The sequence below is a fragment of the Urocitellus parryii genome, chromosome 7 (assembly GCF_045843805.1).
Source record: "Urocitellus parryii isolate mUroPar1 chromosome 7, mUroPar1.hap1, whole genome shotgun sequence".
NCBI lineage: Eukaryota > Metazoa > Chordata > Mammalia > Rodentia > Sciuridae > Urocitellus > Urocitellus parryii.
Genome location: NC_135537.1, coordinates 183,434,571 through 183,504,914, shown reverse-complemented (window position 1 = coordinate 183,504,914; position 70,344 = coordinate 183,434,571). Strand labels below are relative to the sequence as shown.

General features: G+C 54.8%; 1 protein-coding gene and 1 pseudogene across 1 annotated transcript in view; one reads left to right on the top strand and one right to left on the bottom strand.

Annotated features, from left to right (window-relative positions):
• The window catches only part of LOC113176805 (testis-expressed protein 19.2-like), a 1,029-nt gene extending 582 nt beyond the window's left edge, over positions 1 to 447 (top strand). Inside the window, exon 1 of the mRNA XM_026381345.2 lies at positions 1 to 447. This exon is cut by the window's left edge and continues 582 nt beyond it. Within this exon, the coding sequence (XP_026237130.1) occupies positions 1 to 447 (447 nt within the window).
• Positions 448 to 31,734: 31,287 nt separating this feature from the next.
• Positions 31,735 to 31,856, bottom strand: LOC113176812 (U2 spliceosomal RNA; annotated as a pseudogene).
• Positions 31,857 to 70,344: the final 38,488 nt, after the last annotated feature.

The following is a 70,344-nucleotide window of genomic DNA, read 5'->3' as shown; positions in this document are numbered from 1 at the left end:
CAGGTTGTGTCCATGGTGGGCTGCCAGGATGCTGTCTACCTTCGGAGGATGGTTCCGGGCTGGGCCCTGCAGAGCCCGGGCCAGCGCTGGAAACTGCTGCTGGACCCCGGGGAGGTGTGGGCGGTGAGGCTCCAGAACCCGTCCCAGCAGCAGGACCTGCACCGCTGGAAGCTGAGTGTCCTGGAGAGGGCGGGGCCGGGCGCGGAGCTGGTGCCCGCCGACTGCGCCCTGCAGAAGAGGGGCTTCACCATCGTCTCCTACTCACCCTGCAGCCAGAGGGAGGCGGAGGAGGGGGCCTCGGCCTGCCCCCAAGGACAGGACGCCAGCACTGCCGAGCCGGGGAGCGGCGTGCCCCAGAGGCCCGGGGAGAGCCTGGCTGTGGTGGGAGCCTCTGTCCTGGGGGAGCTGCCCTGCTTCCAGCCCTTCAGGCCTGGGCCCCAGAACTGAGGGGCTGGGCCCTGGTCCTGGCCGCTCACCTGGGGGGCCGGGCCGCGGGGGCCCCAAGGGAAGGTCAGGGACGTTCACGGACTCATGGCGGCAGTTACCTGCCTGTCAGTTGACCGTCACCATCACCTGCTTCGCAACGCAGCGCTGACCACCACTGTTCCTGGGCGAAAGGTCAACGGCCCCTGATGCGGGAGCAGGTCTCAGAACCGTGCCTGGCTGTGAGGAGGGACGCCAGGGGAGAGACCCCCAGAGACACGGGCGACCAGGCCATGTTTTGGACTCGCGGGAGGGGTCCTGGACGTGCTGCGGGGCCCTGACGGCGGCCCTGGGGCCTAGTCTGCCGTGGGAGGAGATCGGGTGGTGAGTGCTGGGCACCGGGGCCTTGGCCTGCCAGTTCCTGTTCCTCTGCGTGTTGTTTGGTTTCAATAAAGTCACAGAGCTCTGCTTTGCGCCCTGCGTGGTCTCCCCTCGGCAGTCCTTACGGGCCCAAGGAGTCCCCAGTGTCCGAGCCAGGCCCCATCCCGCCCGGGGCCGGGAGGGTCACAGCTCGGGGCGCTGGCTCAGCCTCGCGAGGGCCGTTGGTCCCCAGGGGTTCGGCCATGCTGTGAGTCGAGCCCACATGCGGATGGCCACCTAAACCGGGAGGCCCTGAGTTCGACGTGAGCGTGTCTCACACCTACGTGCCCCAGAAAGTACAGCGACCTGGCGCAGGCCAGGTGTGAAGGGGGTAGGGGTGAGATGGGCACCTGGGGGCTCTGCGCAGGTGAGGCGGCAGCCTGGTGCGGGGGACGCTGGGGGTGTGGCTGCCTCCTCCTGCAGGGGACGGTCTGGAGCGTCCCAGCTCCTCTGCTGGCCGTCCCAGGCTGGATGGTCAGGGGGCATGACCCCAGGGCTTCCTGCCGGGTCAGTCAAGGCAGCAGTGGGCCTGTCGTCCAGCGTCCAGGGCCGCCTCTCATGCCCCTTCCGGCAGCGTCTGGGTCTTGCATCGGGAAGGTTTCTGATGCCAGTGCTGGAGAAGAGGCCGCCACTCCCCCTGAGGCGCCCCGCCACCCTAGGAGCTCTCGGTGACTGGGAGCCCGCGGGCCACCTGCACCTGGTCCTGCTCCCAGGCAGCCTCAGCAGGGTCTCGGAGCCTCTGCTCCTGCTCGAGGGGCGCTGTGCTGCGGCGCTCGCGGATCAGGAGGGGCAGCCCTGCCCCTGAGCTGCCCCCAGCTCTTCTTCAACACCACGTCACAAGTTAGGGTGAGGGAGATCAAATCCAACGCGTCCCCCAAAGTGACAGGACGGCCCTGTGAGCAGCAGTCCCCCTCCTCAGCCTAGACCCTAAAGAGCTGGAGACACTGCGGGCAAGCTCACAGCAGCACCATCCGTGCTGACCGGCCCGAGGGGGAATGGGTGCCAGCGTGGCGGCCCTGGCCTCGGAACAGTACTCAGCCACGGGAGGAAGGGGGAAGGGCCCGGGCCACACAGACCCACCTCCACGGCACGCTGCGCGCAAGGAGCCCGTCACCAGAGAAGGAGTACCACGAGCCGTTGGGGTGCGAGACTCAGAACGGTCCGATCCAGAGCAGAGGGGCGGCTCCCGGGGGCTGGACAGGGCTTGGGCCTCCCTCCTGGGGGAAGGAAGCCATCAGAAGCCAGGTAGCCGGCTCGGTGGCAAGTCTGTGGACTCACTAAGTGCTACTGCACTTCACTTCAACTGGCTGTTACTTGAGATTCACCTGAATTTCAGACAATCAGCTGCAAAGGTTCTAGCTCAGGGGCCCAGAGCAGGCACACCTGGGTCCCCACACCTGGGTCCCTTCAGAGAGCAGTGCGCTGAGACCCCGCTGCAGTGCCTCCCCTCCAGAGCAAAGCAGCCACTGCCACCCGGCCACACCCCAGCACAGGGCCACCTTCCCTCCACTCTGAAGCTGCCACAGAGGGTCAAGCTCCTTTGCATCTTGGCCTGGGCAGGCTGCTCAGGGGCAGGCTCTAAGTAGCACTAGAGCCCCGCAGCTTTTCACAGGCTCACCGCGAGCCCCGTGTCTCCTCAGGGGGCTGCTGCTCGGCCCGTGAAGGCAGACCTGGAGTGGGCCTGGACACGGTGAGGGACAGACAGGTCGGCGGGGGCGGGGGTGCTGGGGCGGAGCGAAGAAGCATGAGAGATGCCGGGGGTGTGCAGAGTCCATCCCCAGGCCCATTCCAGAAAGATCTACAGAGAGCCTGCCGTGTGCTGGCAGCTCCTGGCCCTGGGAAAGGCGGAGGTGGGCCCTGCAGGCCAGGGACTCTGCGCGCTCTCACCCACCATGGCTCCTTCAGTTGCAGCCAGTAGCTCCTGCCTGTCGGGCAGGGTCCTGTGTCCTCTGTGTCCAGTTGTCTCCGGGAGCCTGGAGGTTGGTCCTGGAGACCGCTCTCTTGCTCAAGTGGACCAGAGCCAGTCATCAGCATCAGCACTGGCTCCCACGTGGCCAGCCACAGTCTGGCCTGATGCTCCTGCTGGCCACAGAGGCCAGCCCTGGCTGTCCTGCTCCAGGAGGACTGCTGAGCTGCGGCCTCCTTCCCAGGGCCTGGGGATCCTCTGTGGTTGAGCGTTCAGTTCTGCGATGGCACTTGGCCTGCTGGGCAGGGTCTCGTGTCCTCAGTTTTAGGCCTGAGAGCAGAGGGTATGTCCCCATTCCATCTCTTGCAAGGCCTGGTTTTGTCCGGAGGCCTCCCGCCATCCCACCCTGAAGCCTGGAGAACTTGGGCCTGTGGGCTCTAATCTCTTGGGCTGATGGAGCTGGAAGAGGGAGGAGAAGCCCACTGGCCAGATCTGCCTGAGTGTTAGGCAGAGCATCTGGAGTGGGTGGGGTGGGTGAGTGGCGAGGGGTTCTGTGTCTGTATTATCCCCATCCCAGCCCCCTGGTGCCTGTGCACCATAGCCCGGCAAGCCCAGATTTGCGGTGTTGCTGATCTCAGAATCCTAGCTTCACCCCACATGGGGTGGTGTTCTCTTCTGTTGGTACAAAGAAAGCAGATACTGCCGTCAGGAGTAGGTGTCTCCTCATATCGGTCAGTCAGCTGGCTGGCCCACCCTCCTTGCCGGAGTCTGGCTGGGCACAAAATAACTGAGCCACCACAAAAGCCTTGTAGATTCAAACAGTAACTCTTTATTCCCGAACTCTCACCAACGCTCTACACCAACGTTCTGGGAAAATGCACTCCCTCCACCGGGCTCTGCGGACCAGTACTCTTAGGACCCCGCGAGAACTCAAGGGGAACTCTAAAGGAGCGGGCGCCTGAGGCAGCAGGATACGCCCTAATCCTGGAGCCGCCCTATTCCAGCAGGATCCACCCTGAACCTGGGGCCAACCTATTCCAGCAGGATCCACCCTGAACCTGGGGCCGCCCTAATCCCTGAGCAGGGTCACCTTTTAAACCAAAATGCCATGCGCCATTCCTACTTGGCTATGGCTCTCAGCACCTCCTGGATGCTCCCTGGTCACCGGTTCCCCCTGCAGCAGTCTGGCTGGGCACAATTCAGGAGCCACTTGTCAAAAAAAACAAACTTTATTTTTAGAACCACAAACGCCAAACAACCAGCTCCTCAGGAAAAACCCTCAGAGCCCAACTGCCACCACCGGCTTCCCACAGCCTCTCCACCTCCCACAATCCTCCTGCTCTTGAGGCCGATTTGCTGGGTCACGTGGGCGGAGCAAAAAAAGTCCCCCAATGAGCAGTTCCGTGGTCTGAAGGGCAGGGAAACAGCCCAATGAACATGACCGCAGAGGAGCCAATCAGGTAGATGTTGCTGGGGCCACTGTGAGCCAATCATCAGACGGCAGCTGGAAGTTTGCTGGCAGCTGGAAGTTTGCTGGGGCCCCTTCGGCTGTGGCTCTCAACATCCCCCCTCCTCCAGGTGCACCCCACCAACATTCCAGTCATCTCTGGAATCTGAGTGACTTCCTCAAGACCAGGCTCAGGGCTGCAGAAGGTGGACGCAGCTGCTACCCTCTGGTGGCCTCTGCCCAGCAGGTGCACTGACTGCCTGCCTGGAGTGGAGGCACCCAAGGAGGTGCAGTGTCCCACACACTCCCCTACAGGGGATCACTTAGCTGGGGCCACCTGGTGGAGGCTGCTGCTTCAGGGGAGGGACCCAGTGAGTGTCAGGCCATCTGCAGATTCCTGTGTTCTTCAACCTCCATCCTCAGACAGGGGGTACACCCAGGTGAGACTCCCTGGTCCCGCCCTCAGAGCCTGTGGCTGGCGCTGGGTCATCCCCCCCAGGGTGGCAGCAGGGAGCAGGTGCTGTGCTGGGGGACAGTTCATGGAGTGCCCACTGAAGGCCAGGCTGCAGCCACTGGCAGAACACGAGGCAGTGACGCTGAGTCTTCTGTGACCTTCCCCTCGAGCGTCCTGCATGCCCCAAGCAGGCCCAGGTACCTCTGAAGACTGGACCTGGTGTCTCAGGGTCCTGCATCTGCAGCTACTGCAGCTGCCCCTGCCCTTCCTGGGACGCTGCAGCAAGGGGCAGAGTCCAGGTAACTGGTTGGGGCCGGTGGCACACTGGACTCTTGAGATCTAGCAGAATCATGTCTTCCTGCCACGTCCCACAGCAGCGCAGCCTGGTAGCCTGTCCCCCTGGATGCCCTCCCACCAGTTGTGATGTGAGGCAAGGTCCCGCTCACCCTCTCCCTGGGCCATAGGCCACGTGCCACGGGCTCCCCGCCCCCACCAGCCCTCAACAGTGTGAACTCACTGGTCTCACAGCAACCACAGAGGCAGGGTCTACTTCCAGTTGCATTTCACAGGTGGGGAAACTGAGGCACCTGGAGGGGCCACTCCCCTCGGCTGACAGGGGTGAGCACCCAGACCACGCTGGGCAGCTGCAGTCCAGCCCAGAGCTCTGGCTGGGCTGCACGGGTCCTGGGGAGGGGTGGAGGCCACTAAACTTCCTGGGGGTGTGCAGCAGAGGACGGCAGAGCTGTTGAGAGGGACAAATGAGTCTGGTCCATCAGCTGAGAGAAAAGAGAAAGCTCAGAAGGCTGGGTCGTCTAGGGTGCCAGGTGGGAGAAATTAAAGGAGAGTGTTAACACCCTTGGAAAAGACAGTCACCCAAGCAGACCCAAAGGCTCGGCTGACACTCTGACTCAGAGCAGCAGGGGCCCAGAAAGGGGAAGTCGGCAGTGCCAAGGGGCAGGGAGTGCTCTCTAGGGCAACCGAGGCAGCTGTGGAAAGTACTGTCACTGATTAGGTGGGGTGCTCAGGGATCTGGTCTGTACTGCATGGTCCTGAAGTGATGGTGTGATGATGAGGATGGTGGAGATCATGGGGATGGCGATGTGGTGGTGCTGGATTATGGTGACTGTGATGGTGGTAGTGAAGAGGATAGCGGTGTGCGGTGGTGATGATGAAGATGATGGTGGTGACAGTGGTGGAGGTGCTGGTGATTATGACTAGTGTGGTGGTTGATGATGGCAATAAAGATGATGGGTACAATGGTGGATGTGGTGGTGGTGGTGGTGAAGGGGATAGGAATAGGGATGGTGGTGGTGACGGTGGTGATGGTGAGTGTGGTGGATAGTCAGAGTGATGAGGATGAGGATGGTGGTGGTGGTGGTGATGGTTATGGTGAGGGTGAGAGGAAGGGTCATGGTGATTGTGATGGTTGTGGTAATGAAGATATGGGGATGCTCATGAAGTTGATGGTGATTGTGGTGGGTTTAGTGGTGATAATGATGGGGATGAGGATGGTGGTGGTGGTGAGGGTGATGGTGAGGGTGAGGGTGAGGGTGAGGGTGATGGTGAGGGTGAGGGTGATGGTGATGGTGATGGTGATGGTGAGGGTGATGGTGAGGGTGATGGTGAGGGTGAGGGTGATGGTGAGGGTGAGGGTGATGGTGATGGTGAGGGTGAGGGTGAGGGTGATGGTGAGGGTGATGGTGAGGGTGATGGTGATGGTGATGGTGAGGGTGAGGGTGATGGTGAGGGTGAGGGTGATGGTGAGGGTGAGGGTGATGGTGATGGTGAGGGTCATGGTGATGGTGAGGGCGAGGGCGAGGGTGAGGGTGAGGGTGAGGGTGATGGTGATGGTGAGGATGAGGGTGAGGGTGAGGGTGATGGTGAGGGTGATAGTGAGGGTGAGGGTGATGGTGAGGGTGAGGGTGATGGTGATGGTGAGGGTGAGGGTGAGGGTGAGGGTGATGGTGAGGGTGATGGTGAGGGTGAGGGTGATGGTGAGGGTGAGGGTGATGGTGAGGGTGATGGTGAGGGTGAGGGTGAGGGTGATGGTGAGGGTGAGGGTGAGGGTGATAGTGAGGGTGATGGTGATGGTGAGGGTGAGGGTGATGGTGATGGTGAGGGTGATGGTGATGGTGAGGATGAGGGTGAGGGTGATGGTGAGGATGATGGTGATGGTGAGGGTGAGGGTGATGGTGATGGTGAGGGTGATGGTGATGGTGATGGTGAGGCTGATGGTGAGGGTGAGGGTGATGGTGAGGGCGAGGGTGAGGGTGAGGGTGAGGGTGATGGTGATGGTGAGGATGAGGGTGAGGGTGAGGGTGATGGTGAGGGTGAGGGTGAGGGTGAGGGTGATGATGAGGGTGAGGGTGAGGGTGAGGGTGAGGGTGATGGTGAGGGTGATGGTGAGGGTGAGGGTAATGGTGAGGGTGAGGGTCATGGTGATGGTGAGGGCGAGGGCGAGGGTGAGGGTGAGGGTGATGGTGAGGGTGAGGGTGAGGGTGATGGTGAGGGTGAGGGTGAGGGTGATGGTGATGATGAGGGTGAGGATGAGGGTGAGGGTGAGGGTGAGGGTGATGGTGAGGGTGAGGGTGAGGGTGATGGTGAGGGTGAGGGTGAGTGAGGGTGATGGTGAGGGTGAGGGTGAGGGTGAGGGTGATGATGAGGGTGAGGATGAGGGTGAGGGTGAGGGTGAGGGTGAGGGTGGAGGGGTGAGGGTAATGGTGAGGGTGAGGGTCATGGTGATGGTGAGGGTGATGGTGAGGGTGAGGGTGAGGGTGATGGTGAGGGTGAGGGTGAGGGTGATGGTGAGGGTGAGGGTGAGGGAGAGGGGTGAGGGTGATGGTGATGGTGAGGGTGATGGTGATGGTGAGGGTGAGGGTGAGGGTGAGGGTGGGGTGAAAGTGATGGTGATGGTGAGGGTGATGGTGAGGATGAGGGTGAGGGTGAGGGTGAGGTGAGGGTGAGGGTGAGGGGTGAGGGGTGAGGGTGAGGGTGAGGGGTGAGGGTGAGGGTGAGGGTGAGGGTGAGGGTGAGGGTGAGGTGAGGGTGAGGGTGAGGGTGAGGGCGAGGGCGAGGGCGAGGGCGAGGGCGAGGGCGAGGGCGATGGTGTGGGTGAGGGTGAGGGTGAGGGTGTGGGGTGAGGGTGAGGGTGAGGGTGAGGGTGAGGGGGAGGGCGAGGGCGAGGGCGAGGGAGGGCGAGGGCGATGGTGTGGGTGAGGGTGAGGGTGAGGGTGAGGGTGAGGGTGAGGGTGAGGGCGAGGCGAGGGCGAGGGCGAGGGCGAGGGCGAGGGCGATGGTGTGGGTGAGGGTGAGGGTGAGGGTGATGGTGAGGGTGAGGGTGAGGGTGTGGGTGAGGGTGAGGGTGAGGGTGAGGGGGAGGGGGGAGGGCGAGGGCGAGGGCGAGGGCGAGGGCGAGGGCGAGGGCGATGGTGTGGGTGAGGGTGAGGGTGAGGGTGAGGGCGAGGGCGAGGGCGAGGGCGAGGGCGAGGGCGAGGGCGAGGGCGAGGGCGATGGTGTGGGTGAGGGTGAGGGTGAGGGTGAGGGTGAGGGCGAGGGCGAGGGCGAGGGCGAGGGCGAGGGCGAGGGCGATGGTGTGGGTGAGGGTGTGGGTGAGGGTGAGGGTGAGGGTGAGGGTGAGGGTGAGGGTGAGGGCGAGGGCGAGGGCGAGGGCGAGGGCGAGGGCGAGGGCGAGGGCGAGGGCGATGGTGTGGGTGAGGGTGAGGGTGAGGGTGAGGGTGAGGGTGAGGGTGAGGGCGAGGGCGAGGGCGAGGGCGAGGGCGAGGGGATGGCGAGGGTGAGGGTTCCTGGAAGACAGCATGGTAGTGGTGCCTGTTCTCTGCTCCTCTGCCCTGCTCTGGAGATGGATGGAAAGTAGGGGGTCCGCCCTCCTCCCTCACTCCCTGCAGTGCCTGTCTTCTGCGACCCACAACCTGTAGGTGGCTCTGTCCGTCCAGGGGACCAGGAGGCCACTGTGTGGAAGCTCATGTGTGTGCCCTGGCCGAGACTCCCACTACGCTGTGTGACAATTAGACCTGAGGTCACCATGAGATCCAGATTCCTTCGCTTATCCCCATATTTCTCCTGGTGCATTTTGATCATAAATAACAGTGGGATGTGCTGTAACCTGTCACACCTGCCCAGGACAGGATGGCATCACGTGGTCAGTGCTGCTCCCGGGCCTCCCTGCCCTCCCCTCTGGAACACGGGTCATCGGACACGTAGAGAACCTCCTTTACAAACCTCTCGGGCTGCATTTCCATCATCAGAAACTCAGAGAGGTGGGCTAGAGAGGCCAGTGTGGCCAGCACACTTCTCCAGAGTCCACTGCTTGGGTTTGATGTGCATTTGCCTATTTTTCCTATGGGTATTTACAAGTTTAAAATGTTTTGTTTCAAAAGAGAGATTTTTTAAAGGTGAGGTTTCTGCGCATCACTCCTACTAGGAAAAGTGGTTACAGGAGGAGCAGGTAGGGCCGGCACCACGTCCTGCCACAGCTGGCTCGGTGCCCGGCCCTCGGGGGCTCTCCATATGGCGGGTGCTTTCACCTCTGACAGAGCCGGGCCCAGGTCAGTGAGGGCCCCGGGGGGCCGTGCAGAGCACCACCCTGAGCAGGAAGCAGGACGTTGCCCGGGTTACCCAGGGGCCCTTCCTTGGGGGGGTCGGGAAGGACCCCAGCTCCTATCCCCGCTCTTCTGGCAAACACATCTGCAGATGACTTGGGACCACAGTGGGTGGGCTTCCAGCCCGCTGGGGACCACGTAAGGGGCTGGCGGGGGCCACGAAAGACCTCAAGGGGCCCCAGGAGCCCTGGGGGATTTCTTCATCAAAAAGGGCAAAAAGGTGGCCACCTGGTGAGGTCAGCCTGGAGACCCAGTGGACACAACTCTGAGGGGATGGGTGTCGGGTGGCTGGGAGGGAAGGGGGTGGATGGAGGCGAACCCAGTCTCTAGGGTCCACAGTGGCCTCCTGGCCTCTATGTGTCCCATGCCCATGAGCCTGAGGAGCAGGTGCTGCTGTGGGCCTGGGGGTCTGCCCTGGCCTCCATCAGGTGTAGGCCTGCCCCCTGCAGCTGATCCAGAGTCTGAGGGGCTGTCCGGCTCTCAGGGTCTGAGCTGTGCTGACCTGGCAGAGCTCCCTCCCCTGGGCCCCAACTGGGAAATGGGCGGGCTCCATGCCGTGAGCCTGGTAGCTGGAGACCCTGCTTCTAAGCCAAGTGTAAAGACAAAGCTTTTCTTCTCCATCCCAGCCCCCAGCAGCATCGCCTTAAAAAGACTAAAGGTGGCCGGGTGCAGGGACCACGCCGGTGCTCCCAGCAACTCGGGAGGCTGAGGCAGGAGGACAGCAAGGTCAAGGCCAGCCTGGGCAATGGAGCCAGACCCGGTCTCAGAAGGAAACATGAAAAGGGCTGGGGGTTCGGATCAGAGGTAGGGCCCTGGGTTCAACCCCAGGACTGCGAAAGGAAGAGACAGAAGCTAAGGCCAGGAGGAGAGCAGCACAGGAAGCCAGGGGCCAAGAAGGACACACCCTGGGCCCAGGCCCACCAGCCTGCCCCCCCCCATGGCCTCCTGCCGGCAGGAACCAGCTCGCGGCCCATCGGTCCTCCACCCTAGAGCTGCACACTGTGAACAGCACTGTGTTGTTGTCGTCGGAGGCAGTGTTAAGTCTTATTCCAGTTTGGTGTGTTTGCTCTGAGGTGAGAACCCTCCAAAGCTGCCCACGGAGCGGGGGTGGGGAGCGGGCTGGTCAAGCTGCCCCATCAGCTCCGCCCCAAGGACCCCCTGCAGCTCTGGGCTGCTCTGAGTCAGACCTGGCATCTCTGGGTCCAGATGTGCCAGCTCCTTCGCCAGGGACCCACCTGGGGACACTTGAGGACTCGGGGGCCATCATCAGGGCACCTGGGGTCCTGGGCCAGCACAGACCCTCCCTCACCCACTGGCAGACACTGCTCCAGGAGGTGGGGAGCCTGGGGTCCCGTCCAGCCGCCTCCCTGAGAACAGTACAGACAGAGACGCGCCTTGGGCCCAGGGGCCCTCTCCTGCCTCCTGCTGTGATCCAGAGCTTGAAGATCCACAGCTGGGGAAACCAGGGGCCGGAGGAAGGACTGGGCCGAGCCACGAATCCCTAGCAGAGAGTCGATTCTGGAGATCGGGGCCTTTGTGGCCAGGGAAGCACCTCCTGCCCTGGGCACCCTGAGCCCAGGGCTGGGCAGTGCAGGGCACCGGGGCCCAGGTCCAGGCCGGGTCAGCACCAACATATTGTCTCCAGTGGCACCCTGTAGTGCCTGTTTCAGTCTGTGCACAGCTTGTGCACCCCAGATCTTCCAGGCCCGCGACAGAGGCCCCCAACGCTCCAGACCCCATCCCCTGCCTGGCTCCTGGGAAAACTGGGAATGAATGCTGATTCCTGAAAAATTCCCCAGATACCTGGGCGCAGCGATGTGCAGCTGTTATCCCTGCAATCTGGGAGTTTCAGGCAGGAGGATCAAAAATTCGAGGTCAGTTTCTACAATTTAGCAAGACAACAATAAAGGGCTGGGGATGTGGCTCTGGGGTTCAGCGCCCCTTGGATCAGTCCCCATGACTGCACACCCACAGAAGACACTGTGGAGACTCGCCGCATCTCCGACCTCTGCCCCCATTTTTGGTGAAGTTGATTGCATCCCTGCATGTCCTGAGCCCCCTCTCGGCAGGGACCCTGGCAGGGGGCTGAGGCACCCCAGCATGTTCCCTTCCTCTCCACTGCCTGCCCGCGCTCCGGAGGCCAGCTGGGCGTGTGCCTCCTGTGACGGCGCCTGCGTGTGTGCATGGGTGTGTGTGCAGGCTCGCACCTTGGGCAGGGACACCTCGGGGGCTCCTTGGTCTCGGGTCCCAGCTGGTGTGGCTGCTTCTCTCCATGTGCTTGGTGACGTGAGGCAAGCAGGGAGGGTGGCCACCAGCCAGGCAGAGACAGGAGGGCCAGCTGTGGGGAGGTGAAACTGGACGTTCATGTCTTCCTCTCGTCTTTGACTTCTGCAGCTTCTGAGATGCACTGCTGTGGAGATAAGAAGCCGACAAGGGCAGCCTCCCATTCTTTCTGCAGCCATGGAGAGCACCAAGGACGGCCAAGGAGGTGGCCCATCCAACCCAAAGTGGCCAGTGCACCAACAGGGCTAGGCATGGGCCCTGTGGGTGGCCCCTGGTGCGTCCCCGACTCCATCCCAGGAGGGGCATCACGCAGGGCATCTCAGAGACATCAGGCCAGGCCCAGGCCACCCCGCCACTCCTGACTCCTGCACCCCCATCAGCAGCAGCTGGCCAGCTGACCTCCTGCTTCACCTCTTTCTGTGACAAAGGAAACTCTCTCCCCCAAACAGGACAGTGTCTGGCAACGGTGGCCACACAAGCTCCCAGCTGGTGTGGAAGGTGACCTGCCTGTCAGGGACCCTATGGCTGGCCCAGCAGCTGACACTTGTAACCAGCATGTCCACGCATAGTCACAAACATCTGGGCTCACCCTGTGCCAAGCCCGGGCCTGGAAGAACACGGATGCTATGTCAGCCTGCGACGTCCCCCCGTGGCCCTGGCCAGAGGCCACCGAATCCTGCTGAGCCCTCTGTGCAGCCAGGCTGGGCCCCGAGGTCAGCTAGCTGCCACCCTGGGCATCTCCTCCTGAAAACTGGCTGTAGATTCAGTGCAGCGAGGACCCAAAGAGAGGCCAGGGACGCAATCCTGCAGCTAGTGGACATGGACATCATGCTGGTGTCACGTTGAGAGAGCTGACCCCAGAGTCATCTGGCACCACTTGAAGCAAGTCCCCAAGGCCCAAGTGATATGTGGGAAAGTGTCCCGCAGGCCCTGGGCCTCTGAGGGCAGTGCGGCCTGTGTGCCAGTGCCACCCTGGTTGGAGCTGGGATCCAGGGCCTGGGCAGAGAGCCCCTCGTCAACCCAGCCCACGCAGGACGGCTCCGTCACCTGTGGCTGAAAACTCGAGACTCCTCCGCGTTGAGAGTTTGGGAGACGGAGCTGAAGTGTGAGAGCTCTGTGATCGGGGAAGTCTCCAGGAAGATTGATGTGATGTGTGTCATCTACCAATCTGAGCCGCGTGCAGATCAGGAAGCCAGCGTGTGCCACCAGGAAGCCGGCCAGGGCCGGAATGTGAGCGCCCAGCCAGGCCTGACTGCTGATGACGCTGCTGGACAGGGGCAGCGGAAGAGGTGGACGGAAGGGGCCGTGTGGACAAGGGCTGGGTCCAGGCAGTGGGGAATCTGGGTTTAGGGTCTGCTTCTCTGTCTGTGCTAAGTCTGGACTTTTCTGGAACCAAACTCTGTCCCAGAGCAGGGTGGGGTGACTCTGCTCACCTGGGCAGGCAGCCTCAGGAGGGCCCGGCCCAGCTTTGTGTCCCGGGGCACTGGCTGCCAGTCACTCGGCAGTGACAAGCCAGGACGGGTCTTGCTAGGAGCTCAGGCACCCTGAAGCTCCTTGGCAGTGCTACCACGAGATTCAGAGCGAGGTGTAAGTCCCTTCCACGCGTCTGAGGCTCCACACTGATGCTCCTTCTGCGTCTCCAGGGGGCTCCGCAGATCCAGTGTGAGGGAAGGGCCCCAGCAGGCCGAGTCGTGAAGAGGGGTCCCGAGAGGCGTGCTTAGCCTCCGTCCGACTCAGGGCTGGGTCCCAAACCTGAGGCAGGAAACGCAGCTTCATGTCCCATGGCACCCGCCCTGCAGCACTGAGTTTGGACCCGTGTCCCTGCAGCAGCAGCGAGCTCAGGCCCAGCTGTGAGAGCAGACAGGCCAGAGCCGCATCACCAGGACCAAGCAATGGACAGCCCCCCTGCTGTGTCCCCTAAGTGAGATTGGCAACCCTCCTGGGGCAGGTCCCAAGGACACACTCCCACACTGGGAGTGGCCTCGGCAGGATCCCGTGGTGGAGGTCGGAACAACCCAGCACGGGAGGGCTAGGGATGGAGGATGGCCTCAGGGGATCAGCAGCACAGCCAGAGAGGAAACACAGGGCCGGTGGCCAGAGAGCAGGTCCTGTGAGGAAGGTGTGGACAGCAGCTGGGGCACGGTGGACGGAGCACATGCAGTTCTTTGCTTTTCTTTGCAGAAGGTCTGCAGGGCCCAGGAAGGGAGCCACTGCAGGTAGGAAGACACCCTCTTCCAACAGAGCCGTTCAGACCCTCGGTCTCCGAACCACTAACACATTTTGAAAAAACCAGGACCCTGAAGTATTCAGAGTGTCCAGCACCGATGGCTTGGGTTGAGGCATCCTGGGCTTCCCCCGAGGCCCCTGACTTTGGGAGCTCCCTCCCGCGGGGGAAAGTCAGGAGGCCCTGTGAGGGGTAGGTAGAGGGCAGGTCCAGAGTGGGGGTCCCCAGAGGAGCAGGGCTACCTGCCATGGTCCAGCAGGGCCAGCAGAGCCCAGCTCCAGGTCCTGCTGGGCCAGTAAGAGCCCAAGGGGCACCAGACAGGAAGGTTCCCACGGCAGCTCTGGCAGCCGCCCCTCATCCCTGTGTGGGGTGGGGCGGGCGCTCCAGGACACACCCACCCACACTGCGGACTGCGGCCAGAGATGGCTCTGCTGGTCCTCAACGCCGTCCCGGTAAAGACAAAACAAAAGGAAAAAACTCCAACGTCCTTCGTGAGAGCCAAGCCATGGCCTCAGTCCAGTGGCCAGTGGTCAGCTGTGGGGGCCACGCTGAGTGACCACGCCTTCCAGTCCTGATGCACCAGGATCTGAAAGGTCACTGCAGTGTGGCGTGGTAGTGCCATTAGTGCCGTGACTGGGGACTCTCCCCCACTCGGACAGCAAGGCCAGTTGTCTGAGTAGGCACACCTGAGCTACACTCACCTGTGCTTTCGTAATCCTACCCCTTTGCCCCGTTTGGGATAGAATGTTCCATGGAAACTCCCTTCTCTTGCTCTGCCCTGGGGTGTGGCCTTCCTAGCTGTCAGTCAACCTGCTGACACATACATCAGGAAGCTAGACTCAGCCCCCGAAACCTGACCCCCTGCCTCATTTGAATGGCTTCTCTCCAATAATAGGGGTCAGCACGTTCTCCTCTCTCTCTCTCTCTCTCTCTCTCTCTCTCTCCACAGACCCCTAAGGTCAGAGGAGCCGTCACAGGACCCACAGGAAAAGGTCTCCGTGTGGTGACTCTGTGCACCCAGTTCACCTGGAGTGACCCTGAGTGTTTTAGGAACGTGACACTCAGCAGCATACTCCGGTCCTGCAGGGGCTCTGCACTACAGCCAAGGGCCACAGCCACAGGGACCCAACACAGAGCCCCTCTGGGGCCTCCCAAAACGGAGCATGGACCTGGCAGCCTGGAACCCCGGTGGGGTGGAGTGACAGCTGGTGCTCTCTTCTCTCTCAGGCTCTGCAGACGCTCACCTGCTCCTGTCCCCCAGCCCCCCTGGAGAAGCTGGGCTGGTGAGGCCCCCAGGCCTCTGGCCTGCTACCACAAGGCAGCAGCAGGGGCCTCCTGGATGCCAGCGAGCCCTGGGAATGGGGGTCCCCAGCTGTGCTCCTGAGCGCCTTTGGAGGCGGGCCCTACAGCTCCCTCCTGAGCAGGAGCACCCGGGGGCCATGTCAGCCAGGATGGAGCAGGGAGGTGGAGAAGCAGCTTCACATGGGCTTGCAGAGGCCCAGTGCGCCCCGAGGATGGGAAAGGGGCAGCGGGGAGGCAGAACCAGGAAGGTTCCAGAACTGCTGAGAAACGGTCCCGCTCACAGCTCTCAGGAGACAGGACACAGAGCCCCAGGGACAGCCCCAGGCCTTCAGGGGGTGGGAAGCCCTGCACTGAGAGCTCTGAGAAGCTACCTGAGGTGGCCCAGGGCAGAACCCCTGTACACCCGTTCAGTTCACCGACTCACTCTTCTGGCTAGAGCAGAAGCAAGATTCCAGAAAAACAAAACAAAAACCCCATAAACTTATTTTTAAAAAGTAGTTGTTTTACTTTTTCTTTTTCATCATTTTTTAAATCAAAAGACTGGGGGATGCTCTGCAGCCCAGTGGAGGAACTGTCTGGGCTCAAAGACCCAGAGGCATTCATGGCCCCGCCCAGGTCCAGCTCCCAGATCCAGCCCGCTGACCTCCAGAGGACTGCTGTTCTGAGCAGTGCCTCTCAGAGAAGACCCCAGACCCCCACTCTTCGGCCCCTTGCCCTGCCTGGGCAGAGGTGGGGGGTAGCTGCAAATCTCCCAGGAGGGGAAGTTCTTCAGAAGAGCAATTAACTAAGTGAACAATCAAGGCTAAATCAGATACAGCCAACAAACACAGTGGCACAAACACCCGTCCATAATCGCACTGAATGTAAAGGGTCTCCGCTCCTCAATTGAAATACCTAGTTTGACAAAGTGGATTAAAAACAAGGTCCAACTAACATGCCACTTGCAAGGCACACACAGGAGAGCCGTGAACAGGCTACAGGTGAAAGGAAGGGAAGCCTTCCATGCACACAGAGCCCCAAACAAGCAGGAGAAGCTATTCTCCTATCCGAAAAAGCAGATTTCAAGCAAAATTAATCAGGAGAGACAAAGCAGGCCACTCCATATTGGTAAAGGGAACATTCTGCAAGAAGATATAATGATAGTAAATACTTATGCACCAAGTGTCAGTTTGCCTGATGACATTTAAAAATACTCATTGACATTAAATTCCAGACGGACCTCAATACAATGATACTGGGTGATTTCAACATGCCTGCATCACCAATAGAGATACAGGTCCTATCCAAACACAGAATCAGTAAAGATATTTCTGACCTAAATAAAACTATAAATCAAATAGATGTAATAGACATCTATAGAATATTTCACCCAAAGCCAGTTGAATTCACTATCTTCTCAGCAATTCATGGAAACTTTTCCAAAATAGGCCATATTCTAGGTCACAATATGAGCTTTAGCCAATACAAAAAAAAAAACTGATGTAATTCCATTCATCTTCTCATCATAATGGGATAAAACTTGAAATCGACAGCAAGATAAATCATAGAAACCATGTAAAAACATGGAGATTGAACAATACTCTTTTAAATTAGGAATAGATTCAACACAAAAAAATTCTCAGAAACAAATGAGAACAGAGACACAACATATAAAAACCTTGGTGACAGTGGGAAGGCAGTGTTAAGAGGCAAGTTTATAGCATTGAGAGCCTACATTTAAAAAAAAATGGTCCCAAATAAATAATGTAATGTTTTAAAGAGGCTCATTTTTATCTGGAAATTAGTTGTCGTATTCATCATAAAACAAGGTCCTAGCAAAGCAAGAACAAGTCTGTAGACGTCAGGAAGTAATTAAAGATCAGAATCTAAATGAATGAACTTGACAATAAAAAACACAAAGGATCAAAGAAACAAAGAATTGGTTCTTTGAAAGGATAAACAAGTTTGATAAACTCTTAGCCAAACTAACCTCAAGAGAAAAAAGACCCAAACCCACAAAATTAAAGGTGGAAAAGGAGATATCACCAGATACTTCTGAAATCCAGAGAATTAGAGACTGTTTTGAAAATTTATACTCCAATAAGCCGGAAAACGTGGAAGATGTTCACAAATTTCTAGACACACATTATCTGCCCAAATTGAACCAATAAAAAAAACGAATTAATATTTAGTAATGAAACTAAAACAGCAATTAAAAGCCTTCCAACAATGAAAAGCCAGGACCAGATGGATTCTCAGCTGAGCTCTACCAGACCTTCAAAGAACTAACACCAGTCCTCAAATCACTCCATGAAATCGGCAGGAAGGGACGGTCCCAAAGCATTCTATGGAGCCAGTACCACCTGCCAGCAGAACCAGACAAAGGCCCTGGGAGCCAGAACTGCAGATCAGTGAAGGCCGATGTGAATGAGCTCACGGACCAGAGGTTGGCCAGCCACATTCCCAACCCCTCAGGGCTGGGCTCAGCTTGTGGCTCAGCTGGAGCGCTTGCCTAGCACGTGGGTTCCATCCTCAGCACCGCGTATAAATAAATAAAATAAAGGTGTTGTGTCCATCTACAACTAAAAAAAAAAAAAAAAACTTGAAGAAGATAACACACCATGATCAAGTGGGCTTCATCCCAGGGATGCAAGGTGGGTTCAACATAAAAAAAAAAAGAACAATAAATGGAATTCACACACAAATACAATTATGGACGAGAATCTCGATCAGGTGACGGTCATGCCACACACCACCCCTGCTGTCCACCCAGCTGCCTGCGCCTGCCACACCCCCAGCACTGCCTGACAGGGCCTGCCTTTCCCCCAGCCTCAGCCCTGAGGCGCCTGGTGGATCCTGAGCAGCCACACAGCTCGCCCAGGGCACTGGGGGACCCCGCTGGCCCTGATGCCTGCAGAGCAGGGAGCCCACCGGCTCCCCAGAGGAGCAGCCCTGAGCCCTGGGCAAGGGACATCCCGCCCAGCTCTGCTGGAGGGCGTCTCCCCTGCCCCCCACAGGCTTTGCAGTGCGCGGCTCTGACAATCAGCCTTGGCAAGAGCGCTACCAAGAAGGTGGCACGTTCTGAGGACACGGCATACTTCCCGAAACCCGGTGGCTTCCCAGAAGGGTCTCCTTCCTGCTTAGCACAGTCCCCTGGCACGCAGGAGACCTGCCTCCTCCCCTGGCCCCTCCCTCTGGGCTCTTTCAGTTTTCTTCTGGGCGGAGCAGAGAAAGCCCTGGCAGGAGGCACCCAGGGGAGCAGAAGGAGGAGCAGGAGCAGAGCAGCAGGCAGCAGGTGAGGGGCTGGCGTGGGCGGGCAGAGGACCACAGCTGGGCACCTGGACACTTAAGGATCTGCAGCACCGTGGGCAGGACTGGGGGGATGGGGCCTCCTGTCCTGGCTGCAGCCCCTCCAGGACACTCAGCCCCTGGCCACCTCCTGCTCAGATGGGCCTGGGTCGCTCAGGGCTAGGGTCTGGCCAGGTCTGCAGGGCACAGGGGTGCAGGGGGATGGGCAGGCTGGGGGGACAGGACCCGTCTCTCCTGGACCCCCAGGTGGGCTCTGGGGGTCCTCTGTGTGGGATGGAGCCCCCTACTTCCCACCTCCAGGGCTGAGCAGGACCTCTGTGCAGGACACATTCCCCACTGGTGCTCAGCATGTGCACACACCAGACACACTGACACTCGTGCACAGATGTGCACACACTCACACTGGTGCATGGTGTTTGCACACACCGTACACGCTCATGACACACGCACGGCGTGGCACACACACACTCATGACAGGCACTCTGGGAGTTTCCAGCAGGGCCGCCGCCCTCCCACAGCCTTCCTTCTGGCGGGACTGCCTGCACTCTCCAGCTACTCCCCCAGGGCCCGTCACTTCCCGGCCAAGGGATCAGGGTCAGGGCTGGCGCTCCTCTAGGGCACTGGGCAGGCATCTCAGGAAGGGCCGGAGGGGCCCGGGGTCATCCCACACTCTCCCTTGCTGTTCCCAGGGGTAAAGTGGCACACTCCCAACAAGAGTGGGGGTTTCAGAGACAGCCGCCCTTCCTGGCTGCTCCAGGTGGACAAGATGCTCCCTGGGCGCGGGGTCCACATGCCCGCGGTGCCTGTGGGGCTTGGTGTTGGAGTGGACACAACCACAGGGCCAGAGGCGGGAAGAGGCACCAGCCGCCCCGGGAGTCAGTGAGCCAGGGCCACTGTGCACGGGACAGTGACTGGACCCTGCAGGAAGTGGCTCCCCAGCCAGCCTCTTGCCTGGTTCTGAGGGGCTAGTGCTCCACTGTGTTGGAGGACACTGCCCATGTGCCCAGCTGGGCCTTCACCTCCCCTGAGGATGGAATCAGCCTGTGGGCCTGGGGTGGAGGCAGGCTGCAGTGGGGCAGAGCCTGAGGCTGGGCCCTCAGGAGCGTGTCCTCCTCACACGGCCAGCAGGGACCTTGGCCTGCCCTCCGCCCCTTACCTGAAGACAGTGGGGGAAGGCTACCCCTGATGTGCAGGGGTGTCTGCAGAAGGATGCTGTGTAGAAGAAGGAGGCTTTGCAGCAGAAGGAGGCTGTGTAGAAGAAGGAGGCTTTGCAGCAGGAGGCCGTGCAGCAGAAGGAGGCTGTGCAGAAGGAGGCTGTGTAGAAGAAGGAGGCCGTGCAGCAGAAGGAGTCCATGCAGCAGAAGGAGGCTGTGTAGTAGAAGGAGGCTGTGCAGCAGAAGGAGGCTGTGTAGAAGAAGGAGGCTGTGTAGAAGAAGGAGGCTGTGCAGCAGAAGGAGGCTGTGCAGCAGAAGGAGGCCGTGTAGAAGAAGGAGGCCATGCAGCAGAAGGAGGCTGTGTAGAAGAAGGAGGCTGTGCAGCAGAAGGAGGCTGTGCAGCAGAAGGAGGCTGTGTAGAAGAAGGAGGCCGTACAGCAGAAGGAGGCTGTGTAGAAGGAGGCTGTGTAGAAGAAGGAGGCCGTGCAGCAGAAGGAGGCTGTGTAGAAGAAGGAGGCTTTGCAGCAGAAGGAGGCTGTGCAGCAGAAGGAGGCCGTACAGCAGAAGGAGGCTGTGTAGAAGGAGGCTGTGTAGAAGAAGGAGGCTGTACAGCAGAAGGAGGCTGTGTAGAAGGAGGCCATGCAGCAGAAGGAGGCTGTGCAGCAGCTGCAGGAGGCAGAGCCCAGGGCCTGTGGCCTGGGGGAGGTGCAGGTCCACTAGTCGCCAAGGGTCCACCCAGAAGGAAGGCAAGACCAGGAAGAAGCCCAGGCTTCCCGAGGACGGGCCCCATGATAAGGGGTGGCCCTGGGTGTTGCAGTAATTCACTTGCAGGTCAGCATGGGAAAAGAAAGAAGAAGAAGCAGAGCAAGCGAAGCAGCAGCAGAAAAAAAAAAAGTCCTTTATTGTGTACAAGCAATCTTTTTATAGTATTGTGAACAAAGAAGGCAGCCTTCCAACATCAATAAATCAGGTCTTTCAGCTAATTAAACATAGCACACAGAAGTTTTACTTTCTAATCAGAAGTGACCCGCTTCTCATGGCTAATCTACTTTCGGCCCGGAGTATGTTGAGCTCTGCTCTTTGTTAAGAACAGATAATAAATTTTTTCTCAGCGCCCTCCTAGCCCACTTGGCAGAACATCCCGTTTGCAGGCAAGTCCTCCCAAGGACAGCAGACACCTCGTTTTCAAGCATGTCCGCTGTTACCGATCTATACCTTGACAGAATATCCCGTTTGCAGGCAGACTCCATCAAGGACAGTAATAGTAACACAGTTACCTCTGATTCTCTACACCTGGGGTGCCCAGTAGGTGGACTTCCAAAGGACCCACCAGGGCCCCAGGGGAGACGGCAGGCTGTGCCCCAGGCTTGTGAAGAGCCCAGCACCCACATATGCCGTGGCACGGACAGTGAGAGCCCAGGGGCTCCTCCCTCACCATCAACCTCCAGCCCCAGGTCTCTGGGGAGGGTCCAGGTGAGGAGCCAGAGAGGGCAAGAAGGGCATCAGGCCGACCCAGGTCTTTCCAGAGCTGGAGGGGAGGGCAGGCCCTGGGGAAGGGCCCGGCTCTGCAGACTCCTCCCAGGAGGTCCCCTGCATGTTCTGGTTGAAGCAGGACCGGGCAGCTGAGCAGGAGACACCGGAGCAGCAAGAAGGCTGTGGGGGCTGAACCCCTGACCAGTCTGCATGCCCCCTGGGCACCTGGTCCTGGCTGAGCCTGCCAAGGCGGGGAGAGTGTTTGTGACACTGTCCCAGGGACGGCAGCTCTGATCTCAGGTGCTGGGGTGTTGCCACGCCCCTTCCTGGGCTGACACTGTGGGCTGCTCCTGCCCATCCTCACCGTCTCACAGGGAGCCTCAAATGGATCAGGCGCTCTCACACTCAGGACGGGCCTGGCAGGGCGGGCAGCCCATCGCCAAACTCCTGGATCTCAGAGAAAACGGGTTCAGGATGGTGTGGATGACCTAAGGCAGGCCCAGGGGACAGGGCCTCCCTTGCAGGGGCTAAGGCAGATGACAAGCTGCTTGCTGGGACGAGGCGCTGGCAGAGGCCCCCTCTGAGCCTCAGCACATCCTCCTTCCATTCAGGGAGAGGGCAGGAGTGAACCTGCCACTTGCCCTTTGTGAGTGGCTTCCAGGTGGGTTAGAATGTTTGCTAAGCCACGGCTTCTCCGCCCTTCTTCTTCTTCTTCTTCTTTTAATATTTATTTTTTAGTATTTTTAGGTGGACACAATATATTTATGTTTTATTTTTATGAGGATCGAACCCAGCGCCCCGCGCATGCCAGGTGAGAGCGCTACCTCTGAGCCGCAGCCCAGCCCCCACCAAGGCGCTTTCCACTGGGGAAGATCACCTTTCACTGCTCCAGACTGATCAGAACAGACTCATACTCGGGCCAACTGGCCTCTGACCCCGCTGAACCCTGCAAGTTGTGTTGGTGGGTCTCATTTCAGGAGCCAGGGCACAGGCCTGTGATCCCAGCAGCTCAGGATCCCAAGTTCCAGGCCAGCCTCAGCAACGTAGAGAGGCCCTGTTGCAGAATAACCAATAAAAAGGGCTGGGGACGTGGACTGGGCTGTGTCTCACCAGTCAAGCCCTCGCCTGGCATGTGGGAGGCACTGGGTCTGATCCTCAGCACCACATAAGATAGAAAAGACATTGTGTTGTCATCTACAACTAGAAACACAAAAAGGGGGTGGAAATAGTTCAGTGGTAAAGTGCCCCTGGGTTCAATCCAAAGAAAAAAGAGTAATAAAGAAAAAAGAATAAAAACACTTTTCCAGTTCATACAGGGAGCTCCCCCTGGAAGGTGCTGAGAGTGACAAACCTGGCCAGCAGGACCTGTGTCCACGGAGGTCCAGACTCTGGCCCATCACACAGCTGTGGACACTGGCTGGGTGGGCAGGGGCTCTCAGGACAGCATCAGTCACTTGGCTGTGAGCTGCTCCCTGTGTCCCTCTAGGACACGCAGGTGGGTGGTCCCTCTGAATGCAGCAACTCCAGGCCAGCTGCAGGGGACCACCCAGCTCCGCTGTCCAGGGGACAGACGTTCTCCTGTCTTCCTGTGATTCCCTGGGTTCCTGTGGCCAGGGCCTCGCACGTCATGAAGCACAGGGACAGGAAGGAGGGTGGCTGCTGGGGACCCAGGCACTGGGAGGAGGCTCAAGCATGGAGGGCACAGCTCGTCCAGGGGAAGCTTGGCCCCTGGGCTGCCCAGCCCCTGGCCAGGTGGAGGCCGCTCCCTGCAGCCTGGGACCACCTGGGGACCTCTTACCCCTGGGTCTCCCTCCCTCCCTTCCACAGGGAGTGTCCCAGAAACCGGTATCCAGGACCAGGGACCCCTGAGGCCTCCCCATCAGCCAGCCATGCGGACCTGGCCCTCTGCGTCCCCCAGACGCATCCCCCAGCCCTGCGTTCCCAGCATGCTCGGGATCCTCCTGCTGCTGGTCGCCTCCCTGAGTGCTCAGAACTCAAGTAGGTATCGGGACGCTGCCCCTCTGCCACAGAAGGGCTGGGGACACAGGGGTGGGAAGGGCAGACCAAGGTCAGGCCCAGAACTGACCCACCCCAGTGACGACTGTGACCCTGCAGACCCAGGCCCATGGGTGAGAAGCCAGTGGGAGGCCCTGGGTCTTGAAAGGGCAAGCCCCGTGCACCCAGGACAGCAGGGCAGGCACCCAGCAATGCCTGCTGGCCACTGCCGGAGCATCAGGGGTGCCCAAGACCACGTCCAGGCTCCAAGGCAAAGAGGATCCCTGAGAGTTGGGGCCGGTGCCATGGCCAGGGGACGAGAGGCTCCACAGGACCGAGGACCTGCCAGCAAGGTCCCTGAGGCACCCTGGTCAGCAGCCTCAGCATCACTGGGCCTTAGACAAGCAGACAGAGCACTAGACGGGGAGGTGCAGTGCACAGGGTCCCCAGGGAGTCCCCATGCAGCTCTCCAGAGCCAGGTTGGCTGTGCAGAGAAATGCCCCCAGGGCCACCAAGGCACCAGTGTCCTGGCCACTCTGATAGCCAATGGGGACAGCAGAATTTGGGTCAGATCCCCCAGAAGGTGCAGCTGGAGACCCTAACACCACAAAGACCTCCCTGGGTGGTGGCACCACAAAGTGCCTCCGCCTGGTGGCACTGCACAGGGCAGGGAGCTGCAGGAACATCTAACTGACCAGCTGCCTCCTGCCCAGTGACCAGCTGGTGGCACACACGCCTGGCACACGGCCTCCCTCCCTGCGGTGTGTGTCTGACTGCCACCCCAGCTCTGTGGGCTTTGATGGACCCTATCCTAGCCTGAGTCACCTGTAGAGTCCCTGGAGGCGCTGACACCACCCCTGCCCCGCCCAGGCCCCGCCCTGCCCACAGTGTGACCCTCCCCTCCACACAGGCTGGGACAGCCCCTCTTGTACAGAGGGCGTGGTGTCCGTGCCCAGGGGCCAGCGGGCAGTGATGGCCTGCAACATCTCCAACGCCTTCTCCGGCATCTCCATCTGGCTGCGTGCCCACGGAAAGACCGTGACCATCTTCAAGGAGCGGCCCCCGGGACTCTTCTCCAAGGATGGCTGGACACTCCATGTGCACGGAGGCCAGGCCCAGCTGGTGATCACAGCCGCCCAGGACATCCACGCGGGACAATACGAGTGGCATCTGAGAGGGCTCCAGAGAACCAACAGAGCCACGTATCTGAACGTCTCAGGTGAGGTGGCCCGGGGCGGGCCAGAGCCAGGGCCAAGCGGGAGGGTGGGCCAGGGGCGGAGCATGGGGAGGGGCTGGGGGCAGCAGGGGGCTCCCCACTGGGAGGGGCAGCGGCCAAGGAGGAGGAGCAGAGCAGAGGGCAGAGTCCAGGGGCACAGACCCACAGGCGCAGGCCTGAGTCCTGACCAGACTCAGCAAGCAAAAGAGTCCCTGGCCCCGGCTCCTGTGCGCTGTCCTACCCTCTCCAAACCTGCCGCGCCCAGCGTGCCCGCTGCACAGCTTCACCCTGGACCCGTCCCCTTAACAAGGGCAGATTCTCCTCAGACCACTACCACCCCGGATTGTCCTCACTCAGACACACCCGCCCAGCACCTGCTCCCTTCCCCCACCTGCCTCCCTCCCCCACCGGCTCCCTCAGTTGTCCACAAATAGAAGGGACCACAGGGCCCCCCAGGCCTCACAGGGCCCGCAGGTGTCCTGAGTGCGTCCCTTCAGGCCCCTCCCAGCCTAAACCCACTGCCCCCCTCATCCTTTCCTTCCCGACAAGATCCAAGGTCCCCATGCCCCCCACTGGTCTAATGCACCCTGTCACCTGAGCCAGCTGGCAGTGTCTGTCATCTGGCCCCTGGAGGGGACCCAGGGAGCCCTACCCCCGCTCTGCCCCAGAGGTAGAGGGACATCAGGGCTCTGTGCCAGCCTGACAGTGTCTCCCCAGCAGAGTCTCAAGACCAGGAGGAGGCAGCAGGCCTGAGGCCGTCCACACCGCCCTGGGGTAGGTGCTGCGTCCCTGTCCCTGAGCTACCACCCTCCCCTGGCTCCTCAGTGCTTGGCCCACCCCAGGGCCCCTGGGCCACCTACCAGCCTCCCTCATCCCAGTGATGTCCCTGCCCAGGAGGGTGGGGTGGGCAGGCAGGAGGCGGGGGGGACACCTCTGTGGCCAGTGAGTCAGTGAGTGATGCGTGGGGTGACCAGCGATGAGGTGACTCTGCCCACCTGTCCTTCCCAGGCACTGCCAGCCAGGTCCCAGGCTCAGAGAGGCTGCAAGCCAGGTCCCAGGCCACGCCCCAGTCCATGGTGGGGGCGCTGGTTGCTGTCCTTCTCTTGATCCTGGCAGTGGGCTCCCTTGGCTGGTGTTGGCGCCGACGTTCTCTGAAGTTGGTGCAGGTAAGAGGCCTCCATGTGGTCCAGGGCAGGGCGGAGGTTTCCCTGCGGCCTGTACTGGGCAGTGGGCCCCTCGGTCCTGCACCCCCTGTGGCTCAGGGACACAGTGGGGCTCCCAGGCCGCATTTCCCCAGACCCTTACTTGTCCTCTGGACACCCAGGAAAGCAGCAGGTGGGTGGTCTCCCTGCTCCTCCCAAGACTCCGGGACAGACCTGTTCTCTGAGCCCAGGGGGAAGTGGGTTCAACTCTGCTGGGCTCAGAACCCGGCCTGGGCTCTGTGTGTGCATGCATGTGTGTGCCCATGTGTGTGTGCTTGTGTGCACGTGTGTGCAGGGGCATGCACGCCTGCAGATGCAGCGCTGTGTGGCTGGAGTGTGCCTGTGTCATCCCTGAGTGTCTGCATGGCACCAGGGTCTCGCCCGGCCCTCACTCTGCCTCTCTCCCCAGAAGAGAGGGGCCAGCTGGAGCCCAGCAGAGCTCACCTAGACCAGGAGCTCCTCCAGCGCCACAGTGAGAGGAGCGTGTCCTGCACAGTCCTCTCCATCCCTCCCACCCAGCAGAGACCCGCCCCTGTGGTCTCCGCCCTCTCTGCTGCCTCACCTCTGTCCAAACATGGAAAATCTCAAATTCACAGCCTTTGATTGACAGGATCTGCCCTGCCTCTGCTGCTTATCAAGGGGGCCCTGGCTCCTCTCCTGCTGCTGAGCCCCTGTGCTCCAGGGGCTCCCCACTCCCTGAGAGACCCCAGAGCAAGCCAGGGGACCTCCAGCCTTGGCTTAAGTGGACCGTGGGCACACACCTGTCTTGACCAAAAGCAGAAATAAGTTTTGTGGACCCTGCTGCCAGGGGCCCCAGGATCAAGATGGGGGGCTCCAGGTCTGAGATGCCAGGTGGCCCCATACCTGGACCTGCTGCAGGAGCCCTTGGGAAGGAGGTGGGAGGAGGGACAGGTGCCTGCTGGCCAGTGCTGATCCCCTGGGGAGGATGGTTGTGCCTGGGGACATCCCTGGCTCGAGTCTACCACACCTACTGCTTTTTAAAACCTCCCACATGCTGATCCTTAAACAAGTGTGATAAACTAACTGAGAAGCACCCACCCACTTGGAAGTCCCCCTGTGCTCTTGGAACCACACAGACTTGCCAGGCCTTGCTCTCCCCAGTCTCCCCAGGCTCCCCAGGGGGACCCTGCCTGGGGCCTGGCGCCCAGAGCCAGCAGCCACAGTCCCAGTGAAAACTGGAATTGCAGCTGCTCCTTGGGCAGCCCAGCAGGCTACATCTACAAATGGGTATTTGCTGGCTTTCTGTCCTTATAACGGTGACATTTCTATAGGACAGGGCCAGCAGATGCGTTGTCTTCCCAGTTTGGGCCAAATTGTGATTAAATTCATTTTCCCTTTTTACATCGTTCTCTCTTCTTTCGTTTTCTTCTCCAGTGCTGAGGGTTGAACCCAGGGCCTTGCACATGCTAAGCACACGCTGGGGGGGGGGGGCTCTCATTTCCACCTGCACAGGAAGCAGCACCAGGACTCTGGTGGGCCAGTGCCCCCTGCTGGTGTGTTGGCTGCACGGCGCCCAGGTCTTCCCGAGTGCACCCCATGTGAAGGGACTTGGGAGGACTGACCCCTCTCTGCAGTCTCCAAGCCCAGGTGTTTTGTCCTCTTCTACCCTGAACACAAGTCTCCACTGCTCTGCCTCTCCTGGTAAACGGAAAACGAATTTTTAGGGAATGCTCGGACTCAAAGTCTGTTCCACCCCTGGCACATCCTCTGCAGGGCACGCGCAGGCTCCTCTCTTCCTTGGCTGTGGGCCTTGAAGTCATTCTGGGTTCTTCTAGGACGACTTAGGGGTTCTCGAGCTGTTTTTCTGCTAGGAAACCGGACCCTGTCTTTGGGGCTAAACTCTGAACTTATTTAGGTTTCTGCCCTTGCACTAGTCATCATGGGGAATGTCCTCTTGGGCCCAAAGGAACAATCTGTTGGCTCACCAGCATCCTGTTCCAGACTCGTCCACCCAGCCAGCCCCAGAGCCTGGGAACCTTAGGGGCGGAGGCTGATGCTGCAAGCCATGGGCACCGAGGGACAGAGCCAGCAGGCTCCAGATCCGGCCCTGTAGGACCTGCACCTGTGGGGATCCCAGTCTCCCAAGGGCCCCTGGGTTCCCCGGGTTCCCCAGTCTCCCCTATACCCAGGGAGTAAAGGGGAACAGGCCCCAGGGAACTTCCCTTATCTACAATTCCCCTACCTGCCCTTCTACCCCACCCTAAATGAGCCAGCCACCAGCTGCCAACAGCATTCCTCCTGTGACCTGGCCCTGCCAAACCCTAGGAAACTCAGACCCTTTTTGTAGCCATTCCTATCTTCCCTTGAAAATGTGCCCCTCCGCTGCGTAATAAAGCTTCCCTGATCCGTTCAATTCTGCCTCCCCTCTCCTCCTTTTTTTATTCTCCTTAATTTCTTTCATTTGAGCCAGGCATGGTGGCACGCGCCTGTAACCCCAGTGACTTGGGAGGCTGAGGCAGGAGGATAATGAGCTCAAAGCCAGCCTCAGCAAAAGTGAGATGCTAAGCAACTCAGTGAGACCCTGTCTCTAAATAGGGCCGGGGATGTGGCTCAGTGGTTGAGTACTCCTGAGTTCAATCTCTGGTACAAAAAACAAACAAACAAAAAAAATCTTTCATTTGGTGGTGAAACCCAGGACGGAGTTTGGGGTGCTCTACCCCTCCCTGTCCTAACAAGCTCTACCCGCTGTTTCATATTTCCCTCCCATTTCTCTCTCTCTCTCTCCTCCACCTCCAATCTGAACTCAAAAGCAAATGCCTTATTAGGCCGTGTACATAGATCTGACCACATCTAAATTAGACAACCTCGTCAATGGCCTGAATTGGGAATTGGGAACTTTGACCCCAAAATCCTCCAAGACTTAGACAATTTCCTCCAACGAAATGGCAGACAACCTGAGGTTCCTTATCTCCAAGCTTTCTTCCACTTTCACCAACCTTGCTCTGCTCTACAGTTGCTTCTCGATGACTCCCTGCTCCATAGGCCCCCGAGATCCAGGTCCTGACCCCCACCCCTCTTCTTTATCTATCGCTCCCGAAATAGTGGAAGAACTCCCACCAGAAGTCACAAAGCTGGAAGCCGCACAGGAAGGTCCCACAGGAGTGCCTGCCACATTCGACTCTCAGATCACAGCTTTTTTTCTGAGTCAATTTGAAACCTGCAAATCTTCCCAAACTTCTACATGGGCAATCTGTGTCTGCAAGTGTGATTATCTAGCCCCAATATTCATCCCTTTGATTAGGCTAAAAAACGTACTGTGGCACACAAAAGTCCTAACTGACTTTACCACAAAGCCCTCACAGACACAGATAGAGGGATCTCCACTCGACACAGAGGTGATGCCAGAATCAAATGGTGTTAGACGTCTTAACTACAGCTCATGAGGACACCTGTGACACCATCAGAGCTGAATGTTGTGTATCATAAGACCATCCAGCCAGGCCCAGTGGCCACGCCTGTAGTCCCTGTGGCTTGGAGATGGAGGCAGGAGAATCGTGAGCTCAAAGCCAGCCTCAGCCAAAGAGAGGCACTCAGCAACTCAGTGAGACCCTGTCTCTAATAAAATACAAAACAGGGCTGCGGACGTGGTGGCTCAGTGGTCGAGTGCCCCTGAATTCCATCCCTGGTACCCACCCCCCCAAAAAAAACCCTAATAAATCTATCAAATGGGCCCAATATGCTGGCCCCCACAGGCTTTCTTTTCCAAGGAGCAATTGACCTGCAGCCCTGCCTGGTCTCTGTGCACAGGATACGTCACCTTCCTCAGCAAGCCGCCTCTTTCCTGCAGGAGAAACACAGGCCCAAGATAATGATGATAAGAGGAGCCCAGGTTTCCCTGAAGGAGGAGACTTGTGACCAGATCCTGAAACTCTGGGAGATAAGGCTAGCTCCTCCTAACCAGAACAGTAAGAAGGTACCGTGGGGAATCCAATCAGGACCCATCATCCTGGGCCAGAGTTGCCATGGCCGTGGGGACTTGGAATCTGATGTCATCCTGTGGTCAGACATCAAGAGGTGGGTTGACCTCCTTCTCCCAGGGGCTGGGAAGGTCAGTCCTGACTTGCTTCAGTTCCTTTTCTGTGGGAGAAATGTCGTGTGGGGGACCCAGGAGGGCAGCAGGCTGCGGCCACTCCCTGGTGTGGCGTGACAGTCTCAGGTCCCGAGTGGGACCCTGACAGCCCTCAGGGGTACAAAATATCGACCTCTCTCTGTCCCTGTGTTTCTGGTTGACTTGGCCTGATGGGGTCTTGAACCCTGAGATGAAATCTCCGTCTGACCCTAGGTCTTTGGGAAAGAGGTGACTCACTGACCCCCAGAGCAGGAACCAGCAATCTCCCCCTCGGTGGAAGACCTTCTCTAGACTCTCACGGGACGCAGCTTCTCCTATACTCCCCTCATCTAGCGGGAAGAAGAGCAGAAAATCCGTCTCAGTTCATCAGAGTAAGACTGCCCCTCATCTCTCCTGGTTCAGGAATCCAGATTACTTATTTTCTCTAGTGGAGATGCCACCCAGGGCACCAGCAGGCTAGCCTCCCTCTTCAAATCAAGGAGCACAAGATGAAATCCTCGTCCTGTGAGTGTGAGGACCCCAGAGGACAAAAGGAACATGTAAGGAATTTTAAGGGCACAACCAGCTGACAAATGTCCTCCCTTAAATTAAAATAGTTACCAAGAACTTATGCGCATCCTCCTTTCTGATGAGGTCCCAGCCCGAGGTCAGGGAAGGAAAGGCAGAAACTGCTGACCCCTGAGGCTCTGGGAGAGGGAGCTGTCCCCTAGCCCAAGAGTTTTCTCACAGTTGAGATCAAGGAGACGCCTGATAATGGTCTGCATCCAACCTGGCCTGATCACCAACTGGGGAGACAACAGCGTCTCCGAAGGAAATGCAAACGGTAGGACCACACCTGAAGAGACTGATTCTGCAAAAGGAAAAGTGGTCAAAATGTCCTCTGCATGGGGTTTTGCCTCTCTAGCTCAGAACAGCACCTCCCTCTCTTAGCTTCTGCCGGATCCTTATCCTGCCCAGGCTGGCACTGAGGTCTAACTGCAGAGGCCTGCAGGGCTTGCAGAGAACTGATTTGGGACTCAAGAAAAAAAGTGTCACTTTTAAATCCAAGTCACTTGTGGCTGGCTATTTCTTCACAGGTTCCCCCCTGGGCACGTGTCACAGAGAGGGAAGTGGGATGGAAGCCTCCCTGACCTCGAGAATCTCTACTGACTCTCACCTGAGCCAAAACGTAAACTCTGACACGATAACGATGTTCTGCACGCTGCTTTACTAGAGTAATTAATGGCCGTGTCCTTTTTTATAACTCTTTTTTTTTTTTCAAAATTCTATATTTCTGAACTCATGGTTTCATGTTGAATTCACATTTGATCCCACACACCTGAATGAAACTCTTTTTCTGATCAGTATTATCTTATCTAACTATTGAGGTTTTTCTCTCGTCTCTGATCAGGGGTCAACTTTCAAGGGTTAGCTCTCACATACATTGGGAAAATTTTGTCCTGCAACAAGTGGCTACAAGATCTCTGTTTCCTGTCTGTTTTGTATGTGGGTACAACTGTGTATTGTGTTGGTCTGTCTATATATGTGCATGTGTCCATATATCATGTACATTTATCAAAATTAATCAAACTTGTCATATAGATAATCAAGCACTCATAAATTAAAATTTAAATGAGAAATGGATCCAAATACATTTAGTTCACATGACTTTAAAAAGAGGTTCAATTTTAAAAACATGAAAATAAAGATGTCTTTAAACTAATACAAGTTTCTCTAGGTGATCAGATAATTAATAGAGGGTTGGTCTCTATAAAAGGTCTAAAATGTAATATCTATTGCTTCTAGGATTTTTCCTCAGTGAGAAAGACATGGCTAGTACTATTCACTATACTTGTCTGATATCTTGTTTTTTCAGTTAAAATGAATAAATAGATTTAACATCAATGGAAATAATCAAGAAAGTGTTTGTTAAGGAGACATCTGATTAATTTACAAAATTAAAGTGCTAAAACATCAACTGCTAAATATAAAATCAAGTACTCTTGACTTCTTTAATTCCATAAGGTAATATATTTAACCATTATGTGTGTTTTCAAAAACAGGTAAATGAAAAGGCTTGAGATTACTTTGTGTCTGTGTCTTCACTAAAACAAGGTTACTAAGAGTTAAGATTCTTTCAGGTGTAATTTATATGCACAGAATATAAAATATTCAGTTGGGCTTCAATTAAAGTACTAAAAATCATTAAAGTATTCCATCTGATTAAAGTGGAGTAATTTTTCTAAATACAGAAATTTTATAAGGTTGTTTCAGAATGTAAATTTTAAAAAGATTCAACAGCTAGGAAAGAGATAAGAAGGTTCTCAGTATGGAAATATATTTTACTACACTTGATCTTAGCCAAAAGGCCGAGAAGCGATAGGAAATATATTTTAGTATGGAAAGTAGAAGGAAAAAAATGTTTCTGGATGAGAAAATCTTTGTGGTAAAGAAAAGTTGTACAATGTTTAAGAAAGTTGCAGAAGGTTTGTCAAATGTCAAAAAGTTTGTATGTTGGGCTGGACTTGTGGCTCAGTGGTAGAGTACTTGCCTGGTAGGTGTGAGGCCCTGGGTTTGATCTTCAGCATCGTGTATAAATAAATAAAATAAAAGATCCATTAAAAAAAAGTTGGTGTGTAACTAAGTTGGTTGTATATAAGTTGCACAATCAGTCAAATTATTCAATGTTTTTCCCTAATGACAAATATTAATGGACTTAATATAAGCCAAAGTTTAATCCTCTATGGGTTGAAGTTTCAAAGATTTCTCAAAACATTAATCTGTTCTTATCTATCAAGATAATCTCCTGTGTCTGTTAAGTTTTATTTTTTAGAGAAACCAGTCTTGAAGGAATTAAGGTCTTTGTACAACTCTGGTTAAACAACGACTGTTGTTTTAGAGTATTACATTATCACACAGAGTCTAAATTTTTCTTTAAAAGCTAAACTTGGTTAATATAAGAACATCAGTGTAATCACAGGATTGTTATTGGCTTCTTTGTCATATCTTCCAAGCACATAGGTCTTTAAAGTCTGAGGTTTATAAGAGCATTTTACCAAGCTGGTACTCTTCAAACTGAGTTTGTATAATAGCTATGAATCAAGAAACATAAGTTTATAATCCCAAACCTTAAGATTTTAAAATAGTGTTTCTAGTTTCATAGCTAATATACAAACTCAATATGTTTTTACTCTTGTTAATTTTATTTTGTATTTTCCTTGTAAACTTTAACTTTTATCTGTTTGTGCCTTACAGAATTATAATGTTCAATATAGACAGGGTGTGTTGTAGTAATTCACTTGCAGGTCAGCATGGGAAAAGAAAGAAGAAGAAGAAGCAGAGCAAGCGAAGCAGCAGCAAAAAAAAAAAAAAAAAGAGTCCTTTATTGTGTACAAGCAATCTTTTTATAGTATTGTGAACAAAGAAGGCAGCCTTCCAACATCAATAAATCAGGTCTTTCAGCTAATTAAACATAGCATACAGAAGTTTTACTTTCTAATCAGAAGTGACCCGCTTCTCATGGCTAATCTACTTTCTGCCCGGAGTATGTTGAGCTCTGCTCTTTGTTAAGAACAGATAATAAAATTTTTCTCAGCGCCCTCCTAGCCCACTTGGCAGAACATCCCGTTTGCAGGCAAGTCCTCCCAAGGACAGCAGACACCTCGTTTTCAAGCATGTCCACTGTTACCTATCTATACCTTGACAGAATATCCCGTTTGCAGGCAGACTCCATCAAGGACAGTAATAGTAACACAGTTATATCTGATTCTCTACATCTCCCTCCTTTTGTTTTTGTAAATGAGCCTTAGCAGAAGCGATAAGAGAGGTTTTATGTTTTAGTTGCCTTTGTTTTTTTTTAGCATTGGATGACTATATACAAAACAAAACACAAAACAAGAATTATCACAGTGTTACCTAAAGAAGTTGACAACAAGGTAGAGAAATGACTTAAAGGATTTAAATTAGCAATACTTGAAGACAATTTTTGTAAAATGTCAGATCCTGTTAGTTCAGGTTATGTCTTATTAAAGGTGTCCATAATAGTTTTTTTTTAATTTATAATTTTTAAAGTTAAATTTTGATGTCTATTTAACCGTCTTTTAACAGTTTCCCAGGAATCACTGGTATTATATGGCACAGGAGTCACACAAATATGAGAAGAATTTTAGTCACACTTCAGAACACTTCTGGTAGCCAAGATAGTCACTTGATCGCCAAGCCAGGAAACAGTATGTTGTAAATTGATCGCATCTGTAGCCAATTGAGAGTTTAAGTCCTTTTGTTGTTGCCATATTAAATAAGCATCTTGATGTCATGTTTTCATGAAATTTTCAGTTTGAATGTCTTGATGCAAAGGAACACTAGCTATCGCAGCAGTGGCAGTTACAGAAGCAACTGCAAGGAATGAAGCTATAACAGTTTCTATTAATCGTAGAGAGCGATATAACAAAATTTGAACAGCATTGTACAAATGAGTAACAGACAATGAATCAGAGCAAGGATGAGTCAAATTAACAGGCACCCACAATTTTGTGTGAGCTTTAACAATAACTAAAGAATGATTATTAATTTTTATTAATTCCCAATTAGTTCTATTTACACATTGAGTAAGATAACAGTCTATACATGATATTGTTCCCCAAGTTACATTCCATTCCCAGTTTCCAATCATAAGAGAATAAGGGAATTTAACACATGTAGAAGCAAAATAAGTCAGATTATTATGTAGATGTACTTCAAAAGGAGAGGAATGGGATACATCTGACGTGAAATTTCCAGTCCATACAGTGAGTTTCCCAGATACTGCCCATAATTTCCAAATATCCCCTTGAATATTGGAAAAGCTTATATCCTGTAACATTGGAGAGACCAAAGCATAATGTTGTATTTTAATTGTCTCATTACCCCAAGCATTTATCACCCCATTATGTCGATGCCATCTTAAAGTACGATTTGACCAACTTTCTATAAATTCAGAATGATCAGGACTCCCCCCAACTATAGTGATATCTTGATATTTGACTACTGTTTTAGGGTGATGATCATGGCATTTTTCCCACTCTAAATGAGTTAAAAAGGTTTCAAAATATTTAGCTGAACATAAAGGAAGATGAATTCTGACAAAACATTCTTCAGATGATAGCCATGATGGATTAACATACATACTAGAGGTAATAAATCCTGGGGAAGATATCATGACAGTAAACACAGCAGTAGAATAACTACGATAATTAACTCCCCAAGTATTACAGGAATGAGAGTCATTATGTGCTATAAGAGGCAAACAGGAAGAACGAGCCCCTATACACAATGGGACTCCTTCAACAGCTACAGTTATATTAGAAATATTATATGGATTTTTATGGAATGGAATATCTTCAATTCCCCCACATACATGAGGGGGGAAAATTAGTATTATTAGTGCACACACGAACTTCAGGTTCTCCCCAGGAAACACTGCACACCAAAGGAGGGTTAGGAACATAGGCCCAATAAGCAAAAGAATGGGCAGAAACTATACTTACCTGGCAATTAATAACTGCAAGCATAGCTAATAAAAGATTAACAGGATCTAAAGGCTGATTTGCCTTTTGGAGGGTTTTTTCAGCTTCTTGAGTCAACTGTTTCATCTGTCCCCATGTTGGGGGTCCGCTGTTCTCGTTGCCATCGTAGAAGTTCTCTGCATTGTCAGCTCCTGAAATTGTCTGACAAATGGGTCGCTCATTCTGCAATTTGATAAGTCTTGAAGGTACTTAGAAAGGTGTTTTACCTGCAGAAATAAGAGCAAACTCCCTTCCCAAGTGGTGCAACAACCTAGGAATCCATTCTTAATTTTCATCCCTGTACCACATAGGTATTTCCAATTTTAGAAATAATGGCTGAGATTTAAATGTAGAGAGATGTTGCTGGGCTTCAGGAACCTTGGAAGCTGACCAGACATTTAAAAAATTTAAAGTTAGTAAAGTTTTATGAAGTATATTTTGAGGTGTATAAACCATAGCCATATCCCCGCTTTTTATTTTAGTATATATTTTTTAACGTACGATTTGTCCTTTTTATATTGACCCTGACTATTACAAGGTGTGCCAAATGTATGTGTAATGTCATACTTTGGTAAAAATGAATGTAATTTTTTGTGAGGTATATGCAGGTGCATTGTCAGTTTTAAGTTCTTAAGGAATTCCCATGATAGCAAAACAAGATAATAGATGAGAAATGATTGCATCAGCTTTTTTTAAAGATAAACTGTGGCCCATAGAAAATGAGTATGAGTGTCAATAGTATGATGTACCTATCTTAGTGGTCCAAATGACTGAATTATAACAACATCCATTTGTTAAAGGGCATTAGGATGGAGTCCCCTTGGATTAACACCAGGAGGACAGTAAGGAATATTAAAAGGAGCACATGATGAACAGTTATTTTGTATTTATTATAAAGTCCTTCAGTGTTTGTATGATGAAAAGCATGTTCTAGATGAGCCTTTTGTAAGGGGAATAATAGTTGATCAACATTTTGATTTTTTCTAGTTAATGGTCCTGGCAGTGTAGAATGTGCTCTAATATGAGTAAAATATACTGAAATTTGGCCTACTATTTTTGTTGTTATTTTTACATGTAGTCAGATAGGACATAGAGTCTTATCTTAGGTAAGTAGGGCTCTTTATAAATTTAAGTAAAGTGTTGTAGTTTTAAAGTTTATTATTATTTTTTAAATATTATATTATAAATTTTATATAAATAATTGTTTAAGTTTATTTGAGTAAAAACTAACACAATATGATAACACATTTAAAACATGAAATAAAGAAAGGCTGAAAGCTTTTAGCTTTTTTTAGAAAAATAGAAAAATGTTTTTGTGTTTTATAATATTAACCTTTATGTAGATAAGGCTCTCATTACTTAAAAAATACATTTAAATTGTACCTCAGTGTAAAAAGTAACATAAAACTTTATATATCTTATTGATAATAGGCCTAGTTATAGAACATTAAAGGATATAAATAAATTTCCAATATGTTATTTTTATAAACCTAAAATTACCATGCAACCTTTTGGAGAACACCAGTTTGATGTAATTTTTTTAAAGCTTTTATCTTAATGACTTATATATCTGGAAAATATGAACACATTTAATATACAAAGAAGAGTAATAGTACCATAATTACTATTGATGTTTTTATATTAATTAAGTTTAGCTCTTAAAGAAATAACATAATAGAATATTGTAAAATAACAGTTGTTATTTAACCATATTTGTATAATCCTTAATTTTTTAAGATTATTTGTTTAAAAATTTACATATATAGTCAATGTACACAGACCTTCTTTATCACTTACTTAAAACTATATAGCCAACATACATAGACCTTTTTTATCACTTGTTTAAATCCTTTTATTTACTTACTTCTAGAAACACTTTTTTTAATTAAATCCATACCTAGAACCTTTTCATTTTTTTTGTTAACCCCTTTTTAATTTACATTTTGAAATAATCTTTGTGAATTTTTGAATTTAGGCAAATTATTCCATTTTAATAAGAGATATTTTGTTATTTGTAGTACACAATTAATTACATTTGTTTACCATATTATGAAAATATAGTGTCTAAATATTAGTGTAAAGGTAGAATTTCTAAGCTGATTCTAAGCTGCAAAAGTCTGAGTTAAAGTGTAAAAGACTGGGCATTGTAAAGTTTCTAAATGGCAAGGCCTGGGCTAAAAAGTAAAAGACTAGGTATTGTTAAAATTCCTCTGCTACCCCCGGAACCTGTAATCCCTGTAGCTGTTAGGACAATACCTGAACTGCCCAGTAAATATTTCTCCTGGTTCCCTGGTTGTTTAATAGCTAAGGGCTCCAAGTAACTCGGCACATAGGCATCCAGGCTCCAAAACCAATCAGTTTAAATTTGTACCCTGCTTAGGAGTGACCAATCACCCCTGCCCAGACTGTTCCCGCCAATGAATGTACTAATCCTGTCTCAGAGTTGTTGTTCAATTTTCCCGCGCCTCATGATGATTTGTTCTGATGTATGCAAAGCCCGCCCCCCCCCCCGCCCTCTCCAAAAAGTGTACTTAAGCTCTGCTTGACCTCTGCTCTGGGCTCTGGGCTGCTCTCCCTTCCTGAGCGAGCCTTGAGCCCCAGCATGCTGGTTCAATAAACTCCCTCCTGCCAATTGCATGAAGCTAGTCTCTTGTGTGGTCTCTTTCTCCAATGCTCTGCCGGACCCTTACATTAGGGATGATAAAGAACCATTTATTTATTTATCTATCTATCTATTTATTTATTTATTTTTATTTATTTATATTATTTACCAACTTAAAAATTTATTAATAATGTTATCTAATGTAATTTAAGGAGTTAAAAGCATTTAACGGTATATTTAACATTTAGCATATTAACCTTGTAAATTAATCAGATATTTAACAAATATTTATAAACAAATAATTTTATGTCTAATTAATTTACTTATTTTATCAAAACATTAGACAAGTATAATGAACCATGTTAGCCATTTTTTGTTGTTGTTGTTGAAGAAAAGTCCTAGAACCAAAGCACATCAGTCATTAACATGTTAAAGACATCTTATTTTTTATCTGTTTACCCAATTTAAATTGAACCACTTAAATCAGTGAATTAAAACTATTTGGATCCATTTTTTTAAATTTTTATGAGCGCTCTTTACATATATATCAATCTTTATATCATGTACATGACATATGGACATACGCACAAACAGATATACAATATATAATACAAATGTGCACACATAACACAATAAAGGCCTTGTAGCTATTTTAGGTGAAATTTTCATTGTAATGTTTACATATTTCACAGTTGATCAAAAATAGAACTGATCAGAAAAACATTAACTTAGGTCTGTAGGGTCAAAATTATGAGCTCAAAAAATACAGAATCTAGGAAAAAGTAAGAGTCCTAGAAAAATGACCAGCCGGTAATTAGAAAGTATCATAAAATTTATTTATTTATTTATTTATTTATTTACTTACTTACTTACTTATTTTACAATCCCTTTTAAAATGACTTGTTTAGGGGGCTGGGGATGTGGCTCAAGTGGTAGCGCGCTCGCCTAGCATGCGTGCGGCCCGGGTTCTATCCTCAGCAGCACCACATACCAACAAAGATGTTGTGTCCGCCGAGAACTAAGAAAAAATAAATAAAAATGTTTAAAAAAAATAAAAAATAAAAAATAAAATGACTTGTTTATCCACAATTGAAACAAGTTTTTGATTTATTGGGTTTAAGGGCTCCAGCCATGGCTGTAGCAAAAACAGAAACTTTGATGTTTAATTCCTCCCACTCCAGCACAAGCTTTCACATATTTACTCAATGAGGCTTTTGTCCTTTTAATGGCCCCAAAATATGATTACATTCAGGATCTGCATTTTCAAATGCTAATGTTTTTAATAATACCTTTGTTATTTGATCTTGACTCATTGCCCTCATTACAAAAGTACGTGGTCTTGCAAGAAAATCAGTGTAAGTTTCAGTAGCCCCTTGTATAGTTTTAGTAAAGGAAGATTGTGCCTGACCAGTGGGTATCACACATCTCTAAGCTCTTAAGAAAACCTGTCAAACTTGTTGAAGATCTGGATCTGTATATTGAGCCTGTCTCTAAAGGCACGGTAATTACCTTCCCCCATTAACTTATCCTCCATAGGTCCCGGGGGATTTTGAACTTCACTCTCTCCAGCTTGTTTTTGTGCCTCATCTTCCCATCAACTTCTCAATTGTAACCACTGAGATCCCTCCAAAACTGTTTTGGCTAATGCCTCCCAATCCAAAGGAATAAGTAATTTAGAAGTTCCCAATTTTTTTTAACATATCTAACACAAAAGGAGACTGAGGGCCATATTGAAAGGCTGTAGCTTTTAAATCTTTTATAAACTTGTATTCCACTGTAGTATAGTGAACATCAATCATTGGGGGATTTTGAAGGTTTTGTTGTCTAGTTATAGGAAACAAATGTGGTGGATCAACAAAACAACCAGGAGGGGCTGCAAGATCATCATCATCATCATGTATCATAGTAAGAGAAAATGAAAAACATTGTTGTTCTCTACCCACATTAACTCTATACTCTGTCATTGGAAAGAGAGAAGCATTAAAAGGAGCAGTAGGTTTAAGAGAGGACCTTTGTTTTTTTAATTTCATTTTATCCACAAAGGCCCTCCATAATTTCTTTCATATTGGAGTCACTATCTGAACTTTTTGAATCTTTTTCATCGCCCAGATCTGATTTAGGAGAGTCATCTATAGTATCACAAATATTTTCCTTGGGTTCCGTTTTGTTAACCTTATTATTAGATTCTGATGTATAAACTTGTCTTTTACAAAGAGAGCCCTTTTTATTATTGTTTTCTAATAATTGCAATGCCTGGTTTAAATTGTTTTTGCTAGGTGTTCAAGACCAAGATGGTCAAATTGACCATGCTCCTCTCTATTGTTAAGAGTTGGCTGAGTTCCCACAGGGAATCACTCTTGGGAACTTGTGAGCATCCTCTTAGCTCCTTTAGTGCCATCTGCCAGGATGGGTCAGGGTCTCCTTGACCATGTGGCTTCCCCTGGAAGCATCAGGGATATCTCCTTCTCCAATGACCCTCCTCTCTGCAGCATGTGCACTGGTCAGCTTTCTGTTCTCCAGGGTCTCATTGATCTCCCTGATTGGGATGTCACATGGCCCAGAGTTTCATAGCCCTTAGAGAAATCCTCTTATTTCCTGGGTTCAAGCTGACTCAGAGGGCAAGAGCCAAATATTGGATATTTTCTCTTTTTTGGCCCTTGTATTTCCTTAACTTTACTCTCTAAGCTTTGGTCTTAAACATCTGCCAAGCCAGTTTCACTAGTTTTAAAGTAAGAGTACTGGGTTTTACCTTTACTGTCTGTAACTTTACTGTTATTTGTCCCTTTTATTTAATTGGAGTACTGGAAGTTAGCCTTACATCCTGTAGAGAATCAGATATAACTGTGTTACTATTACTGTCCTTGATGGAGTCTGCCTGCAAACGGGATATTCTGTCGAGGTATAGATCTGTAACAGCAGACATGCTTGAAAACCAGGTGTCCGCTGTCCTTGGGAGGACTTGCCTGCAAACGGGATGTTCTGCCAAGTGGGCTAGGAGGGCGCTGAGAAAAATTTTATTATCTGTTCTTAACAAAGAGCAGAGCTCAACATACTCCGGGCCGAAAGTAGATTAGCCATGAGAAGCGGGTCACTCCTGATTAGAAAGTAAAACTTCTGTGTGCTATGTTTAATTAGCTGAAAGACCTGATTTATTAATGTTGGAAGGCTGCCTTCTTTGTTCACAATACTATAAAAAGATTGCTTGTACACAATAAAGGACTTTTTTTTTTTTTTTTGCTGCTGCTTCGCTTGCTCTGCTTCTTCTTCTTCTTTCTTTTCCCATGCTGACCTGCAAGTGAATTACTACAACATTTGGCGTAGTCGGCAGGATCCAGCACCGAAAGGGTAAGCACCCCGGGTTAAGAAAACGAAAGGGGGAGTTTCGGGATTCACAAAATATCGAAAGGTATCGCCCCAGGTTGAAAGAGACTTTAGGGGGAGTTTCAGAACTAACATGGAAAACTCCCCGTCCTTAAAGGAACAATATGTAGAGTTACTACAGGGATTATTATATTCCATAGGTGTGAAAACATCTCATAAGAGACTCAAGGAGTTATTTAAAATTATAAAATGTCATTGTCACTGGTTCCAGTATCAAACTAAGGTCCAGTTAAATTTAGGGGAATAAAAATTGGTTCAAAATGAGCTCTGTAAGCAACATCAGGCTGGAAATGTTATTTCTTTCAAAGATTTGGACATTGTGTAGCGCTATTACTCAGGAGTCCAACCATACTTGGGCACTAAAAAAAAGGTAATAATTCTTTTAATGGAACTTAAGATGTACACTTGTGTCAGAATTTGGGTGCCCCCAAATTCTGAGACATTTTCTCCTTTGCAAGGCTCATATTTACCCATGCCTACCCAAAATTGGACTGGCCTCTGTACCTTAGTCTTCCCTACTCCTCAAATTGATATTTTACCTAACAACCAAAGTTTGCCTCTCCTGATGATGACACACACCAGACACAAGAGGACCCTTCAGTTTATTCTCTCACTCACAGGGCTAGAGATGCCACTGGGATTGGCAGAGGAGCAGGAGGATTAGGAACATCTATTCACTACTGTAAAAAATTGTCAGTTTAGGTTATTGATGATCATCAGCCGGTCACCAATCCAGTACTGACTTTACAAAATCAATTGTATTCCCTGGCACCTGTCATCTTACAAAACCACTGGCCTAGATCTCCTTACTGATGAGTGAGGTGGCCTCTGCCTCTTCCTCTAGGAAGACTGTTTCTTCCGTATCAGGACTAGTAAGGGATGAGGTTAAACAACTGCAGGACCAATTGGATCAGCAGAGACAAGAACTCGCCAATGTCTGGTGGGCCTTATGGGAGTCCTAAAATGATAGACTTCCTGGCTTCTCCCTCTCTTAACACTTTTAATACTCACTTTTCTTGTAATAACATTTTCCCCTGCTTTGTTAACTTTATACAGAAACAAATGATTGACAAGTGACCCATCTAGCCCAGACACCTCCCAAGAACATGCCAAAGCCATCCTCCTCCTTCATTTACAAGGCGACTCTCTGAGCCCCAAAACAAAGGAATCACCCAGGACGATGTCGAGTTTCTTCCCTCTACATCTGCCTCAAGTCACAGCCACCAGGACCGTATTGAAATCTAAAATATCCCTCACCTCCTTATTCTCTTCCAGATCTCAGAGAGGGGGGTCCCCTACTATGCCCTTCTCAAGAGAAAATAGCCAGATATGATGACATCACCCCAACTCGTTATGTCCCCTTCAGAGTCTGGAATAAAGGATGTGGAAAGTAACAGCCCCCAGGGAGAAAAGGAGAACAAGAGGCCCCAGAGAACTTCCTTTTCTACAGCTGTTCCCCTACCCACCCTCCTCCCACCTGGCTTTGCTAAACCCTATACAACTCAGGCCTTGTCGCAGCCTGTCACCATTTTCCCCTTGAAAATGTGCCCCTCCATTGCTGAATAAAGCGGTGCTGATTGTTGAGGTCTGTCTCCCTTCTTTTTCTTTTTTGTGTGCTCTGTCATTTGCTTCCAACTCTGGCTTAGCACATTTCATGGTTTAGATGTGGTAGGCCCCAAATATTCATGTGTGAAACAATGCAAGTTTGGGAGGAGAGATGATGGGGTTATAGCCTTAACCCCATCAGCGAGTTAATCCCTGATGGGGTTAGCTGGGTGGTGGCTGGAGGAGGTGGGCCTTGGGGGCGTGGCCATGGTATATGTTTTATATCAGTCAGTGGGGTCTCTCTCTATGCCTTCTGATCACCGTGTAGGCTGCTTCCCTCTGGCGCACTCCTCTGTCACGATGTTCAGCCTCACTTGAGCCTGGAGAAGGGGAGCCTACTGTCTGTGGATTGAGATCTCTGGAACCATTATCTTCCAATACACTTTTCCTCCTCCACCGTTGTTCTGTTTGGGTCTTGAAGTCACAGCAGGAAAAGTGACTAAACAGGACAGCTGCTTCCCGGGGTCCCCCTCAACCTGGCAGTTGGCTCCGCAAGGCTGAAGAAATCCCCGTCTGAGAGGTCCTGACTTCAAAGGACCTCCTCCTTCACTTACAACGCGACTCTCTGAGCCCCACAACAAAGGAATCACCCAGGACAATGTCGAGTTTCTTCCCTCTGCACCCGCCTCAAGCCACAGCCACCAGGACTGTATCCAAGTCTAAAATATCCCCCACCTCTTACCTGACTTCAAAGATAAGAGACAAATGCTCCCGAGGGCCCAGACTGGGGGACCCTAGGTGCCTGGGGACCTAGCGGAGGTGCCAGGGTCGGGATGGGGGCCCCCACTGTTAGAAGCCCTCCCCGCAGGACACCAGGAGGGCTCGTGAACGAGTGCTCGCCCCACACCTCCAGCACCCAGGGTGTCTGGGACTGCCCCAGACCTACAAGACGGGGTCCCTGGCCCACAGGTGACACTGGGAAGGAGTCCCACCAGCCCACCCTTTCACCCCACTCTCCTTGGGCACCCATCCTGGCTCCAGCCACCAGACAAGCCTCCCTCAGGGAAGCTGGCAGGCTGCCCTGAACCCTCCCAGAAGCAAGGCCACGATTCCCTGGCCGCTCCCTGAGCCCCGGGGTTCCGCTGTGCACCCACCCTCTTGGTCCACACACTTAATTATGCATGTGCTTTGTTTTCTCTGATCAAAAGATTTTGACACCACCCCCACACACACACTTTTTTTTCTCTGCTAATAGAAACGTCGTGGGGGGTTCAAGATGCTGGGCCTTCCTGATGCACTGATGACCCACCCTCTCAAGGTGCTTGGGTGATTCTCGCCCAGGGGTCATCCTGGGCCTGGGGGAGAAAAGGTGAGGATAAATTCAAAGGGAAAATCTGCGAGCTGCTGCCTGTTGAATGTGACCTGGACTCAGGTAAGCCTAGCTTAAGAACCACTCTTTATAAACCTCTTTTGTTGTTTAAATTTGGCTACAAAAGGGTCTTTTAAAATATTTTTTAGTTTTTGGTTGGACTTTATTTTATTTATTTATATGTAGTGCTGAGAATCAAACCCAGTGCCCCACACATGCCAGGCAAATGCACTACCGCTTAGCCCCAGCCATAGCCCCACAAAAGGGTCTTTTGACCCCAACTCATACCATCTGTCATCTCCCCCCTGCTGTGGGGCCAGCTCCCCGGGTCTGTTGCCCACTTACGCTCCTTGCTAGAGTCAGAGGAGAACTCGGGCCAGTTGGAGAGCAGGTGCCTGTTTCTGTGCGAGACCTAAAATAAACAGGCTTCGGGGTGCTTTCTGATGGCCCTGGTAAACACACGGAGGGTCCCAACACTGAGCCCAGGCGTGGAGTCACACCCTAGCTGACCCAGAGCAACACTGGGTGGCAGAAGCGGCTAGGCTCTCGGGTCCCTCAGCTGTCCCTGCTGCCCTCCGGGGAATTATGAGACCCCTCTGTAGTTTAGGAGGTCCCCTAGGCCAGTCCTCAATGGAACTATGACCAGTCAACCAGCAGGTGGCACAGGATCACACCGTCAGTTGTTCCCTAGCAGGACTTACACAGCAGAATGCACAGGCCCTGCGGGTGCTGCCCGGGATCCCCAGTGACTCAGGAAGCCGAGGCAGGAGGATTGCAAGTTTGAGGCCAGCCTCAGCAAGTTAGCAAGACCCTGTCTCAAAAAATAAAAAAGGGCTGGGATGTCGCTCGGTGGTAGAGCACTGCTGGGTTCATCCCTGGTACCCAAAACCAACCAGCCAACTAAACAAACGGAAAAGGAGTCAATGACATGAAGTTGGCAGCTACTGATCAGGGGCTGAGGGAAGCCCCGCGGCTTTTCCAGAGCTTTAGTGAGTCATACCCCCTCACATCCCACGTCTCCCGAGGGTGGAGGAGCTCTTGTTTTAAAAGATAAATTCATTATAATCCACCACAGATACTTGGAAAAACTCAAGAGAACTTGGCCAAGGGTCCTGGGGGACTGCTCTTGCTGACCTGCTCCGGGTGCCCTCCAGGTCTCCTGTGACTGAGCCCAGGAGGGGACTTTAGGGACCAGAGAAAGGAGAAAAGAGGGGCAAGAGCCATATGGCTCTCAGGGGCCTCCCCTGTCCTCCCCACAGGACCCTCAAGCCCCTGAAGATGTCTGTCATCGGGAACAACCAAGGCAAGGAAGGAAGATGGTCCAACAGGGACAAGCCCCCAAAGACCCCTCGTCCTCACTTTCTACACTGAAGACCCAGCCCCACCTGGGGTGATGGAGTCTCCCACAGTCAGGACACATGCACTTTCCACATTGAAGGCCCAGCTCCACCTGGGGTCATGGTGTCTCCCACAGTCAGGACACATGCACTTTCCACACTGAAGGCCCAGCTCCACCTGGGGTGATGGAATCTCCCACAGTCAGGACACATGCACTTTCCACACTGAAGGCTCAGCTCCACCTGGGGTCATGGAGTCTCCCACAGTCAGGACACGTGCACTTTCCACACTGAAGGCCCAGCTCCACCTGGGGTCATGGAGTCTCCCACAGTCAGAACCTGTGCACTTTCCACACTGAAGGCCCAGCTCCACCTGGGGTCATGGTGTCTCCCACAGTCAGGACACATGCACTTTCCACACTGAAGGCCCAGCTCCACCTGGGGTCATGGTGTCTCCCACAGTCAGGACACGTGCACTTTCCACACTGAAGGCCCAGCTCCACCTGGGGTCATGGAGTCTCCCACAGTCAGGACACATGCACTTTCCACACTGAAGGCCCAGCTCCACCTGGGGTCATGGAGTCTCCCACAATCAGGACACGTGCACTTTCCACACTGAAGGCCCACCTCCACCTGGGGTCATGGAGTCTCCCACAGTCAGGACACGTGCACTTTCCACACTGAAGGCCCAGCTCCACCTGGGGTCATGGAGTCTCCCACAGTCAGAACCTGTGCACTTTCCACACTGAAGGCCCAGCTCCACCTGGGGTCATGGAGTCTCCCACAGTCAGAACCTGTGCACTTTCCACACTGAAGGCCCAGCTCCACCTGGGGTCATGGAGTCTCCCACAGTCAGGACACGTGCACTTTCCACACTGAAGGCCCAGCTCCACCTGGGGTCATGGAGTCTCCCACAGTCAGGACACGTGCACTTTCCACACTGAAGGCCCAGCTCCACCTGGGGTCATGGAGTCTCCCACAGTCAGAACCTGTGCACTTTCCACACTGAAGGCCCAGCTCCACCTGGGGTCATGGAGTCTCCCACAGTCAGAACCTGTGCACTTTCCACACTGAAGGCCCAGCTCCACCTAGGGTCATGGAGTCTCCCACAGTCAGGACACGTGCACTTTCCACACTGAAGGCCCAGCTCCACCTGGGGTCATGGAGTCTCCCACAGTCAGAACCTGTGCACTTTCCACACTGAAGGCCCAGCTCCACCTGGGGTCATGGTGTCTCCCACAGTCAGGACACGTGCACTATCCACACTGAAGGCCCAGCTCCACCTGGGGTCATGGAGTCTCCCACAGTCAGGACACGTGCACTTTCCACACTGAAGGCTCAGCTCCACCTGGGGTCATGGTGTCTCCCACAGTCAGGACACATGCACTTTCCACACTGAAGGCCCAGCTCCACCTGGGGTCATGGAGTCTCCCACAGTCAGGACACGTGCACTTTCCACACTGAAGGCCCAGCTCCACCTGGGGTCATGGAGTCTCCCACAGTCAGGACACGTGCACTTTCCACACTGAAGGCCCAGCTCCACCTGGGGTCATGGAGTCTCCCACAGTCAGGACGTGTGCACTTTCCACACTGAAGGCCCAGCTCCACCTGGGGTCATGGAGTCTCCCACAGTCAGGACGTGTGCACTTTCCACACTGAAGGCCCAGCTCCACCTGGGGTCATGGAGTCTCCCACAGTCAGGACACATGCACTTTCCACACTGAAGGCCCAGCTCCACCTGGGGTCATGGAGTCTCCCACAGTCAGGACGTGTGCACTTTCCACACTGAAGGCCCAGCCCCACCTGGGGTCATGGAGTCTCCCACAGTCAGGACACGTGCACTTTCCACACTGAAGGCCCAGCTCCACCTGGGGTCATGGTGTCTCCCACAGTCAGGATGTGTGCACTTTCCACACTGAAGGCCCAGCTCCACCTGGGGTCATGGAGTCTCCCACAGTCAGGACACGTGCACTTTCCACACTGAAGGCCCAGCTCCACCTGGGGTCATGGTGTCTCCCACAGTCAGGATGTGTGCACTTTCCACACTGAAGGCCCAGCTCCACCTGGGGTCATGGAGTCTCCAACAATCAGGACGTGTGCACTTTCCACACTGAAGGCCCAGCTCCACCTGGGGTCATGGAGTCTCCCACAGTCAGGACGTGTGCACTTTCCACACTGAAGGCCCAGCTCCACCTGGGGTCATGGAGTCTCCCACAGTCAGGACACGTGCACTTTCCACACTGAAGGCCCAGCTCCACCTGGAGTCATGGTGTCTCCCACAGTGAGGACATGTGCACTTTCCACATGGGGCACCGAGGCCCTCACTTTGACATCCTCAGCAGTGGAACACTCAGAAGAGCTGGCCGAGGCCCAAGGCGGGTCCCACTAGCAGCCCTGCACCCCATGGGAGCCAGGAGTCCTGGTCTAGCCGCAGAGGCCCGGCCAGCACAGGCCACGTTCCCGGCTGCCAACTTTCCTCACCAGAGACGATATCACTGGGGGAGACGCCATGGAGGGACTCAGATGCTTAGGAAGGTTTGGGCTGAGCGAATCCCAGCACTCAGCCTGTGGCACCCCTAGTCCTGCCCCTGGACGCCCTCAGGGGACTTGGTGTGCCAGACTCAAGGGTGCTCAACGAAGCCATCATGCCCTCTCGTCTACCTCTGAACAGCATGCTCTCTGGGAAGGTCCCCGCAGCTGACCTGGACAGTCTGCCCCAAGGACATTCCTGGTCTTTTAGCACCAGCCTTTGATGCTGGCTTGGGAACCCTAAAGTCAGAGTCGGGGGCTGTCCTGCTGCCATGGACCAAAAGCGAGTTCTCCTTCAAAGAATAGCCTGACAGTTACAAGAAACAGCTCCCTGGGAGACATCCTGCCTGGGAGACACCCTGCAGCCCTCCATCTCCCTGAGACATCCTGCGGCCATCTGTCCTCCTGAAACATCCTGTGCTATCTCACCTTGTGAAGACATACAGCAACTGCCAATAAGAGAGCTCCCCCCATCCCCAGCCCATAAATACCCCTGTGTGAACAATAAAAGTTTGCAGCTTGATCAGAACTTTTGTCTTGCTGTCACCTTTCGTGTCTCTTGTCCCTTCATTCCTCCCCATCTAGGTTCGCTGCCCACGTTGATGTGTCCTGCCGGTCGGGACATTCTGCAGTACACAGATGACCTGGGCACAGACCACAGGTGCAGACTGGACACTTCCTAGCTGTAGAGACACGGGAAGCTTCCAGGAGGAAGGTTCAGATGCAGGAGCAGGAGGCAGCCCAGCTGGGAGGCGTCTGGCCCGCAGGGAAGGGCTCCTTGCTCTGGGAGATCCTGATGTGTAAGACCGGGACCACCAGCATCCACTCCCAACACAGACAGACAGCCGAGGGCATTTCTAGACCTCTCGGATCTTGTCGACTCTGCATTGGGGTATGGGGACGCCCGGGCCCTTCTGTGAGGCACTGAAATCGACAGTCTGATCTGATCCTCTGGACACTACAGGGAAGGGGGTGTTCAGGGGCTTACGGATTCCCTCTTTCAGGCCCTGGACTGGGGTTGCCCGTGATACACCTTTGCCTTGGATGTGCCTGAGGAACAAGGGCAGCCCTGGGAGCAGTGACTCAGCCTTTGGGCCCCCTGGGAGGACTGCTGGGTATTTCTCTAAACAAACCCCTCTGGGGCCAGAGGCTGGGACTGGCTGCCACAGCTCCTCTGGTTCCAGAAGCTAAAAAACAACAACAACAGTGCCTGCACCCTTAGAAGTGTTCCCTTCCCTTCTAGTGGCTCCGCCATCAGAACTAAAGGGCAAGCTGGGTGTGGCTGGTGCACACCTGTGATTCCAGAGGCTCAGGAGGCTGAGGCAGGAGGATTGCACGTTCAAGGCCAGCCTCAACAACTTAGCAAGACCCTGTCTCAAAATAAAAAAATAAAATGAAATAAAAAGGGCTGAGGACATGGCTTAGTGGTTAAGCATTCTTGGGTCAGTGCCTGGTACCAAAAAAAAAAAAAAAAAAAACCAAAAACCAAACCTGAAGGGCTTTCCTGGTTTTCTCTTAATGGGACCACATGATCCCAAGCCTTCCTCCCCGAGATCCAGACCTCCAACACACAGTGGTGACCCTCCTCCTCCCGAGTGTGTGGCTATTCCATCTCTATCCCAGGCCAGCAGAGGTCTAAAGGAGGAGCCCTGGACAGCCCCGCTAGTGTCTGTGGGCAGATGGGCACTTTCTCACGCTCAGCCTAACACGACACGCGCTGCGCGTCCTTAGCGATGGCAATTGAAGCTAAATGGCCACCACCCTGCGGTCCCCTCACCTGACTGGCAGGCGGGCTGTACTCGTCCACCTGCTTGCCAGGCCTTTACACGTCTGCTGGTGTTTGTTGGTACCTACCAGGATGGCTGAGGCCTTGCCCCTGGACAGAAGAGGCTGCCGGCCCTGACCGCGCAGGCAGCTGAACTTAAGGTCGCTCTGTGAATTTGCAGGACACTAAACAAAACACAGACACACTTTACCTTTACACAAGCTTCAGGGCGGCTTCTCCACTCTCGGCCTCAGGCCCCCCAAGAGGGAGAAAAGAGAAAGTCCCGAGAGGCTGGCGAGAGCGAGCACGTTCAGAAGTGGGCTTTTACTGGGGGGACTCTTGTTCTTTAGAAAGTTCCATCCAAAAAAGGTCAGAAGGAGCAGGGTTACCACGGACAGGTGACTGTAACTCAACCCTGGGGACACATCCCACAAGAAGACCATCTCACTATCGGAGCTAGACTCTGCCCTAACCAGAGCGAAGGCAGTGGTTGCTCAGAATCGGAGGCATCAGGACGGGAAGAGTGCGGTCATGCTCTGTGGCTCCCCACAAGAGGCTGCAGAGGTGACCAAAGCATGGTCAGAGGAAGCCACACCACGTTCAGTCTCCCATCAGCCACCTGAAGGGATCGCCAACCCACTTTCATTTTGGAAATCACCCAACAATGAGCTGAGGCGTCGGGCACTCGCGGTCTCCTCACTCTCCGGGAGACCCCGCTCTTGGGGGAAATCCAACTCCGCGTCGTTGGAGCCACGCTGAAGGAGGCACCTTTCCGGAAGAGGCCCCTCCCTCGGTCTGCTTCCTCGACTGGGCTCCACGGGGCTTTCTGTGCGCACCTCTCCTTCCGGCTGACCTGACGGAGCGAGGAGAGCTCTGCTCCCGTGAAGCCCGTGACGGCCATGGGTCCACCAGCGGGCGCCCAGGAGTGTGGACTCAAGGTCCTACCACATTTGTCCCCGTGAGGACCTGGAACTCGGTGCTGATACAGCGTGACGGGGGCCTCCAGCATCTCCTCGCCTGGCTCACCAGGAAAGCCTGCCCGAGTGCTTCCTTCACTCCACAGCAGAGAAGCTCCTGGGGTTTCCAGCTGGACACACCATCTGGTGACACCTGAGTGTCCTGAGAGGACTCCCAGGGAGCGCCCCCTCTCGAGGACCTGAAGTATCTCCCGTGAAGACAACCGCGATGCTAGACTTTCCCTGTTATTTCAGATAAATCCTCTGAGACCAACTGTCAGACTGGGCGCCCCGATCCCGGCCGGGTTTCCTAAGGAATTCGGGTGGATGGCGGATGATTGCCTCTTTCCAGCTCGGCTCGGCCACCTGGAGGGCATCTCCCTTACCAGGGAGCGACTGGATGGAGAACAGAAGGGGAGATGCACTCCTCGGGGCCCTCTTCTTGCTGATGCTACCTCCAGCCCAGAAACAAGACCTGCTAAGCTCCGTTCTCATCAGAGCAGCCAACATGCAGGCTTCCGCAGGCACCAGCCCCACTGAGCCCCCTGCCCCTCATCTCCCACGGCCGCAGCCAGGAAGTCAGAGACATAGGACGGTCCTCATCAAACCTGGGAGGAAGACACCTGGTTTCCACCCACCAAGGTCATCGCCAGCAGAGAGCCCCCAGCTGTTGGGAAAAGTGGGACCACACTCAGGATAAGTGACCTAACCCGCCCAGGAGGCAGGTGGACCCTAGGACCTCAAGGTCAACAGGCTGAGATTTACAGGCTGATGGTCAGTTGGGGCTAACTGGTTCTTTGAGCCTGGAATTAGATGGCCAGCACCCAACTGGACATAATGGTTACGTGGGACCAACTTATGGCGCTGGCTCCCTCCGGGCTGGGGAGAAGATGTACTCTGGGGTGCCCATGGGCGGAGGGCACAGAAACCAGGACTGCTGCAGACCTCCAGTCTCCAGCAGAGGCAGGGAGACCCACTTACACTGTGTGGCCATTTAGCTTCACAGTCAGTCCCCCAGGTGGGGACAGAGGAGGTCACAGGCCCCAGGACCCTCTGGCCAGCTACACCCGAGGAGCTCTTGCTGCCACTGCCAAAGGTGCCTCTCCCTAGCACAGGGGGCACTCCTGAGAAGGAGTCTCCCAGCACCCAGTGGCCCTGGTTGTCTCTCCAAGCCCGGAGCAGAGCTGGTGCTGCCTGCCTTCCTGCGGGCCCTGACAGTGTGACCAGGTCCCCACAGATGGGCACTCCCACGGCGACGGGGACTGGGTGCCGTTCTCAGACTTGCTGGAGTGCCTGGGTTTCCCTGCGGCACTCATCTCTCCTGACAGTTGCTGCAGTGGACCTCCTTCTCCACAGAAAATCTTAGTTAGGCTTCTCCACGGCCCTCACCGTCACTATTCTCAGACTCTCAGCCAAATCTCTGTAATAGAATTTTCAGGCGGGCTATGCCTGCAGGACACAGCGGGATGAGGAAGACTGACCCTGGCCTTCACGGGGGGCTGGCCTTTCAGTTAGGCCCTTGAAAGCCAGCTGGTGGGAGGAGGGAAACCTTTCCCAGCACTGATTCTCACGAGAGGGTCTCTGCGTTCCACGACTAGACACTCAGGGTCACTCCAGGGAACTGCGCTGCATGAAATAACCACACAGAGACAGAGAAGGACCTTTATCTTTGGGTCCTGTGATGGCCCCTCTGAACCCTTTTATTGGGGAGAGGCCATTCAAATGAGGCCAGGGTTAGGGTTACAAGGGAACAGGTGAGTGCAGCTCAACCCCTCTGAGCGCCCCCTGCTCCTAGGGCCATGCCTTGATATCCAAGAAAGGGAAAAGCCAGAGTCCCGAGTCACGGCACTGCCAGCCAGTCTACAGTGATCTTTGAGGTCCCCGTGGTGCATCAGGACTTAAAGGTGTGGGCATTAGGAGTGGCTCCCCCGAATTGTCCTTGAGGTTATTTTTGTAAAAATATGGCCTGAGTTGGGAGCCCAGAAGAGAGAGAGAGAAAAAAAAACTGCTGTCATGTGAATTTCTGCAGACTGTGAACTTCTGAGCCCTCCCCTTGCACACTGGGTATAAAGTTCTAAAACTTCCTGAACTCGGGGTTCAGGGGTGTTGATAATGGCAAAAGGTTTTCCCTCTGAACCTGGCTGTAGCCAATAAACCTGCTTCCTGTTACGTCTCTGGTGTCTGGCCTTGTCTGTCTCTACAACATATGTCTTCTTGTTTTTCTCATAGGACGTCCATCCCCCAGATGGTTTTATGATCTTTCTACTGATTCAGATTTACTATGACCTCTGGTATAGACCTTGATGGTAATCAAAGCATTCCCCTTCAGATAGCAAGGACTGAATGTTTGTGTTTTGTATTTTCCTTACAGAACTTTATAACTTTCATTATTATGAAAGTGAGAGGCAGAATTGACTTTATAACTGTTGCTGTTAATGTTTTGCAGAAGTGCTGCTTCTAATGGAGCAACCTGGGTTAATTTGAGATAATAAGCCACCACCTACAGGACAGACAGAATATGAAGTTGACTTCCAGTGCTAATGCTGACCCCAATTAAATGGAACCATAAGACTGTAGACATTGAAGTTAAGTCCAGTACTCCCACTTCAAGATTGGTGAAACTGGCCTGTTAAGACCAAATCCTGGAGACCAAAGTTAGGAAGTAAAAGGACCAAGGAAAGAGTAGCCAATATTTTGGCCCTTGCCCTCTAAGGTCAGCCAGGACCCAGGGAACGACAGGACCCCTCTAAGGGCTGGCCCTACGACTCTGGTGACTCACCTGACCTCCTGATCAGGGGGATCAAGAGGACCCTGGAGAACAGGAAGCCAACCAGTGCACATTCTGCAAAGAGGATTGTCACAGGAGAGGAAAATGTCCCTGATGGTTCCAAGGGAAGCCACACATGGTCAGTAGAACCCTGACCCATCCTGGAAGATGGCACCACTGGTAGAGGAAAAGCCAAAGGAGCCCAAGAAGCTTGTCACAAGTTCCCAAGAGTGACCCCTGACAAATCTCAGCTGACTCAGTCAATAGAAAAGAGGTCCATTTTGACCAGGTCTTAGACACTGGCAGGAGAGTATAACCAAAGCACAGCCAGACATGGACATTTAAAAGATAAGACAATGGTTCTTTACTTGAGAGGTACATTTGTGTCAGTCCTCTCAAAAGTAAGTAAAACTGTGAGTTTATAAAGGAAGGGTTTTATGCAGGAGGGCCTGATGAATATCACAAAAGCTCTGTCAGAGTCACGGTTTGTTCTGAGTCAATTTGAGACCTATCTGTGCTTCTTTGGCTGATATGATTATTATGAGCTGCTGCTCAGAGTCCTCTTTTGGAGTTTGCAACTCATCACTTCCAGCCTGGCAGCTTGATTTTAATCAAGACCTGGAAAGAGGACAAGCTTTAACTGAGCTGGGAAGGACCTCAGCAAGCCTCCTGATCACTGGCCGGCTATCTGAACTGCTCAGAGGGCAGAACTCATTACTATGGGCAGTTTCCTCCTCAAAGAGTTAACCTGTCCAGGACAGATGGCAGTACCAAAGGGTACGAGAACAAAACTGAAAATGAGACCAAAGATATAAAAAGGGGGACTTGTGAGAAATAGAAGCCCAGTGGTCCATTTTCAGAATATAGCATTTAGCCTTAACTGGGATGTAAGATCCAATTGTAGCCACTTGAACTACAGCCTTCCCTTTGCCCGCCCCAGTTTTAAAATTAGCCAATCTCGTGGACTGTAACCCCAAGCCCCTCCTATCAGAGCAAGAGCCAGGGATGCATCAGGGATAAAAGCAGGTGGACTGCCCCCCAGGTGTGCTTGCTAGCCAGGGTCAGGGATAAAAGCAGGTGGACTGCCCCCCAGGTGTGCTTGCTAGCCAGGGTCAGGGATAAAAGCAGGTGGACTGCCCCCCAGGTGTGCTTGCTAGCCAGGGTCAGGGATAAAAGCAGGTGGACTGCCCCTGGGTGTGCTTGCTAGCCAGGGTGTCTCAGCCCTTCTGCAGGTCATTTGCCTTGCTGAGTGACTTGAGCATGTTTTTTATTGCAGCACCCCAGTAATTCCAACAGGACACCAAGTACAGGGAGTGTGCCCACCACTGTGGGTGGGAGCCCCAGGAAGGAAACAGCTCTCAGCCACAGGTCCACGCGTGCCTGCACACATGGACCCTGCACACATGGACCCTGCACACATGGACCCTGCACACCAGTGTCTGTTAGGGTAGGAGACCCAGGATAGAGAAGCACACCCCCTGGCTGCCCCGGGGGCCAGGGGCCAGGCAGGGGTCTTCCTTGCGTGTGGGGACCTGGGATGGGGATGGTCTGGGGTCTATAGCAGAACTTTGGCTCAGCTGGCCGTCCTGCTCCCACAGGAAGCAGCACCTGGAGCCTTCAGGGTGCCAGATCCTTGGACTCTCCACTGGGGCCCTGGTGACACCAGGTGGACTCTGTCAATTTGTGCCATCCCCTTTGGAGTTTCACAGGTCACCTGAGCACACGTAGGCTCCCAAGTGTGCTCAGGTGACCTGTGACACGCCAAAGGGGATGGCACAAATCAGGTCCCAGCAGAAGTGACCCAGAGGGCTGGGGTGCTGCCAGCTCTGGCTCAGCCCCAGCCCCCACTGGAGGGCCTGTCCTTCCTTCCTTGGGTCCCCGCCTGCAGGCCTCCCTGGCCCACCTCACTCCGTTTTTGAGAGCTCAAGCTGAAACAGCTTCAAAATTAAACGCAACTTCCTGGTGAGTGTTTTTCTGCATCCCGAACTTCCTCCTGCTGAGAATGGAAACTGAAACACTCCCCACGGCCCTGAGAGCCCAGGAGGCCGGAGCCGCGTGCTCTCTGGCCTAGTCAAATCTGCATGTCTATCACCTGGCTCTCACATCTATGAATTATTACCTCTGGGCAGGTGATCTGCAGCAAGGAGTCTTCAAAGGAGACACTTTCCAAACCCCACCCAAACAGTCCCAGCAGCTGCAGGGAGCTCTTCTGCGAACCACGCCCCAGTCCTTCACCTGCAGACAAGCCTTCATGGGGTTCCCCAGGAACCACGTGCTGAGGGCTACACTGACTGGGGCATTGAAACGGCCACTTCCTGATGCCTGCTTCTCGGCATCCCCGACTTCCTGAGAATGGAAACTGCAACTTTATCCACTGACCCAGCTGAAACCGCCCTCCGCTAGCACAGCCTGACTAAACCGAGATCCATCCTGCCCCGGCCTGGTGTCTGTGCAGCATGTCCTCCCCCGCAGGATCTGGGGGGACACGTCCAGTGGCTTTGCCCCGGAGACAGTGCTCGTCCTGCTCACCTTTCCTGTTTGTTAAGGGAGCAGGTAGCCAGAGGCAGCCAGAGGATCCAGGCAGGTTCCCTGGCTTGGCGTCAAGCAACCAGGCCGGCCAAAGCACCCGTCTGGAAACTGTACCAGACCCCAGGGCCACCTGATGTGTGGGACACCACAGAGCTCTGCTTCACAGCCAGAAAAGGCTCTGGGCCTCAGGGACACACGGCACGCGTACCGCTGGCCCTGAGAATGACGATGGAGTCCTGCACAGCCGCAGGAGGAGCCGGGAGCAGGAGCCACAGAGTGGAAACAGGGCCATGGCACTGCGCTCGGCCATTCCTGCTGAATGATGAACTAGGTAAACTAGGAAACCGTAACCAAGCCTCCAAACACCTGGGAAAGAAAGGCACTGAGACTCCAGCACCGCCTGGGGCAGAGGTGGACAAGAGCTGAGCAGCTGTCCACTGGGCAGTGCCATCTCTGGGCTGTGCAGACGGGGGAAGGGACCTGTGCTGGGCAGTGTGAATGTGCCTGGGCACATGGAGTCTCCGAGGCTGAGTGAGGCACGAACAGAAGCCACCTCCGGGAACCCTGGGTGGGGTCATCAGAGGGCTGCTAGGGCTGTCCTGGCCCCTCCTCTTCAACACACACAGATGGTTCTGGTTTTACCATGTGCAAAGCTTCACGAGACCTTACAAGCCAGAGACTACAAAGGCATCTCCGAGGGGGAACTGGGAGATGGGGAGCTGCCCTGGGACCCTCACCGTGGGGACACCTGCCTCTTAACCTGGGAGTGTCCAGGGGATGAGGCCCAGAAGCCACTGTGATGAGGCCTGGTCCCTCTCTTTGGCATTGGGCAGGACCTGGGGGTCGGTGACCCTCCAGTCCCCACACAGGGTGGTCTGGTAGGGGTCTCTGGGTATCAAGCCCCTGCTGACATTCTGGCTGTCAGGGGGCTTCACTGGGTGGACCAGCCTTGGCCTCCGGCCTCTGTGCCCTGGCATGGGGCTGCTTCCTCACTGACCCTGGGGCTCATTCCGAAGCTGTGGACTGCGGGCTTCCTGTGCCCACTGGGAGCAGGCCGCTGCTTCGAATGACCCGGACAGACTGGCTGTCTGCTGCCCAGCTCTGGCTCCAGGCTGCCAGCCAACTCTCAGGCTCCATGACCCAGGTAAGTGGCCCATCCCAAACTCGGGTCACCTGGAAGGTCCCCGAAGCTCTGCAGGCGAGGTGACGGGGACGAACGCCCTGTCACCTCCCAGAAGCTGAGGCTCTCAGAACAGGGCTCCTCCTGCCTCCTCCTGTCCTCGTGAAAACAGGGTCACCACATCTCTGTCACCTTCTTTGGCAAGAACCCCCATGTGTCTGCAGCCCATGGGGCCCCTCCTTGCTGTCCCAGAGGTCCCCTGCCATCCCTGAGCCCCAGGCCCTCCCTGCCAGCATGTCTCCTTGGGGTCCACAGAGCAGAGGCCCGGTGACCTCCAGGGCTCCCCACCCCACATCCGGCCCAGCACGCCATCTGCACTTAGCCCTCAGGGACAGGCCACAGACCCCCAGAGTCCCCAGCAGGCCTAGAGACCTGCCCCTCCACACCGTCCCCACCCCTTTCCTGGCTCTTAGAAGTGCAGGTCTCGTTGCTGCCCAGGGGCCCCCAGGCCACGCAGGATGGAGGTGACTCCCTTTCCAGGTCACCTTAGCCTTTCCTGCCTCCACCTGCCAGGCCAGCCCCCAGCTGCTCCCCGGGGTCTCACCTGTGATTCCTGGGACCACCTGAGGCCTCCCTCCCTGCCCCAGGGGTCATCTCAGGGTCAGGGACTGGGCTGGACCCACCTACCCCCAACTCAGAGGGAAGCTGGGCTTGGAGGACTGAGCAGTGTGACCACCAGGAATGACGAGTGGACGAGGCCCAGAAGCCACTCCTGACTCGCGCTGAGGTGTGCAGCTGAGGCAGCCTGAGGCTGAGAGGCTGGACCTGGGCCAGCATCTGCCAGCTCCTGCCAGGAGCTGCAGGCGTCCCAGCCTCCCTCTGCCTTCCCTCCTCAGAGGGACCAGAGCCCTTGTGCAGGAGTGGGTCACAAATCCCCATGAACTGGGCCCTCCTGGGCCTCTCCCAGGTGGGCCAGGGCTCTCAAGGTTGTGTCCACAGAGCAGGGGCCTGTGTGTCCACAGAGCAAGGCTCCTTCTGAAACAGGCACTTTATTTTGTGGTCAAAAAAGGGCAATTAATGCCTTGCACGGTGGCACACGCCTGTAATCCCAGTGGCTTGAGAGCCTGAGACAGGAAGATGGTGAATTCCAGCCAGTCTCCGTAATTTAGCAAGGCCCTAAGCAAATAGCGAGACCTGGTCTTAAAATAAAATATAAAATAGTCTGGGGATGTGCCTCACCCCTGCTGCGCCCCTCCCCTGACTCAGGCAACGGCAAGGCCCTACTGAGGTGGATGGCGCCAGGCGTCCATCCTCTGGAGGAGCGCAGCATGTTTCTGGGAAGGGGCTGGTTTGTTTCTGTATTCCTTTAGTAAGTCTAGTTGTGACCTCTCATATGACCATTACGTATGAAGGAAAAACATGACTTTCCCAATTAATGCAACTACTTCCAAAGAATGGATCTGTTTGCTCTAAATGCAATGATTCAGCTGTGGAGCGTAAATTGTTAATGTTTAATGAAAAACCCCCTGTAGGAAAAACAGTCAAGGAAGTTTTTGAGAAATTAAATTAAAATCTAGAGAAGAAGAATTAATGTTAAGAAGACAGATTAGTGCTTAGTACTGGGCGACTTGTTCTTGTTCCTGTGCACAACGGTTTGTGCTCTTGCTCTTGTGTGATTAAAATCAATAGCCTCTCTTTTCAAGTTAACCACTTGCTGTAACCATGGCACGATTCTAGTCAGTAAGTCAAGAAAGAATAGTCAAGGTATAGGCCAATAGTCTGGGTCATTTCTAACTATTATTAAAAGCTAACTAAGCAGAAACAGCTCAAAGCAAAACGCAAACTGAAAGTAAAAATGTTTGCCTATGTATAAGCCAAGATTCATTCTTCTTATCTAATTGTAGCTACGTAATATTTTGTTTCTTTGAATAATGATTCCTGTTTTGTAACCACAGAGTACTGTGAGCCTGCCAAAATGAAAAGTCTATATCATTAACTTCACAAGTAAAGATGGGGATTCGGCACCTTCACTTTTGTGTCTGTGTTGTTTCTCCACCCCTTTTCGCCCACCATCTGTTGTCTCCTGAGACCCCCTGTTGGAGCTGGTCTCCAACACACCCCTGGGTTCAACCCCAGTACAAAAAAAAAAGTCAGTTAACCCTGGGGCTCTCCTGCCGCCTGGTCCACCCAGCTGCCTGCGCCTGCCACACCCCCAGCACTGCCTGACAGCGACCCGCCTGCCTTTCCCCCAGCCTCAGCCCTGAGGTGCCTGGTGGATCCTGAGCAGCCACACAGCTCGCCCAGGGCACTGGGGGACCCTGCTGGCCCTGATGCCTGCAGAGCAGGGAGCCCACCGGCTCCCCAGAGGAGCAGCCCTGAGCCCTGGGCAAGGGACGTCCCGCCCAGCTCTGCTGGAGGGCGTCTCCCCTGCCCCCCACAGGCTTTGCAGTGCGCGGCTCTGACAATCAGCCTTGGCAAGAGCGCTACCAAGAAGGTGGCACGTTCTGAGGACACGGCATACTTCCCTTCCCGAAACCCGGTGGCTTCCCAGAACGGTCTCCTCCCTGCTTAGCACAGTCCCCTGGCACGCAGGAGACCTGCCTCCTCCCCTGGCCCCTCCCTCTGGGCTCTTTCAGTTTTCTTCTGGGCGGAGCAGAGAAAACCCTGGCGGGAGGCACCCAGGGGAGCAGAAGGAGGAGCAGGAGCAGAGCAGCAGGCAGCAGGTGAGGGGCTGGCGTGGGCGGGCAGAGGACCACAGCTGGGCACCTGGACACTTAAGGATCTGCAGCACCGTGGGCAGGACTGGGGGGATGGGGCCTCCTGTCCTGGCTGCAGCCCCTCCAGGACACTCAGCCCCTGGCCACCTCCTGCTCAGATGGGCCTGGGTCGCTCAGGGCTAGGGTCTGGCCAGGTCTGCAGGGCACAGGGGTGCAGGGGGATGGGCAGGCTGGGGGTACAGGACCCGTCTCTCCTGGATCCCCAGGTGGGCTCTGGGGGTCCTCTGTGGGTCCCTCACTTCCCACCTTATCTCACTGCGGAGCTGTGCTCCAGGGCTGAGCAGGACCTGTGCAGGACACGCTGCACCCTGCCCACTTCATCCCAGGTCGCCTGGAGGCGGAGCTGGCTGGGAGGCTCAGGGCTTGCCACCATGAGCCTGGCTGCAGTGCGGAGGAGGCCAGTGAGCCCTGAGGGAGGAGGACAGGGCAGCCAGGCGGAGACACAGAGTGACCAGTCTGAGGCGGGAAGGGTTGTCTGGCTCAGGGACTCTGTGGCCCCTGGGTCCCCTCCCAGCCTGCCTCATCAGCAACCAAGACAGGAGCCCCGGCTGCCTGTGCCCCGGCTGCCTGTGTCCCGGCTGACTGTACCCCTGGCTGCCTGTGCCCTGGCTGCCTGTACCCCCGGCTGCCTGTACCCCCGGCTGCCTGTGCCCCAGCTGCCTGTACCCCGGCTGCCTGTGCCCCGGCTGCCTGTACCCCGGCTGCCTGTGCCCCGGCTGCCTGTGCCCCGGCTGCCTGTACCCCCGGCTGACTATGCCCTGGCTGCCTGTACCCCCGGCTGCCTGTGCCCCAGCTGCCTGTACCCCCGGCTGACTATGCCCTGGCTGCCTGTGCCCCGGCTGCCTGTATCACGCGGGCCGTGGTTTTGCAGGCTTCACTTTCTCTTTTCTGAGAATTGTGGTCAGCTCCTCGCAGTGCTGGCCAGCAGTACAGCTGGTCAGTGCTGACAGAGGCCTCTCTGTAGACAAGGAAGCCTGTGGCTTTCCCGAGCTCCTGCAGCATGCAGGACAGGAGAGCGGCCCCCTCAGGTGTGGTGGAAAGGGAGACCCCCAGAGGCCTCGCTGGTCCCCAGTGCACCCAGACCCCAGGACTCCCAGGCACCCACAAACCAGCTCACTGATGTCCCCTAGGGGGCAGGGCATGCAGGGCTCCGAGGAGTGGGCTGAGTGGCCAAGAACTTGAAAGTGGGTGTCATGCTGGGTCAGGTTGCTGCCTGGCCCCTGTCTTGTGGCCAGCGTCTGGTGGGTGCTGGAGAGAGCTGGGCTTCTTGCCCTCTTCTGACTAGAGGTGGGCGTTTGCACGCTCTGCTGTCCCTGCCCACCACAGTGAGCTGGAGCCCTGCCACCTTCTGGCCTCCCACTTGGCCAGGCCACTTGGGCCCACAGCAGGAGTCCAGCCACCTTCCCTTCCCAGGGCAGGTGCCCTCAAGTGCAGGGCATCCCCCAAGTGGGGCTACGGGGGATGGAGAGCAAGGGGCAGCCGGGCAGGAGGGAGGGAGCGTGGGAAGGGAGGCGGCCGGTCAGAGAAGCGAGAGGGCTCTGGAGTGGGGTGGATGGGCCCTCAGTGTGGCACCCACACCGCTGAATGCAGGTAGCGAGTTGCTTCTTGGTTCAGGTAGGTCCCAGATATCGAACTTGCTGCAAAACGAGGGCCTATCTGATCTCAGCTGAATCGGGGCATCCCGAACGTGGAGAGGCCCTGTGGCACCAGGGTGCGTTTCCGCCCAAAGAAACGTGGCAAATTCCAGGTTGCCACTGAGGGTCACTGCTCAGTGTGAAGCCTCGGGAAGGAGACCCACCGCAGTCCTTCCCGTGTCCATGCTCCGACCCTGAGTCCCCTGAAGGTCATTTTCAGGCCTGTCCCTGGGGCTTCCTGCTAGCCTAGGAAGATTCCCAAAATGCAGCAGAAAGCTGGTCCTTGCCACTGCCTGAGTGACCTCGGCTGGCCTGTCCCGGGGCTTTCTCTGCACCTGTTGGTGTGGCCTGGGAGGAGTCTCCAGGCAGGGAATTCAACCAGCTCCTGCAATCTCTCCAGCCCAGTGCTGGTCCAACCACCCTCCACCCCTGCTGGACAAGGGTCAGGGCCTAGGTGCTGCAGGAGATGCCACGAGAGGGTCAGTGGTCAAGCTGTTGGAGTCAGGAAGGCCAGAGGGGCCCTGAGTCCTCAGGTGAGAGGCGGGAAGCACCCGTGCTGGCTGGGGGGATGCGGGGAAGTTCCCAGAGCCCAGGAGTCCAGGTGGCTGGGAGCCCCAAAGAGAGGAGAGTGCTTCTGTCCCTGCTGCCCCAGCCCCGGCCCTGCTGAAAGAGGAGGCTGGGAGGCAGCGTGCTGAGCCCGTGCTCTGCAGAAGCAGGAGCCAGGCCAGGCTCTCCTGAGCTCCAGGGCAGAACAGGGCCAGTGCCAAGTCGGTCAGGTTGGGAAGGTGGACACAGCCACTGCCCAGGCAGGAGGAGCTGGGTGCTGTCTGGTGTGTGTACTGGCCCACGGAGCCTCCAGGACCTGGCCACTGAGATCTGTGGTTCCATTGTCCACTCGGGACGCAGCCAGGTGCAGCTCTCTGAGATGGCCAGGCCAGGTCTGTCCCTCCACGAGAATGGAACCCAGGCAGGACCAGCACCCCACGAGGAGGTGGGGTAGTGTAGGCAGAGTGTTCTAGGGGACTTCCAGCTCTGAGCCATAAAGATCCATGGTGGCCTTTAGTTTGGTGGCCAGAGTGCTGACCTGTGACTCACTCCTGAAGGTTCAGAGTTCCTGGAAGGAAAATCAACACAGACACAGCCCAGCTTCCTGCAGAAGAAGGGGTTCCCCGGGCGGGGCAGTAAGGGAAGCCCACTGCCCCGGCAGACCTGGCCTCCCCCTGCTGGCCTGGAGGCCTGGGGGGCAGCAAAGCAGGGGCTCCCAGGAGAAGGACGCAGGGCACCTTCAGCTCTGAACAGGGAGAACTCGCCCAGCCTGGGAGCCAGGAGGCAGGCCCTCCCTCCCATGGCCGACCTCAGTCCCGGTCCCCAGGGAAGCTCCGTCCCCACCTCCAGGCCAGGGACACCTGCCCAGCACCAGCTGGGCCCCAGATCCCACAGTCCTACCTGGTGGCCTGGGTGGCCCCAGAGCCCATCAAAGTGCAGACTTCAGAAGAGGTCTGTGAACACACTGAGTTTGGGTCATCCCACAGACTCTCTGGTGCCTGGTCAGCAACACAGGGGCTGTGACAGAGGCCATCACATCAGCCCAAAGCAGAGGCAGCCTGAGGGGCAAAGGCAGGGGCACGCTCAGGGTCCTCCTACGTGGACTCTGAAGCCTTCTGGGGCTTCCATGGGGGAGGAGCACAGGAGAGCAAGAGGAGAGGTGGCCTGTGGATGTCCAGGGCTAGATTCATGGACACTGCTGACTTGGGCAATGTGGCTTGGACCCTGACCAGTGCCCTCAGCCATCCAGGACTCTGGCCTCCTGGGGACGATGTCATGGGCTGTCAGGGCCAGTTTTCCACTGGGGACAGTGGATGCCCTGGTGGGTTGTGGCCCCTTCTGCTGTGACTTCTCATGGCCTCTCACTGGGGTCTGGGAAGCACACACCAGCTGTGCCTCTGAAGGTGACTCCCAGGAACATCCCCCTCAGGCAGGAAGCAGGCTCTGCTTAAGTTGGGGCATAGTCAGGACCGGGGCTGTGAGCCGTGGTGGGCGGCAGGCCAGCTGGAGGACAGCCCTGACTGGGGCCCAAATCCCAAGGGCACTGGGCAGCAGTCGGGGAGCACCCTGCCTCCTCCCAGGAGGACTGCGGACCTCGCCAGCTAGCTCCTGCCTGACAGAGCCCAGCCACTCCGTTTGCTCTTCCCTCTTGTCCCCTCCCCAAGCCCAGCTGGCAGGTCAGCAAGGTTACATAACAGCTCCACCAAAGCTGCCACCTGTCCATGTCACCAGGTGCAGGTGAGGGCCAAGACTGACCTTTCACCAGCCCAGGTCCAGCCCAGGCATGGGGCCAGGACCCACCCTGGGGTCCTGACTGAGCCCTGTGGGGGCTGCTGGGCCACATCCCTCCCTGCAGAGCTGCCCTCCAGGTGGGGAGGGGTCGGGCTTCTGTGAGAGGCTGCAGGCCCCCGACGCTCCCTGTGGCCAGATCCACACACTTGAGCACCTCCTGTATGCAGGGTGTGGTGACATCATCGGCTGTCAGGGCCTTATCTCTGCCACCTAGGCCCGTGTGCTCCCCTGTGCGTGTGCACGTCCGTGGGTGTGACGGGAGCGGAGCAGCCAGGAGGCTCCCCACATGGGGTAGCAGCTGTGGTCTGGGGAGGCTGGTCACCGGTCTCGGCAGAGCTCTGGGGGGCAGGAGGGCGGGTTCCCCCTGCAGAAGAGTCAGCACGGCACAGGGGCCCGTCCTTGCTCTGCTGCAGGCGACCCCCCTGGGAGCCGCAGTGGGCACTTGACGAAGGACTCTGCACTTACAGGGAGAAACAGCCCGCGCTAGCCAGGAAGCTGGGGGGTCGGACCTCCTCTGCCAGGCCAGGACCCTGGGGCAGGGACTGGGAGGGAGGAGGCCAGCCACACCCTGTGAAGTCGGAGGCCCCGGGCGAGACTGCACAGGGAGGCCCACCTAAACAGCCTGCAGCCTGTCACCCCTGAGGTCCAGGGGGCGGCCTGTGCTGCAGGGATGCAGAGGCGCAGGACTAGAAAGCACAGCAAGTGGCTCTGTCCCGCAATTGGCAGGTGAAGCTGCCCGGTGGGTGTGGGACACGGTCTGTGGACGCCTGAGCATAATGGGGGTCTCAGGGGTGCTGCCCGTGCTGACCACTGAGCTAGTGAGAAAATAAGTGAGGGGACTACAGCTGGGACGGGCACGAGAATGACAGAGCCAGGTCACGTCCGCAGCCCTGCACTGGGCTGCCCCCACAGCACGCCTCTCACTGGGGTCTGGGAAGCACACACGAGCTGTGCCTCTGAAGGTGACTCCCAGGAACATCCCCCTCAGGCAGGAAGCAGGCTCTGCTTAAGTTGGGGCATAGTCAGGACCGTGGCTGTGAGCTGCGGTGGGCGGCAGGCCAGCTGGAGGACAGCCCTGGCTGGGGCCCAAATCCCAAGGGCACTGGGCAGCAGTCGGGGAGCACCTTGCCTCCTCCCGGGAGCAGAGGCAGAAGGACCTGGGGACTCAGGGTGCCCTGCAGACCACGAGGAGCTCTCAGGGCAGCCCCCGCCAGCAGCTGTGGCTCGGCCATCCCTCTAGGACACACAGGTGGGTGGTCCCTCTGAGTGCAGCAATTCCAGGCCAGCTGCAGGGGACCACCCAGCTCCGCTGTCCAGGGGACAGACGTTCTCCTGTCTTCCTGTGATTCCCTGGGTTCCTGTGGCCAGGGCCTCGCACGTCATGAAGCACAGGGACAGGAAGGAGGGTGGCTGCTGGGGACCCAGGCACTGGGAGGAGGCTCAAGCATGGAGGGCACAGCTCGTCCAGGGGAAGCTTGGCCCCTGGGCTGCCCAGCCCCTGGCCAGGTGGAGGCCGCTCCCTGCAGCCTGGGACCACCTGGGGACCTCTGACCCCCGGGTCTCCCTCCCTCCCTTCCACAGGGAGTGTCCCAGAAACCGGTATCCAGGACCAGGGACCCCTGAGGCCTCCCCATCAGCCAGCCATGCGGACCTGGCCCTCTGCGTCCCCCAGATGCATCCCCCAGCCCTGCGTTCCCAGCATGCTCGGGGTCCTCCTGCTGCTGGTAGCCTCCCTGAGTGCTCAGAACTCAAGTAGGTATCGGGACGCTGCCCCTCTGCCACAGAAGGGCTGGGGACACAGGGGTGGGAAGGGCAGACCAAGGTCAGGCCCAGAACTGACCCACCCCAGTGACGACTGTGACCCTGCAGACCCAGGCCCATGGGTGAGAAGCCAGTGGGAGGCCCTGGGTCTTGAAAGGGCAAGCCCCGTGCACCCAGGACAGCAGGGCAGGCACCCAGCAATGCCTGCTGGCCACTGCCGGAGCATCAGGGGTGCCCAAGACCACGTCCAGGCTCCAAGGCAAAGAGGATCCCTGAGAGTTGGGGCCGGTGCCATGGCCAGGGGACCAGGACCTGCCAGCAAGGTCCCTGAGGCACCCTGGTCAGCAGCCTCAGCATCACTGGGCCTTAGACAAGCAGACAGAGCACTAGACGGGGAGGTGCAGTGCACAGGGTCCCCAGGGAGTCCCCATGCAGCTCTCCAGAGCCAGGTTGGCTGTGCAGAGAAATGCCCCCAGGGCCACCAAGGCACCAGTGTCCTGGCCACTCTGATAGCCAATGGGGACAGCAGAATTTGGGTCAGATCCCCCAGAAGGTGCAGCTGGAGACCCTAACACCACAAAGACCTCCCTGGGTGGTGGCACCACAAAGTGCCTCCGCCTGGTGGCACTGCACAGGGCAGGGAGCTGCAGGAACATCTAACTGACCAGCTGCCTCCTGCCCAGTGACCAGCTGGTGGCACACACGCCTGGCACACGGCCTCCCTCCCTGCGGTGTGTGTCTGACTGCCACCCCAGCTCTGTGGGCTTTGATGGACCCTATCCTAGCCTGAGCCACCTGTAGAGTCCCTGGAGGCGCTGACACCACCCCTGCCCCGCCCAGGCCCCGCCCTGCCCACAGTGTGACCCCCCCCTCCACACAGGCTGGGACAGCCCCTCTTGTACAGAGGGCGTGGTGTCCGTGCCCAGGGGCCAGCGGGCAGTGATGGCCTGCAACATCTCCAACGCCTTCTCCGGCATCTCCATCTGGCTGCGCGCCCACGGAAAGACCGTGACCATCTTCAAGGAGAGGCCCCCGGGACTCTTCTCCAAGGATGGCTGGACACTCCATGTGCACGGAGGCCAGGCCCAGCTGGTGATCACAGCCGCCCAGGACATCCACGCGGGACAATACGAGTGGCATCTGCGAGGGCTCCAGAGAACCAACAGAGCCACGTATCTGAACGTCTCAGGTGAGGTGGCCCGGGGCGGGCCAGAGCCAGGGCCAAGCGGGAGGGTGGGCCAGGAGCGGAGCATGGGGAGGGGCTGGGGGCAGCAGGGGGCTCCCCACTGGGAGGGGCAGCGGCCAAGGAGGAGGAGCAGAGCAGAGGGCAGAGTCCAGGGGCACAGACCCACAGGCGCAGGCCTGAGTCCTGAGCAGACTCAGCAAGCAAAAGAGTCCCTGGCCCCGGCTCCTGTGCGCTGTCCTACCCTCTCCAAACCTGCCGCGCCCAGCGTGCCCGCTGCACAGCTTCACCCTGGACCCGTCCCCATAACAAGGGCAGATTCTCCTCAGACCACTACCACCCCGGATTGTCCTCACTCAGACACACCCGCCCAGCACCTGCTCCCTTCCCCCACCTGCCTCCCTCCCCCACCAGCTCCCTCAGTTGTCCACAAATAGAAGGGACCACAGGGCCCCCCAGGCCTCACAGGGCCCGCAGGTGTCCTGAGTGCGTCCCTTCAGGCCCCTCCCAGCCTAAACCCACTGCCCCCCTCATCCTTTCCTTCCCTACAAGATCCAAGGTCCCCATGCCCCCCACTGGTCTAATGCATCCTGTCACCTGAGCCAGCTGGCAGTGTCTGTCATCTGGCCCCTGGAGGGGACCCAGGGAGCCCTACCCCCGCTCTGCCCCAGAGGTAGAGGGACATCAGGGCTCTGTGCCAGCCTGACAGTGTCTCCCCAGCAGAGTCTCAAGACCAGGAGGAGGCAGCAGGCCTGAGGCCGTCCACACCGCCCTGGGGTAGGTGCTGCGTCCCTGTCCCTGAGCTACCACCCTCCCCTGGCTCCTCAGTGCTTGGCCCACCCCAGGGCCCCTGGGCCACCTACCAGCCTCCCTCATCCCAGTGATGTCCCTGCCCAGGAGGGTGGGGTGGGCAGGCAGGAGGCGGGGGGGACACCTCTGTGGCCAGTGAGTCAGTGAGTGATGCGTGGGGTGACCAGCGATGAGGTGACTCTGCCCACCTGTCCTTCCCAGGCACTGCCAGCCAGGTCCCAGGCTCAGAGAGGCTGCAAGCCAGGTCCCAGGCCACGCCCCAGTCCATGGTGGGGGCGCTGGTTGCTGTCCTTCTCTTGATCCTGGCGGTGGGCTCCCTTGGCTGGTGTTGGCGCCGGCGTTCTCTGAAGTTGGTGCAGGTAAGAGGCCTCCATGTGGTCCAGGGCAGGGCGGAGGTTTCCCTGCGGCCTGTACTGGGCAGTGGGCCCCTCGGTCCTCACCCCTGTGGCTCAGGGACACAGTGGGGTTCCCAGGCCGCATTTCCCTAAGACCCCAGCTGGCTGAGGCCAAACCATAGGCCTGACCTGTGCAGGCGCAGAGGGGCCCCTCTGTCCCCAAGGCCTCACTTGTCCCCAGGAGAACAGCATGGGGTGGTCTCCCTGCTTCTTTCAAGACTCCTGGGAATCTGTGTCCCCGACAGACCTGTTCTCTGAGCCCAGCAGGAAGTGACTTCAACCCTGCTGGACTCAGAACCCAGCCTGGGCTGTGTGTGTGTGTGTGTGTGTGTGTGTACATGTGCACGTGTGTACAGGGGCATGCATGCCTGCAGATGCAGCGCTGTGTGGCTACAGTGTGCCTGTGCACACCTGAGTGTCTGCATGGCACCAGGGTCTGTGCCAGGCCCTCACTCTGCCTCTCTCCCCAGCTGCAGAGGTTCTGAGCCCTGTGAACCAGAGTCCAGTGGGATCAGAGTCTACCTGGAGTGTGGATCCCAACCCCACACACCCACAGTGAGGCTGACCCAGGGTGCCAACTTCCCTGCACCCGCAGCCCTTGCAAGCCCATATCTCCCGGCATCCCAAGGCCCATGGAGCTGTCACCATCTTCTTGGCTGGGCAAAGGAGGATCCTGAGAGCTTTTGCTGGGCACAGGAGAGCCTGCTCCTGTGCCTGGATGTAGGTGGTGGATCTCTCGGGCTCTGTGCACCAGCTCACTGGGGAAGCCCCTGGAAGCTGGGCAGCATCCTGCCTGGGTTTCTGTCCATCACTCACACCAGGACAGGGAGAGCTGCCTCACCTCTGTCCAAACATGGAAAATCTCAAATTCACAGCCTCTGATTGACAGGATCTGCCCTGCCTCTGCTGCTTATCAAGGGGGCCCTGGCTCCTCTCCTGCTGCTGAGCCCCTGTGCTCCAGGGGCTCCCCACTCCCTGAGAGACCCCAGAGCAAGCCAGGGGACCTCCAGCCTCGGCTTAAGTGGACCGTGGGCACACGCCTGTCTTGACCAAGAACAGAAACAAGTTTTGTGGACCCTGCTGCCAGGGGCCCCAGGACCAAGATGGGGGGCTCCAGGTCTGAAATGACGCATCACCCCATGCCCACCACCAGGGGGCGACGCAACCCAGCCGCAGAGGCCCTCAGGGAAAGAAAGTGGGAGCATAACAGGTGCTGGCTGGAGGGAGCTGCTTCCCCCGGCAGGACAGACAGGCCCCTCACACCCCAGACCTCTCCTGGGGGATCCCCTGGCTCCCCACTCAGGCCCATCCCAACCACCACACCCCACTTTTCTTCTTGGGCTCACATGTGCACGCGTTTTCTTGATTGCAATTGCAACTGGGTTAGTCAGGTTACCTTGCTGTCACCCAGGTACCGGACAAGAGCCACCTGGAGGAGGACGAGTTCATTCTGGCTCACAGTTTCAGGGGTTTAGTCTGCGGTCAGCCAAGTCCATGGCTCTAGACCCAAGCGAGACAGAACACTGGCGAAGGCGCTCTCCCACTGTCTGGACAGGGTCACAGTGAGGATGAATGCTGGCCAAGCCACGCTGGTCGGTGGGAAACCGAAACCATGAGACCCTTTTTTATGTCATTGGGACTTTGCATTTTCATGCTGATGTTCCTGACGGGAGGCATGAGTATGTTAAATGCCAAACAAATTAAATTTCAGATGGCTAGAACCTAACAGGTAGTTCATGCCTTGGAGGCTATTCTACCCCTCAGCACATCAAGGACAAAGCAGAAGGCTGTGCTTCTATCTCAATACATTGTGGACAACAATCATCCTCTGAAAGGTCATGAGAATTTTAGGCACCACATTGATCATATCAACTAGAACCCAAGCCCATATTTCCGGCCTCTTAGAAAACCTAATCAGGATGCTTATTTCACAAAGTTCACCACATGCAGTTTCATTTTTGATTAAGGAAAGTTATATTATACACTTAGGAAAGTTAAAAACATATAAAGATATATTCTTCTCTTTTTATAATCCCTTTCTTACTTTACATAGGGATATATGATGAGCATAGTTGATATTGGTGGAAAGTGGATTGATGTTTAGAACTTGCTTTCTATTGAGAAAGATTATAAAGATATGAGAAATAGTGCACCTTGACTGAGAAACAAAGAAACTCTTTGAGAAAGCAGCTCAAACAGTTTTATGAGAATAAATTTAGGAATTAATTAAAACAGCTTTATAAGACACCGTTTTAGAATAATGTTAGAAATATTATTTTATTTAGATTCTTAAGTTTAGAAATTCTTAACTTTTTAGTTGTATAGGTTTCTGATATGTTTTAAGAATGATTTATAAACTTTAGGATGTTTTAAATACAAGATTTAAGGGGACTTTTTTAGATGGGAATTTTAGATTAGAAATAAAGTACAAGTGTACTTTAGGTTAATGATTGGTTAGGAGATTTAGAGTCTGGTTACGTAGTTTGGCATTAATTAATAAGAAAATAACATATCTTGGGAGAAATAGTA